Genomic DNA, 72,089 nt, shown 5'->3' on the forward strand with positions numbered 1-72,089 from the left:
TGTCCCGGGATGGGTGAAGTTCAGAGCTTCTCATGCTTTCACAAACCAAAGTTGTAGCACTAGAGGCCTTAGCCGAAGAATGTCATCTCATAACAGGAAACTCCTTGACAACTGCTTTAAAACATTTTTGCTGATTCTGCATTCTCCTTCATAATCTACAAGTATTTCGACATAGTGTTTTAAAATTAGTTACCAAATGAACTCTCGGGCTTTTTCCTCCCTCCAAATCTTTCAATAAAATAGCTGTTCCACGGCAACGGTGATTTAACAATAGACGAGAAAAATTCTGTCATATACCACTTCCACACAGCCACACACAAACGTGTACATGGCGTTTAACGGTCCCAGTCACACACTCAACGACCGGGTGAGACCCGAACACGGCGCGCCCAGTCACACTCACACACACTCACCTGCAAGCAGCGAGACAGTCACACGCAGACAACGGGCCCAACGGACCGACCCTCACCCTGCGACTCAGGGAACCCAACACGCTCTGCCGTAACCCCGACGGTCTCCCACGCACGCAAGCACCCCGCCCACCCGAAGCATCGCGAGACGCGGTCTTGCGGTTTGGTTCCGGCCTTTAAGCCTGGAGACTACGTTTCCCAGAAGAGACTGCGGCGCTGGCCCAATCGCGACACATCAGCCGAGGGGCTTTGTGCGTCTGCGCTGTCTTCCGGCTCCCGAGTCCGCCGGTACGGAGGGGGAAGCGTACCTGGGGCTGCGCGGGGCGCGACCACGGGGGCAACTGGACCCGAGGAGGCGGCAGGTGAGGGGCTTCGGAGCTTGCCAAGCGCTCCGGAGTCCACGCAGGACTGGGCGCCGCGGCCGGGCGGGTCGCGGGCCTGGGAAGAACACGAACGTCTCGCTTCATCGTCGGTGTGCGGCTTTCCCGGCTCTGGACTACACTTCCCATCGTCCCCCGCGGCGTGCGCCCTGCTTGCGCCCCCTGTCGGCGTCAGGGCTTATAGCCCGGGTCCCTGGACCCCTTAGGTGGGTGTGTCTGTTGGGGGGGTCCCCACCTCCAGAAAATACTTACGGATGTTTTGCGTTTATTCTTACGCGTGCTTTTTAAAAGATCTGGGGCGAAGTCTTGTTTCATGAGATTGTCAACGAGTTGCAAGACCCCAGAAGATTTGTAACCACTAGTTTAGAAGGAGCAACTTGGAGACAATTTAGAGGATCTTGTTGAAAATTTGTCCAACCGTGGGGAAATGGTTGAGTAAATCACGGACCACCTCTGTAATAGACTATTTATAGATAATACAAATATGCTTTAAAAAAAAGTCATATGGAAAAAGTTCTACTACATGATATTAAGGAACACTTATCATTATTTCATTTACACATTACTTAGAATTAAATATTTGTAACATGCCAGGAACTGTCCTAAGCTCTTTTATAAAATACTGTGGTTTTACTGATGAACTCAGGAAGTGGTTAAATGGTATCACTGTTAACACTTGGTGGTTTTCCATTCCAGTTTTGTTTTTTTTTTGGGGGGGGGGTTAGCCTGTGTGTCAGTAGGTGGGTGGGTCTGACTTCTTTTGCTGAATGTTCTCTTGTTGTACAAAGGGTCCAGTTGTGAATATATTTGTCAGTTGATGTTGTTCCACATCATTTTTGATAGTTGCTTGGCATCCATCATACGGCTGTGCCAAAAATGATTCAGCCACTTGCCTACTTGTGAACTGTTAGGTACTAATCTTTGGTTCTGTTTTTTCAGCAAATATTGTGCACACAGTTTTGCTCACTGTTATATCTCTGTGCAGGGGCACGTTTATGTGATGATAATGGAGTACGGGGCCTGCTCCATCTAATTTGCCCACTGCAAACATTTGTTGACTCAGGCAAGGTCCACAAAATGGTGTCTGCCCGGCCTTACGTATGGCTGTAAGGTTCTTTGTGAGTTAGGAAGTTAGGGTAAGAGCCAGGGAGACTTCCAAAGGTGTTACATTGTGGGAATGAGACAGTTAAATGCTTTGGTTCTGGGAGGGTTTCATTGTGGGCTGGGCTGATGCAGATCAGGCAGGCTTTGCTCCCTGGCCTAAGGATGGCCTTCCTTGTCCTTGGGACACCATCCTCAGTCACTGGACCAGGTCTGAGCATCCCCACCTCAGATTTGCATCAGTTAACAGGGTGGAGCTGGGAAAAGGCCACAGTTTGTCCCAGCTCCCTCTAATTTTGGGGGGTGGGGAGTAAAGGAGGTGGGCATTTGTCACCGTGGCATTCTGGTAGCTGTGAAGCAAGCCTAGCCTCTCATGTTTGCTCTTTCCTCCCTCAGCTCTGCCATCTCAGGACTCTGCCCTTCCCCAAGAGAGAAACCAGGAGGAGGACCCATCAACCCATGAAATTTTGACAGTCATGTCCCTTGTGAGTTTTAAAATCATGTAAATATTTGCTTTCCTTATCCTGAAGCTTCCCACCTGGGTTCCATCCAAGAATCTGGTTCTCAGAGGTTCCCATTTTAGGGAATAAAAAGACCAGGCAGGGCTTCCCTGGTGGCGCAGTGGTTAAGAATCCGCCTGCCAATGCAGGGGACACGGGTTCGAGCCCTGGTCTCCGGAAAGATCCCACATGCCGCGGAGCAGCTAAGCCCGTGCGCCACAACTACTGAGCCTGCGCTCTAGAGCCCGCGAGCCACAACTACTGAGCCTGCGTGCCACAACTACTGAAGCCCGCGCACCTAGAGCCTGTGCTCCTCAACGAGAGAAGCCACTGCAATGAGAAGCCCACGCACCACAATGAAGAGTAGCCCCCACTCGCCACAACTAGAGAAAGCCCACGCACAGCAACAAAGACCCAACACAGCCAAAAATTAAAAAAAAAAAAAAAAAAAAAAAAAAAGACCAGGCAGCTAGTACCCTCTCCCATGGCCCCATCCACTCTGATCAATGCCCACATGGATTCATTCTATATAGCATTCCATATCTTCTGTTGGCTTGGTATTTTGCTGGGAGGCCAGAGGGAGAAGAAATCCATTTCCTTACACAAAATGAGAGCATCCCTTATAGGAACTGAGGTTTGATGAAATGGTGATGGCTACTGATGAGGGATCACACACAAAAAAGCAGGGAAGCTGGTATTGGTTGGTCTCAATTTCAGTGTGGGGGGGGGGTGACATCTCCTGTATTGACAACTGGGTGTGTAACTGAAGTTTAGCTGGGAATCTAGGAGAGATTAAGATGCCAGAATTAAGGTCCAGTTTGGGGTTGAACAGAGCATTGGAATCTTGGTCATTCTCCGTCTGCTTCTTGAGCTTAAAAGCAAGCAAAGTGCAGAGCTGAGGATTGAAAGATAGATGGATAGATGTTCAGATAGATCTATCCATCTATCCATCAGATAGATGGATAAATTGTTCAGAATCTGCATAGTCATAGTTTTGAACCAGCCTTAAGAGATCTGACCTTGGAGACCTCTGCATCCAAAGGAAGAGAATGGTTGAGTCAGTTATTTCACTTGATAGAAAATTGTACAGCTAATAAAGTAATCTTCATTGAAGATTTTTCTCATAAGGAAAAATGTTTGTGATACGCTTTCACATAATGAGCCTACATCTTGAAGCAATTCTTGACTTAAATTAAAGTTCTGTTTTCTAAGATAGAAAATATTTTTTAATAAAACATTTTGGGGAAAGTCTACCAAAAATTGTTGGGTTTTGTTGTTGTTACTCCATAAAAGTACAAATGATAGGTTTCACATTGAGAATTTATCATATACTGAGGACAGAATAGGCAGTGTGCTTGATTATACTGTCACAACTGAGCAACTCCATTTGGCTGGATTTTAATTTTCATCCCAGAACTGAGTACAAGAGCTTTGGTTTGTATTAAAAAGGGAAGTTCAAGAATATTTGAACCTCTCTTTTACCTGTGCGCATCTTTTCCTGTCACTTGTTCACATCTAAGGCCTCCAGCCCCAGCCTTCTTTTTCGCCAGAACACCCCATTCTTGCAGAGACCTCCTCCATCTCCTCTCATCCCAGCGAAAAACATTTCCTTGAAATACACATATAACATACCTGCCTGTTGTTCCAGGGTTCAGACTTGTTCAGGGATGTGGCCGTAGTCTTCTCCCAAGAAGAATGGGAACAGCTGGCGCCTGCTCAGAGGGATTTGTACAGAGATGTGATGTTGGAGATCTATAGCAACCTGGTCTCACTGGGTAAGGCGATGTGGTCAGTTTGGAGGTTACCCCTGGGCACATCTGTTCCTTCTTGTCAATTCTGGGGTGTCTTTTGATTGGTTAAAGGGTAGCTCTATGGCCTGAAGCTACATCTTCCCCAGCCTTCAGGTGACTCACATGTTCCCCTGGCCCGTCCTGCAACTTCCCCTCCTCGATAACCAGGCCCTGGGTCTGAACTCTGGGGCCCCGCACCGTAACTGCGTGGCATGTTTTTTTCTCACATCCAGGTTTTGCCATTTCCAAACCTGATGTGATCTCCTTCCTGGAACAAGGCAGAGAGCCCTGGATGGTGGAGAAAGTAGCGACAGGAGGCCAGTGCCCAGGTGAGTGAGGCATGTGTGGGGAGAGAGAACCCACTGCAGATAAGTGTCCGGCTGGCTGGCGAGGAGGCAGCCCTTTTGGGTTAGAAAATTTTCCTTCCAAGTTGCCAAACTCAGAGGTCTGGTCTCGGTCATCGTCTTCCTTAGCTTATCAGCAGCATTTGACAAAAGTGGTTGTTCCTTCCTTCCTGAAACATTTATGTGTATCTGGGTCATCACTACCTCTTGTTCTCACCTACCTCATTAACCATCCTCAACCTCCTTTGGTGGATCTTCTCAGCTTCTGTAAAAGCTGGAGCACCCCAGGGCTCAGACTTAGGCCTCTTCTGTTTATTTCCATTCCCCAGGACCTTCTCCATGACCATGCTGTACATACTCACACCTGTGCTGTCTAATATGGCGCCCCTGGCCACATGTGGCCATTGAAATTGACATTCATTACAATTAAATACTCTTGCGGGGGGGCGGGCATGGCGCGTGGCTTGTGGGATCTTAGTTCCCGGACCAGGGATCAAACCTGGGCCCTTGGCAGTGAAAGCATGGAGTCCTAAGTACTGGACCGCCAGGGAACTCCCTACAATTAAATACACTTTAAAATTCAGTACCTCAGTTGCACTTGTCACATTTCATATGTTCCGTAGCTATTTGGTGGCTTGTGGCTACAGTATTGGACAATGCAGATACAGAATATTTCTATCACTGGAGAAAGTTCTTTTGGACAACACAAATTATTACCTTCACGTTCAGCTTCTCCCTTAAAACTCCAGATATCTATATCCTACAGCCTTCTTATCAACTCCACTTGGATGTTCACTAGACACTTTGAGCTTAAGTCCAAAAGGGAGTCCTTGATCCTTCCTAACAAGTATATTCTTCCCCGTTTCTTCTGCACTTCAGTAACAGGGGACTCTATTCTAATTGCTCAAGTCAAAAACTGCTGAAGCACCCTTGACTTTTCTGTCTCACACATGTATTCAGTCTGTCAGGAAATCCTGTTCACTCTGCCTTGAAATATAACCAGAATTTAACCACTTCTCACCAACAAACAACACTGCTACCACCCACATCCCCAGCACCACTTGGACTACTGCAGTAGCCTCCTCCCCGTGCCTCTGCCTGCACTGTTGTCCGCTACGGTGCCTTCTCCACACAGCAGCCGGACCGTCTCAAAACTTCAGTGAGGGTGTATCACATTTCTGCTCAAAACCTGCCCACAGCTTCCCATCACTCAAGAGAAAACCCAAAACCCATACCATGGCCTAGAAGGCTCTGTGTCTGTACTGTAGCCATCAGCCACACATGCTCTTTACATTTTAACTAAAATGAAACGTAGAATTCCATTTCACAGTTGCCCTAGCCGCAGTGCCAATGCTGAGTAGCCCTGTGTAGCTAGTGGCTGCCCTACTGGACGGTGCAGAATAGAACATTTTCAGTATCACAGAAACTTGTGTTGGACTAAGTTGCTCTACAGAATCTGCCCTGCAGCCTTCACTCTGATTTCATTTCCTACCACCCTCCATGTTGCTGCCTCGGTTACAGCCACACGAGCCTCTTTGCTGTTCCATTAACATAGAGGTTGGCAAATGTCTTGTTTAAAGGTCCAGACAGTAAGTATTTCAGGCTTTGCCCGCTCTGTGGTCTCTGTCGCAAGTACTCAGCTCTGCCATGGGAGCACGAAAGCAGACAATACAAGTATATGCATCCTGGCTTTGAAACGTCAAGCGTATTCCTGTTTCGAGGCCTCTTCCCTTGCTGTCCCTTCTGCCTGGGGTCCTCCTGTTCTGGACGGGGGATTTCTCAGCCTCAGTGGTGTTGACATTTTGAGTGGGATAATTCTTTGCTGGGGCCAGGCTGGAGGGGGGGTCATTCTATGCATTGCAGGATGTTTAGCAGCTTCCCTGGCCTCCCTTCACTTGTGAAGCCAAAAATGTCTCCAGACATTGCCAAGTGTCCCCTGGGGGGGGGGGGCAAAATCTTCCCTGATCAGACCCAAAGTTACAGTGTGACACGAGACCAAAATCATGTCCATAAACAGTTTCTGCAGCATTCAAGAGAATTTCAAATGGGAAGCTAAGAACTAAGCGTTACTGATGTAGTAGATTCATCCACATTGAAGTGGTAGTTGGCCCCTTGGAGTGAGTGAGATCAGGGGTGGAGTGAACATGGGGAGAGAAGCTGTGTGCTGCCGTGTAACCTAACATATTTGTGGTTCCGAGAATTAGGACATGGGCATCTCTGGGAGGCCATTATTCTGCCTACCACACCTGAAATGTCACAGAACAGATTTGTTTGCTTTTGTCGTTTGAGTTTTGACAGCATGTGTTTGTTTGTTTGAGGTGCTCAATTTGTTTACTCCTTAGATATGTGGATCTGTGTCATATTTAAAGAGAACTTCACCCTCTGAGGTTATGAGTCTCCTGTGATATTTTTCTAGCTTATTTATGATGAAATTTATGACCCATATGGAATTTTTCCCAGTGTAAGGTGTGATTTCATGTTATTTTCCAGATTATTATCCACTTACTGAAACAGCATTTATCTCTTCACCACTAATGTATAAAGCCACCTTTGTCGTCTGCTTTACCACCTCTGTATTTGGATCTATTTTTGGACTTTCTGTTCTAGCCCATTAATTTCTCTAACCATCTGTCTATACCATTATGGTTTTAATTTATTAAGAGTTTAAATGTTTTAAATATCTGGTAGAATTAGTCCCTCTTCATTCTTATTTTTCAGAGTTTTCCTGGCTAGTCTCATTTACTTTTCTATCCAAACCCTAGAATCAGAATATTTGCTTTCAAAAAAAATAAAATCATGCAATTTTTCTTACTGCGATCACTGTAAATTTATAGATTAATTTAGGAGAAAACTGATTTTATTATGTGGAGTCTTCTATTGAAGAACATGACAGGCTTTTCCTTTCATTTATGTCCATCCCTGATTAAGGTTTTAACATTTTCTTTATATAGATCTTGTATGTGTCTTATTACATTTATTCCTAGGTAGTTTATATTTATTGCTGTTACTGGCATAATCTATAGTATAGACTAATATGGCACTCATCCATTTTATACTCCAACTGGTTATTTTTTTATATATGACAGAAGCCATTCACATCTTCAGATGAATTTTGTAGCAAACCCAACTTACTGAATTTTCTCATTGTTTATGACAGTTTTTTATGTAACTCTCTTGAGCTTTCCAAGTATTCGATTATATCATCTGCAAATGGTGATAATGTTTTTACATTTTTATACCTTGCAGGTTTTTTTCTCTTGCCTGATTAGGATGCTGATTATGTAGTACCCACAGAACACTGTTAAGAGGGGTTTTACATACTAATCTTGTTCTTGACCTTAATAGGAATATTTTTAGTGTCTTTCATTAAGCATAATATCAGCCATAGGAATGAGATAGGGATATTTTCTTAGGTTAAAGAAGATCCACCTTTTCATATTTTATTAAGTTTTTTTTCTTTCCATCTACAAAATCTGCATTATATGAATAGGTTTCCTAATACTGAACTCCTGATACTGAATACTGAATCTAACATTCAAGTGTTGCATTGCTTGAGCCAGTTGTGGTCATTTATAGTTTTTATGGAAAATGTTTTCTAATTTTTTTAAAGTTATGGTAAAATATACATAACAAAATTCAACTTATTAAAGTGTATAGTTCATTGGCATTTAGTACATTCACCATTATCTAGTTTCAGAATATTTTTATCACCCTGTGATATTGTGATTTATAATAAGAAATATATATTTGTTCTTCATCCCTGTTTTTTGGCACACAAGTCTTAAAACCCTTGGAATCTCCGAAGTCATAAGTGTCTTCTTATATGCTAATTAGATGACTGGTGGCTCGGGTCTCCTGGATAGCTTCAGGATGGGGGCTGGTTGAGAGGGGAACCAATTATGTGATTAAAGGGTTGGAACTCTCAGCTCCATCCCCAACCCCAGGGAAGGGGGTGCTGGAGGTTGATTTAGTCACTGATGGCCAATGATTTGATCAATCATGCCTACATAGTGAGGTTTCCATAAAAGTCCCTGAAGTATGGGGTTCAGAGAGCTTCCAGTTTGCCGAACACATGGAGGTGCTGGGAGGGTGATGTGCCCAGATGTGGTAAGGAAGCTCCACAGCCTTTCCCCACATCTTGCCCGATGCATCTCTTCTATCTACCTGGTCGTAAGTTACATCCTTTGTAATAAACTGGTAATATAGTAAGTAAACTGTTTTCCTAAATTCTGCAGGCCATTCTAGCAAATGATTAAAACCCATGGAAGGGGTTGTGGGAACTTCCATTTGTGGGGGGTGGGGCACTGTTAGGGGCAGTCTTGTGAGACTGAGCCCTTCATCTGTGAGATCTGCAGAAAGATAGTGTCAGAAATGAATTTGTAGGTTGCCCAATCAGTATCTACCAGAGAGATGGAGGGCTGCTTGGTGTAAGCGAAAAACCCACACACATTTGGTGACCAGAAGTGTCAGAAGTGAAGTATGGAGAGTAGAATGGTGTTGACAAGTGTGTTTTTCCTAGACATACCCCAGAAGAAAACCCATACCCATTAAGCAGTCATTCCCCATTCCCCCTTGCCCCCAGTGCTTGGCAACCACTAATCTGCTTTCTGTCTCTATGGATTTGCTTATTGTGGATATTTCGCATAAATCATACAATATGTGGCCTTTTGTGTCTGGTTCCTTTCACTTGACTTGATGTCCTTAAGGTTCACCCATAATGTAGCATGTGACAGGATTTCCTTCCATTTTAAGGCTGTATGTATATGCCACAATTTTTTAATCCATTCATCTGTCAATGGACATCTGGGTTGCTTCTACCTCTTGGCTATTGTGAATAAAGTTGCAGTGAACATGGGTGTGCAGGTATCTCTTTCAGATTCTGCTTTCAATTCTTTTGGATATATACCCAAAAGTAGAATTTCTGGATCATATGGTAATTCTGTTTTTAACTTTTTTTTAGAGCCACTATACTATTTTCCATAGTGACGGCACCATTTTCCATTCCCACCAACAGTGCACAAGTGCTCCAGTTTCTCCACACCCTATCAACACTTTTTTTTTTTTTAATAGTGGCCATCCTAATGGCTGTGAGGCAGTATCTCATTATAGTTTTGATTTGCATTTCTCAAATGATTAGTGATGTTAAGCATCTTTTCATACGCCTGTTGGCCATCTATATGTCTTCTTTGGAGAAATGTCTACTCAAGTCCTTTGCCCATTTTAAAATCAGGTTATTTGGGTTTTTTGTTGAGTTTTAGGAGTTCTTTATATTGTCTATTAACCTCTTACCAGTTATATGGTTTGCAGATATTTTCTCCCATTCTGTAGGTTGCCTTTTCACTGTGTTGATTTTTTTCCTTTGATGCACAGAAGTTTTTAAGTTTGATATAGTCCCATTTGTCTATTTTTGCTTTTGGTGCCTGTGCTTTTGGTACCATATCCAAGAAACCATTGCCAGATACAGTGTCATGAAGCTTTTCCCCTATGTTTTCTAGTTTATAGTTTTAGGTCTTAGGTTTAGGTCTTTAATCCATTTTGAGTTATTTTTTAAAATGTGGTATAAAGTAAGGGTCCTGCTTCTTTCTTTTGCATGTGGATATCCAATTTCCTCAGCCCCATTTGTTGAAGAGCCTGTCCTTTCCTCATTGTGTGGTCTTGGCATCCTTGTTGAAGGTCATTTGACAATATGTATATGGGTTTACTTCTGCGCTCTCTGTTCTGTTCCACTGGTCTTTATGTTTTCTTTTATGCCAGTACCACACTGTTTTGATTACTGTAGCTCTTTATATGCTTTGAAATAAGGAAGTGAGAGAGGCCTCCAACTTTGTTCTTCCTTTTCAAGATTGTTTAGGCCATTTAGGATCCTTTGAGTTTCCATATGAGGAAACCAAAACATTTTAATGCTAAGACTATACATAAGATTTTTAGACATTATTTCATTGGTTGTTAAAAACAGTAACTACTAATGCTAAATAATCAACTTCTAAAAACTGCACCAGATCCTATCAGGAAAATATAAAAATAATACAGAGGACCTCATTATTATTGTTGCTATTTTGCAACTTTACAAGCAGTAGAACAGAAGCCAGAAATTAGAAAATTAGTACTATCTTTGTATAGTTATAGCACAATATATGATTAGAGATGGCTTAATTCAGATGAGTGCAAAGTGCTCATGGAATAAACACTGTACTCTGACCGCCATAAATCAGCAAAACTCAACTGTGTCTGATGTCTGTGACAGAAAATATGGCAGTTTGGAGAGAGGAGTGCTTTTAATGGCATGTCCTTAGAGGCAGCAGTTTTTTTCACATTGCCAAAAAGACCAAGTAATGTGTTATCACTTTAATTCCTAAAACCAGATTTCCATTAGGGCATAGTTACATTCCCAAACTAATTTTCTTCTGTCCACCAGGCTGGCTTTAATATTCCATGGTCCACTGCAATCTTTTGGTCCCTTCTTTATAGGATGGCAGCCAGATGTTGCTAACCATTGAGTAGATGGACCACCAGTTCATAGGTGGCCATTATAATGGATGTGTTTGGAATCTGTCTTAGCACAGTTGTTAGAGCACAGTAAAGAGACCCGTAAAGAGAGCTTCCCTCTTCAACAACCAAACATGGTGTCTGAAAAAATACCTCTACTTTTGCTCTTTTCACACAATACCTCTACTTTTTGCTCTTTTCATTCTTTTTGTTCTTACAACTTCACGTGGTGCAAATTTCTGAGGTGACAGCAGCATCATTCCCAGAAAATTGATACTTCTTTCACAGACTTTTCATCATCTTGCATTGTCAAAGTAATCTTTTATTTCAGTAGTTTTTGCTTAATAATTTCACAAAAAAACCAATAGTGGTCTCTGATATGCTACCACAGGAAGCAGACGTGCCCCTATAAAGTCCCCTTTGGCCTTCTGTCTATAACTTATGAACACATTCAAAAGCACCCATTCACTTTTGCCCATAGTTCCTTGCATGAAGCTGCAACCAATTCTTTGTTAACTAAATGGGACTGATTTCTGTGATTGCAGTAAAACGGGCCACTGTATGGAAATCATGTACCAGGTAGAATCAAGATCAAATACACCATTCAGCCTTTCCTTGCAGTTTGAATAACCAGCAAAGAATATTGCTCTGGAAGAGGCCACCCCCATTAAATTTGGGCCTAATCTTCTAAACAAGGAACAAGGCCCTCCTTTTTCGAAGGTCACTTTTAGGCAGTGGAAAAGTCCAGGAGAGACTGGTCCAGCTGACATTAGCTCTAGCCACGGTGTTCAGCTAAACTTCAGAGACAGAAAGCATCACAGCAGAAGACCACAGCTGTGTTATTACACCTTCCAGTGGACATGTGAAAATAGCCCTCCTATACCACCACATCCCCTGTCAAGCAGATGCACCATCATGTTCCTCTGGCCAGAGAAGTATCCAGTCACCCCTCTCCATCATTTTTAAAAGTCTACTTTATTGAGGTATAATTTATATTAAATTAAATGCATGCATCTTAAGTACAATATTTTAGTGGCTACTAACAAATGTATACACTTACATGACCACCACCACAGAAAAGACAGAGAACATATTTATCACCCTGAAAAGTTCCCTTATGCTCTTTCCCACAAAATTACTCATACCCCCCAGCCCCTGGCAACAAATGATTTGCTTTCTGTTACTCATATGTGTCTTTTCTAGGGTTTCATAGAAATATTCATTTTTTTTTTTTTTATATAGCTGCTTTTTTTTTTTTTTTTTTAAAGGATTTTCTTATTTATTTATTTATTTATTTATTTATTTTTGGCTGTGTTGGGTCTTTGGTTCGTGCGAGGGCTTTCTCCAGTTGCGGCAAGCGGGGGCCACTCTTCATCGCGGTGCGCGGGCCTTTCTCTATCGCGGCCCCTCCCGTCGCGGGGCACAGGCTCCAGACGCGCAGGCTCAGCAATTGTGGCTCACGGGCCCAGCCGCTCCGCGGCATGTGGGATCTTCCCAGACCAGGGCTCGAACCCGTGTCCCCTGCATCAGCAGGCAGACTCTCAACCACTGCGCCACCAGGGAAGCCCCAGAAATATTCATTTTTTAAAACCATGGTTCAGTGGTGATTCTGATCCACACTAACATTTTAGAACTACTCTTAAAATCTCTCTGATTACCTCATTCATCTCAATTTATGGTATTTCCTCTTTCTCTGTTCTACTCCATTTTCTAATTTCTTAGTCACATTCAAGAGCTTACAGATATTTTCCTGAGTCTGAACTTTCCAGTTTTTACTATAGAAGTTACTTTTTCTGGAAAAGGAAAAAACAAATACATACTTGTTTTGTTCTTTTTCAGTACTGGAGTCCAGGTATGATACTAAGGTATTATCTCCAAAGCAGCACAGTTATGAAGTACAATCACCCCGGTGGCAGATAATGGAAAGCCTTACAAGTTATGGTTTTGAGTGCTCAAGTTTCCAAGATGATTGGGAATGCAGAAGTCAGTTTGACAGGCAAGAGGGAAATCCAGATGGACATTTGAGTCACATGATAATCGATAATGAAGAAATGTCCACTTTTGACCAGCAAGCATCTCTTACTTTTTATCAGAAAATTCATATTGGAGAAAAACCCTATGGATATAATGAATGTAGAAAAGACTTCTGGCAAGAGGACTTCCTTATTAATCATCAAGGGATTCATACTAATGAGAAACCCTACAAATGTAAGGAATGTGGGAAGGCCTTTAAATATGGCTCACGACTAATTCAACACGAGAATATTCATTCTGGCAAGAAACCGTATGAATGTAAGGAATGTGGAAAGGCCTTCAATTCTGGTTCAAATTTCATACAACATCAGCGAGTTCATACTGGTGAGAAACCTTATGAATGTAAGGATTGTGCAAAGGCCTTTAGTCGAAGCTCACAGTTGATTGAACATCAACGAATTCATACTGGTGAGAAACCCTATCAGTGTAAGGAATGTGGCAAGGCCTTCAATCGGATCTCACATCTTAAAGTACATTATAGAATTCATACTGGTGAAAAACCCTATGCATGCAAGGAATGTGGGAAGACCTTTAGTCATCGTTCTCAGTTGATTCAACATCACACTATTCACACTGGCAAGAAACTCTATGAATGTAAAGAATGTGGGAAGGCCTTTAATCAAGGCTCAACTCTTATTCGACATCAGAGAATTCATACTGGTGAAAAACCCTATGAATGTAAGGCATGTGGGAAGGCCTTTAGGGTGAACTCACAACTTAAGCAACATCAGAGAATTCACACAGGAGAGAAACCCTACCAATGTAAGGTATGTGGTAGGGCTTTCAAACGGGTCTCACATCTTACTGTACATTATAGAATTCATACGGGTGAGAAACCATATGAATGTAAGGAATGTGGGAAAGCCTTCAGCCATTGCTCACAACTGATTCAACATCAGGTAATTCATACTGAGGAAAAGCCCTATGAATATAAGGAACATGGGAGGACTTTAAATCATGACTCAACTACCGTTCAACATCAGAGAATACATAATAGAGAAACACAAGTGAATTTAATAAATGTAGAAAAGCCTTCCATCAGCACTTATCCCTTATTAATCATCAGAGAATTTATGTTAGCAAGCAACCATATGAATGGAAATAATGGGAAGAGTCCATTAGCTTAGGCTAATCACAACTTACTCTTTATATCTTGGAGAAAGACTTGAAGAATGTAATGCAAGTGAGAATTCCTTTATTCAGAGTTGTCCTTTATCCTGAGTAATAAAATTCATATTGAAGAAAAATTATATGGATGCAATTTTTTTAGACCATGATTGTCAAAGACGAAAAGGTTGGAAAAAATTTTGTCTCTAACACACACCAGAATCACATTTTCTCACCACAGTGTAATAATTTTAACAATAGCCAAGTGTGAATTTTATTGGAAATTTAAAAGAAAAAAAAAACAGCCAAATTACTCTTGGATTAACAAGAAACTAAGTCATGCAGTTACCATCAGTGGTAATGAACAGAATGACAATGAGAGTTTTTACATGTCAAGAAATGTGTGATGTGGCTGAAGTTAGAGGAACTTTTACGGCCTTTAAGTATATGCAAAACATGAAAACCTGAAAGACAGTACTCAAATATACTAAATGTACTATTTAAGAAGACAGAAAAGAGAATACCAAACACCCTGATGATGAATAAATTAACAGAAAACAAAAACAGAAAATGATGAAATAGGAAGTGGTTATCCTACAATAATCTCATTTTTTATTTCTCTCTGATCCAAGAGTAAACTAAATTTAGGAGACTGTTTCTTAGTTTCCAGGTTGTTTTAGATTATCTTTTATAACTTATCACAGACAGAAGGGGTTAGTTGCCTACCTAGCAGCCATACCCAATTCCCATTCCTATTGGCAGCATCTGTGTCTTGTCTTAGAAGCTGCAGATGTCACATGCTAATTTTCAGCCCGCTTTGCAGCTCAAGATGGCCCAGATGTTCCAGTGTATGGCCAGTATGTTCTAGGGATCTACAGGGCCTTCTGGGAAAGATCTTCCTCATTCAGAAGAGACAGATACATTAGGAAGACTCCCTCCTCTTTCATTTCTTGCTTTTAAACATTTTCCTCTGAGAACTTGATGCCTGGAGCTGCTGCAGCCATCTTGGAACCAAGAGCAGAAAAGAGAGGACCTCAAAGAAGCTGACCCAGCACCCTAACACTGAGCTATGAGGCCAATTTGGAACTGTCTCTTAGATGCCTTGTTATCTAAGAAAAATAAACCTTTATTGCTGAAGTTACTTTTAGTTGGATATTTTGTAAACTTGCAGCTGAAAGCATCCTAAATGATGTAACTTCAAATTTTATTTTATTATGATTGGTAAATGTGGCCTGAAAGTATCTACTTTTTTGTATTTAACATTTTTCTTTGTGGCTAAGTACAGGATTGATTTTTGTATATGTTCCATAACATTGAAAAATAATGTATATTCTTTTTTGGATACAAGGTTCTATTTAAGCCAGTAGATTATAATGATAAAATTCTCCACATTCTTACATAATTTGGTATACTGGATCAGAATTTCCTAAAATTGAACTTTTTAACCACAATCTTGAATATCCAGAGATTTTTTACTTTATGTTGTTGGACCTATAAAGACATATAACTTAACCCCTATTTAAGAATCATACTTTTATCACTTAACAATATCCTACTCTGCCAAGTGTAGGGGTCAACAAACCAAACCTGGCCTGCTGCCTGTTTTATAAATAAAGTTTTATTGGAACACAGTCATGTTCATTTATTTACACATTGTCTACAACAGTAGAGCTGAGTGGTTGCAACAAGGACTATGGGCACAATGCCTATTTATTTCCTATCTGGCCCTCTAGATAAGAAGTTTGCCAACCTTGGCCTAGTATAATCCTTTTGGTATTTTATTTCCATACTGTGTAACACTAATAATAATGATTTATCCTGTTTACTTGGTATGTTTTTGCCCATCCATTTATTTTCAACCCCTGTCATTTTAGTTATTTCTTATAAAAAAAACATATAGCTATTTTTTTAATAACTCAAAATACAAATTTCTTTTTCTGTAGGGAAATTCACATTTTTATTTAGTGTAATAACTCCACCTTATTCCTTTCATTTTACTTTGTACTATTTATGTTTTCTTGGTCTTTTCCTTATGTTCCTTTTCTCTTGCTAAATTGGAACTTCCCACTGTGCTTAGGGTAGTGGTTATCTCCCCATTCTTAATCATTATTGGGCAGAATGAGAGCACTGTTATACTTTCTAACCCATCATTAGTTTTCTTTGCTACTCTCCTCTGAGAAGAGACCATCCTTGCTTTCTCTTTCCCTTCCTTCACAGCCTGTTCTTTAACATTTCCTCCATTTTACTAACCTAATGAAAACTCATAGTCCAAAGCTTTTAGTTTTACTCTTATTTACAGTAAGTCCCCTACATATGAACGAGTTCCGTTCCGAGAGCATGTTCGTAAGCCCAATTTGTTCGTAAGTCCAACAGAGTTAGCCTAGGTACCCAACTAACACAATCGGCTATATAGTACCGTACTGTAATAGGTTTATAATACTTTTCACACAAATAATACATAAAAAACAAACACAAAAATAAAAGTTTTAATCTTCCAGTACCTTGAAAAGTATTGTAGTACAGTACAACAGCTGGCGCTTCTTACCAGTTTCATCACCGCTGCTTTTACGCTTGCTTCCAGACATCCTGGGCTTAAAATAAAGATACTGTACTACTGTACTCTACACAGTACTGCATAGTAAAGTACACAAAAGCACAACCACTTGGAGAGGATGCATACACATGACAATGTACGCCAGACACATGAAACTAACTTACGTGATTGGATATGCAAATGCATGTTTACATCTTTGAAAGTTTGCAACTTGAAGGTTTGTATGTAGGGGACTTACTGTATTTGATGCTTATATTACTTACTGTCAGACCCTTTCATGATTTCCATTTAAACTTAAATATAGTATTCAGAGTAACATTCATTGCTGGCCACTGTTTTTTTACTGTTTTCCCCTGTCTTGAGGTAACAGATTTATTTCAAATGCAATTTGGTTAGACTATTTTATTGAGTATTTATATTTATCTCAATAAATGTTATATAGTTGGTATTCTCCGAATCCTTATATGTCCAAAAGAGTTTCTTGGACCTTCACAAATTATACTTTTGGTTAGTCGAATGTTCTTGGATTATAGTTTTTCTCTCAGTAATCCAGAGATGTCACTTCACTGAATTCTGGCTTCTGATCTTCTAGAAGAGGAACCCAATGCTAGTCTGTTTCTTTTAGCTTATGGGGATGTATTCATTTCCTGTTGCTGCTGTAACAAATTATCAAAACTTAGCAGCTTAAAACAACACACATTTATTATCTGGAGGTCAGAGTCTGAAACAGGTCTCAGTGGGCCAAAATCAAGGTCTTGACAGGGCTGTGTTCTCTTCTAGAGGCTCTATGGGAGAATCTATTTCCTAGCCTTTTCAGCTTCTGGAGGCTACCCACCTTCCTTGGTGTGGCCCCTTTCCATCTTCATAGCCAGCAGTAGCCAGCTGAGCCTTTCACACATTGCATCATTCTGACACTGACTCTTCTGCCTCCTTCTTTCACCTTTAAGGACCCTTGTGATTATATTGGGCTCATCTGGACAACCCAGGATAATCTTGTCCTAAGGTCAGCTGATTAACAACCTTAATTCTATTTGCGACTTAATTCCCTCTTGCCATGTAAAAACATACCCACAGGTTCCTGGGATTAGGATGTAGACATCTTTGGAGGGCCATAATTCTGCCTACCACAGTAACTGCTTCCATCCCAGCATTTGGCAAGAGTTTCTTTCTATCCTTAGAATTGAGGAACTTAGCCGGATATGTTTAAATATCTCATGTCTTTTTTTTTTAGCCCAAGATAATTTTCTTCTAAATACTGTTTAGTACTTCTCAATTGTTCTCTTTTATTTCTGCTTAAAAATCTTTAATATTTTGAATAAGCAGTATATCCTCATGATTCAAAAACTTGAAGATGTAAAAGGGATGCAGTGACAACTAAAGTGTGAGATTCAACCTCTTTATGCTAACTTATCACTTTTAATATCAGTAATAGTAATTCCTCAAAATAACCTTGCAGTCAGATTTTCTTTGTAGGAGAAAAAATAAGACAGATGTAGAAAAGTGACTTGCTGAAAACCACAAACTACAAGTGACTTGTAGAATGTGAGTGGTTGAGTTGGTATTTACAGTCAGATCTCTGTTGACTCTAAAATTTCCTTCCATGAAATACAAGGCCTACAGGGAAATGTTCCTCTATTTATTCCAGCTCCATATGGGTGGAATCAAGGTGGTAAACTCCTTAGAGAAAGCAGTATCAGAGATAGCAGACATTTGCTTCATGACATCACAGAAGCCATGAGGCCAGATGAAAACAAAACTATATTAAGGGATAGAAACTGAGTTCTGGGTCTGGCTCAGGGAGAAACTGCTGCCTTGGGCAAGCTTCGAGACCTTCTGAGGGAAAGCGTCCTTCCTCAGAGAGTGGGCAGACCAGGCCATGTGTATTCTAGATGAGCGCTTCAGGATGGGTAACGCTAATTCTGCAGTCCAAGGCTTCCTGAATTTCTGCAGGTACATTCCAATCAGCAAAAGGAAATGACTAACTGTGGTGTTTGGGGCAGAGCCAAGACAGGCCGTACCATACTATTGATAAGAAATTGTTTTGAAGCCCATCTTCATGTTTTAACATTTTAGGCTGCTTTTGAATTTTTCTCTATAATAATTTTGAGTTTATTTAATGTAAAAGTCATGTTTTTATCATGTTTTATGTTTGTGCTTTGCTGCAGAACTTCAGGGTAATAAGAAAATTGGAGTTATTACTCTAGTTGTAAATGGGGAAAGCAAACCTGTAAGTAGTTATCACAATCCCACAGGCAACCGAACAGAAACCCACATTCATGTTATTATCTTAAACCTACACAGTTTCTGAACAACTCCAGTCACACTGATAGACTGAAGGAAGGTTGAGAGTCACACCAACTTTTCACACATAACCAAGGCCACACATTCTAAGACCTGCGGTCACACAGAAAGACACGTCACGTACAAAGCCCTCCTCGCACGGTCACGCTCCGCCACGGTCGCAGAATCCCATCCGCCACCCACACAGAGGCAGGTGTATCCACTCACCTGCCTCTCCCCACCCTCAGTCACTGGCACCGTCTTGGACCAAACCGTCTCACGTCACAGACCCACAGCCTCCCCTCTGTCACACACAGGCTGCCCCACAGCTCATACCCGGAGCAGTACGCAGGACAGGTCATGGCCCACAGGCAGAACTCACGGAGGAAGACTCGGTTCTGGGCGGTCAGGCGGGGCCAAGGTTGAGGAGATGGAAGACCGGGCTCCAGCTTGACCAGGGCGACACGCCGAACTGCACTCCCAAAAGCCAACTGCAGCCGGGGCCCAATCACGGTCCGGGTTTGTCTTCCCAGCATTCTTCGGGCGACCGGCCCTCCGGCTCTGGACTACATTTCCCAGAAGGCACTGCGGTGGGGCCGCTCTCGGATGCCTCCGTGTTCTCCAGCTGAGGAGCCCAAGCTCCCTGGAGTTTAGAAGCCGGTTTGTCTGCGGCGCCTTCGCGCGTTTTGCTTCCGGGCGATTGTTTCCGCGTTAGAGCGGGTCGACGTTCCGCTCCGCCCGGGGCCGGGTCCGAGCTCTTTATAGGTGGCAGGGAAGGTATTTTGGGGGTTCGGGGATGGTTATGGGATGACCAAGTTCTGGCTATCCTGCCTCTGGACTACGTTTCTCAGAGACCATGGCGGCAGGGAATGTGTCCAGCCACAAATGGATCCCAGCGTCTTTTCCTTCTTAAAGATTCTTAATCTGGGATTCGTAGACCCCACAAACCACCTAAGGTTTGGGGCAGTTTTGCCTTTTTTTTTTTTTGCGTTTTCTCTTAGGAAGAGGACTATAGTTGTATGGATTCCCAAAGTTATCTGAGCCTTCCCCAGTATATTGTCAAAAAATACCAGAGCCGGACAGAATCGAAAGCTTCTCAAGGCAAACTTTATTCAGGAATTATTGCCGTAGGGTGAGAGACCTTTGTCCATAACTGGGCTCCATTCCAAATACAAGAACAAGTGGGGATTTATAGTGAAGGGGGGCGGTGTCACTGGATATACGGTTACTAAAACGAACCGTCAAGGGTAAGAGGGAGAATCTGGCTAAAAAGACTTGATAGGATTCTTGCTGAGGGCTGGCGAGAGTGATGACATGTTAAGGATGGGGGCGGGTGGTGGTGGTCTTGATAAACTGACCTAGGGGAATTCTTCCTAAAACTGGACTAAATGGGTGAAGGACAGAGCCCAAGACTGGGGCCTAGAGGAGCCTGACTAGAGTTAGTTCAGGAAGAGAGAGTGTGTGTGTGTTTAGAGAAAGATAGAGACTGACTGATATCAATTGATAAATAGATCTGATACATGTTGATATAGATATCTATATATACATATGGTCCCCAACTTACGATGGTTCAGTTTAGGATTCTTTCACTGAGCAATGGCGTGAAAGCGATATGCATTCAGTAGAAACTCTACTTTGAATTTTTAATTTTGACCCTTTCCTGGTCTAGTGCTATGCTCTATGATGCTCTCATGATGCTGGGCAGCAGCAAGTTGCAGCTCCCAGGCAGCCAGGAGGTTCTGAGGGTAAACAACGGATACACTTACAACCAGTCTATTTTTCACTTTCAGTACAGTGGTCAATAAGTTACCTGAGATGTTCAACCCTTTATTATAAAATAGGCTTTGTGTTAGACGATTTTGCCCAACTGTAGGCTCATATAAGTGGTCTGAGCACGTTTAAGGTAGGCGAGGCTAAGCTATGATGTTCAGTAGGTTAGGTGTATTAATTGCATTTTCGATTTAGAATATTTTCAACTTACCATGGGGTTATCAGGCCATAACCCCATAGTAAACTGAGGAAGAAAGATCTGTAGGTGTAGATGTGTGTGTATATATACATACAGATTTATATATACACATATATATATTTGCTAATCACTATGTAGCAAGCACTATAATATAGTAAGCACATAATTCAGTCCTCACAGCAACACTTTGAGGTACATAATGTCACCTATCCCGTTTAAAGATTAGAGAACTGAGGCATGGAGAAGTTAAGGATACTCGTGCAGCTGCCCTTCCAACCCCAGCAGTCTCACCCTGTTTAGACTCAATATATGTATACCACCTCTCAGAAATTTGGAACCACTGGTCTAGAAGCAGATTCTGGGAAAGACCTTAAGGTCTTATCTAAAAGGAGTGCCCTACAATCAAGAATGACTGGGCAAGTCATAGACTTACGCGTGAATCTCATGTCCATTCATGTGGTGGATTACTCTACAGTTAATAAAAATTATGTTTGAAGAATTTTTCAGAACAAGGGAAAATGTCTGTGGTAATGTTAAACATTCACAATGATGTATGTGTTCTCAAAAAATAATTGTATTTAAATTGCATTGTCAGAAAGAAATTTGCAGATTACATTCAAATACTTTTTTAAATGAGTAAATCCATGGGTTTTTGTTAGGTGATTTATTTAACTAGTATTGGACTCAATACATTAAGGCTATCTGAGAAAAATTTTTTATAGTGCCCTCTTTCCCTTTCTGAGGTAAATTTGCCCCTCCCCTCAGGGTCATGTGGTCACTCAGCTCTCGAAGTCTAAAAATGTTAGTTTTTCTTATCAGGATAGCCACAAAGATGTGGCCATCAACTCCACTTGAGCAGAGTGTGTGTGGGTGGCTAATTCCCTCCCTCTCCTCCCACACATAGCCACTCAGAAGGATGTGTACAAACTGGAGAATGACAGGAGTCTCAGCTGTTGGTTAAGACGGTCCTCTCATAATTCACTATCATCTGAGCATCATGATTCCTCCCTCTTGACCCTCCAGGGAAGTGCTAAAGTGTTTGACTGCATTTTGGAAGCAACAGTTTGAGATTTGTAAAGCTGGAAATAGGTCTGAGTTACTTCTGAAACTTCACCTTCCTGATTTTTCAAGCCATTCTCTTTACTTTGCTGTATCCATGTCCCCTCAAGGGACTGGGCATTTGGATAGCAATAGCATGACCAGGTCCCACTCATTTTCCTATGTGGAAAGTTTAGCAATTCTAAGCCAAGTGTGATCGATCGTTGGAACAAGGGAATAGCTGTTGGTGGTGAAGAGACAGCGGCCTAGTAGCTGAGTGAAGAAGGGGTAAGCCATTGTGGGGGGGGGGGGAACAAAAACCTTACCTGTTTGGCTTTCAGAGGTTTTCCTTCTAAACTCTTTTCTCAAAGGTTTACAGAGAAAATGAGGCTCCTTTCACATGCCATCTTAAACTGACTTTACTTTTGTCTTAGGGCTCAAGCTAAGCTGCAAACTTAGCTTGACTCCAAAATATGGTGGCTCAACATAAGAATTTATTTCCTAGACACTGAGTGCCAGCAACTTGAGCTCATTCTTCCCAGCTTCCAGAACTGTGAGAAAAAATTTTCTGTTGTTTATAACTTACCCAGTCTGTGGTATTTTGTTACAGCAGCCCAAATGGACTAAGACAACTAAAATTAGGATTGGTACTCAGGGCAAACCAGCTTCAGTACTCTTTGAGTTGGTAGCTCAAGTTTCCTTAGATTTTTGCCTGGTAATTCTGGGCTATTTTTTTCAGATCTTTGATAAAGATTTTTTGGTGTAAGTTTTATTTTTTAAATGTGTTTTTAGTGGAAGGGTTGCTCTGGCTTATCTTCTCCTGAAATCCTGGTTTGTTTTTTTCTTAAGATCAGTATTAAGACTGTGTATGTGTATGTCTTTTTTAAATTAGGAAAGTATTTAAAGATATAAAATATGGGAAATGGGTGCTTAAAAACTGTTAGAAGGGTTACAGGAGCTGGCTCTCCAGAAATGCCCTCCAGAACGTGGCAACACTGAATCTTCGGAAGATGTGCTACCTCAGCCACAGCCAAGATGTAGAGACGCAGGAGCTGCCACTAGGACCCCCACCTTCAAGTGCACACTGCCTTAGCTATGATCTGGGATCAGAAAGTAAGGCGATGAAACCACCACCACTGCTGCCACACATACTTCGAAACTGGAGTGAAGAGGCCAGCAACCACCTTTTGATAGCCAAAGTAGCAGAAAATGTTGCTTCTGTCATCTGAATTTCACACAAGTGCACCTAAAGGGTGGAAACTTAGTTCCCTTCAGAGTCCTCAGTGCCAGGAGCTGGAAAATTACTTTCCCAGCCTAAGTAGAGGAAGGCCAACTAGGAGGTGGGAATGGATACTGAATGCCAGTTGACAAAACTAACTACAGTCAATGTACTTTCAATTGCTAGAATTTATATTTAGTTGTCAGTGTCCTTTGCTTGGTTTGTTTTCCTTTCAGCAGTTAAGATTTTTTGTTTCTTCCTTGATCTCTTGATGCATTTTAAGCCATACTTATGTTCTCTCTCAATATATGCTGTTATCTTGTTCTTGCTCCCGGTTTGGGCTTGTGCACTGCTCCTTGGCCAAGGGCACCCAACCTCATCCTGCGTGCTGCTCTGATGAGGTTCTGTCTGGTCCTTGCAGCCATGGGGGCAGCTCTTTCAGGTCAGAGCCCACCTAGTATCCCATCAATGTTTCAGGCATGCATTGCTGATTGGCTGCATCCTTCCTGCTAAAGCAGGAACTCTGGGGATTTTGGAGAACAGGAACTGCTTAGTCACATTTGGGAGCTGTATGGAACACTTAACTTTTTTCATAAGCATTATTTTCAGTTTAAAACTATTTCTACTAAAGAAGCTCTAACTGACACCAGGAACTAAAGCATCTCTGCTTTTTCATTATTTTTCAGATTGGGTATCCCAATGGGAGAAAATGGAAAAATTTATAAACAAAGATCCTGAGAACCCCAGTTTCCAAGATGACTGGGAATGTGAAGGCACATTTGAAACATATCACAGAAATGAGGAAGGAAGTTCCAGTCAAGTCATAATCACTCATGAAGAAATACCTGCTTTGAGACAGCAAACATCCCATAACCTGCTTCATAACGTTCCACCTGGAAGTAGACCCTATGTGTGTAATGAATGTAGAAAAGGTTTTTGGCAGAAGAAATGTCTTCTTAGTCATCAGAAAATTCATACTGGTGAAAAATCTTATCAATGTCAGCAATGTGGGAAGGCTTTCCATCGCCGTTCCTATCTTCCTCAACATCAGAGAACTCATAGTGGGGAAAGACCCTATGAATGTACAGAATGTGGAAAGGCCTTTGGTTCTGTTTCACTCTTTACCAGACATCAGAGAATTCATACTGGTGAGAAACCCCATGAATGTAAGGATTGTGGAAAAACCTTTGTTCGGCTCTCACAACTTAACGTGCATCACAGAACTCATACTGGTGAAAAACCCTATCAATGTACTGAATGTGGAAAAGCTTTCAGTTACTTATCACTGATTATTAAACATCAGAGAATTCATACTGGAGAAAAGCCCTATGACTGTAAGGAATGTGGAAAGGCCTTTAGAGGTATCACACAACTTAATGAACATCAAAGAATCCATACTGGTGAGAAGCCATATAAATGTAATGAATGTGGAAAGGCCTTTGGCCATCGTTCATATCTTCCTCAACATCAGAGGATCCATACTGGTAAGAAACCTTACAAATGTAAGGTTTGTGGGAAAGCCTTTAGGCAGGGCTCACAGCTTAACCACCACCAAAGAATTCATACTGGTGAGAAACCCTATAAATGTAATGAATGTGGGAAGGACTTTAGGCAGGGCTCACAGCTTAAACAACACCAGATAATTCACACCGGTGAGAAGCCTTATGAATGCAAGGAATGTGGGAAAGCCTTTAGTCAGTGCTCACAACTTACTCGACATAAGAAAATTCATTCCTAATGTATGTAAGAAATGTGGGAAGGCCTTCGGGCACTCTCATCTTCCTCAACTTTAAGGAATTCATGCTATGGAAAATCCCTATAAATAAGTGAAGCAAAGACTTCACTGGTCTCATCCCTCAGGGAACATCAGCTAATTATGTACAACCTTGTGTAATGTGGAAACGCTTTTTGGTTCAATTCATGTTACATTCATCAGCAGATTCATCACCATCACATTCAACATTAAAGACCATATTAATATGATAATGTAGCAAAGCTTCCCAACACTACCTATCAATTATTAGTAATTGGAAAATTCATGCTGGCTAGCAACCATCAAAGTAGAGAAATTTTGGAAACCCTTTAGTTTAAGCTAATTCTAACTTACATAAAAGAAAGCAAAAGAGAAAGTAATCCTGTGAATGTCAGGTATGTGGGAAGTTCTTTAGCCATAAGTCTCTTTTAATCAGAAAATTCATATTTGAAGAATGTAAGTTAAAAAAAATCCCCATTCATCATTTATTGTGCATCAGAAAATACACAGTGAATACAACACCACACATTTAAAAACAACAGTTAAACATTTAACTATCAAGTTGAGGAAGGTGTGGAGAAGTTTGTAACAAATCATATAGGGCTATAGCTCAGGTAAAAATGTAATAAATTAGACATTAACAAAATATTTATGTTACATACTACCTATTTTCTCCTTAAGTGAAACAATGAGAGCACGATGAAGTGAATGAGCAGTATAAAACAAAACCCATGGGATGTGACCATATCTATACTCAACGTTACTACTTTAAATGCATTTATAGATAAGAAAACTACAAACAATGTAAATAATAAGTGAACCAGAGACCTCGAAAAGGTAGAAAATGAACATAACTCACCAACAGACAGAATTAAGAAAAAAATTAATTGAAATTTAAACAGAGAAGTAGGTTTTATTAACCTTGAAGCCTTTTCTTTAAAAAGAAAATATAAGCACTTATAAATTTCGTAAAAGTATGCTACAGTATTGTTAAAAACGAGGATGTAATAACACACATAAAGAGTATTCAAAAATAAGGTTGAATGCTTTACATTTTTGATACCAATAAATTTCAAATTTATATATACTTCACTTCCTATAAAGAAAAAACTAAGTTTTCCAGAGTTGACTGAATATTAGAAAAGGACAGATTTTATAGGGAATCCACTTAAGTGTTTTTTTTTAACTGTAATATTATCAGTTGTTAAGAGCAAAGATTTACCAAACTATAAGTGTATAGAAAATATCTATGATACAAATTTCCAAGTTTGAAAACATGCAGATTCATCAGCTCCTTTTCTGAATCTTGCATAATTTCAATATATAAACAGAAACCAAGATTTGCAGATGTCCTCAACCTCCCAAATTACAAAAAAATGTTGAGTACCTATGAGAGCCAGGTACTTTTCTACATGTTAATTGTGAATTTAAATTTAAAAGGTCTTAAGAACTAGCATATTAATACATCTTAGTTTTTTCTCTTTAAAATGGAAATATTGGGCTTCCCTGGTGGTGCAGTGGTTGAGAATCTGCCTGCCAATGCGGGGGACACGGGTTTGAGCCCTGGTCTGGGAAGATCCCACATGCCGCGGCGTGACTAGGTCCGTGAGCCACAATTGCTGAGCCTGCGCGTCTGGAGCCTGTGCTCCGCAACAAGAGAGGCCGCGATAGTGAGAGGCCTGCGCACCGCGATGAAGAGTGGCCCCCACTTGCCGCAACTAGAGAAAGCCCTCACACAGAAACGAAGACCCAACACAGCCATAAATAAATAAAATTAAAAAAAAAAAAAAAAAAGGAAATATTTTTAAACCAGTAATATATTCATTAGTATTTTTTAAACTAGAAGATTATTTTCCCGGAATTTACCAGAACATATCTATTTCCAAGTTTGATTATTCTTCCACAGTTTACACAGATTAACTAAAAGGAAAATATTTAAAAATTACTTGATCCTTGCATTGAAGAATGGTATGATGACATAGGTAGAATCAGAATGTGATACTTAAAAATAATTATTAACCACAAAAAATAAGAACAACTTAGAATCACCTGAACATATGCATTTTCTTTAGAAAATGTGGAATGTCTTCTTTTACTCAGCTTTCTTTAAAATGGAAATTTAAAAAAATGAGTAGAAAGCTACATTTCTGAATTTTTACGTAACTTATACAAATGTTTGTAAAGGCTGTCCTTGGAAGAGAACTGAACAAAACTTTAGCTAAGCAAGTTTAACCTATGTCTCAAGAAGACCAGTTCTAACTATGTCTTCCTCTATATCAAATGACAACATTACTTTTGAGGTTTCCTTCAGTCAAGTATAAAAAGGAAAATTTCATAATATCAGTGTTTTGCTTTATTTTTAAAGTTTGTATTTAAGTATCTCTGAAATCTTTAAGCATGAAGCTTGAAAGAACTGCTTGCAGTCCTAAAATGTATTATTTTGTTTTTGTTTTGTAGGAAATTATGTTAATAGTCCTTGAAATATATGCTTCTTAAATTCCTCTGTTACATTGTGAACGACATCAACATAATTTTTCTTCTTTTTGCTTTAGTCTTCCAACCGTATATATTCTGTGAAAATTTCTAAACAGAGAGAAAGCAATATTCTCTATTTCCAACTTTTGTTAGGTTTTAGGATAAATAATTGACAAGATCAGAATGAAGTCATTACAGCAATCAGTTATTACTGTTTCAGTTATTCTTGATCTGTGACAACTGTTCTTCACTATACCAACAGAATGTTTAAGTGGCTATAATAAACTCAGTCGATTGCATATATAATCTTGTATAATTATGTGAAAGATATTTCTAATACACTGAGATTATTCCAAGTATATTTTTATATTAACATATACCTTGACATGCCTACAAACAATATCCTTTCCAACATTTATTCCATATCATAATGTTGGTATATGGACATTCCTTTTATTTTATGTATGCTAATATGCATGGTGGTATCTCACTGTGGTTTTAATCTGCATTTCCCTAATGACTAACATTGAACATGTTTTCATGTACTTATTTGCCATCAGTTAATCTTTAATGAAATATCTGTTCAAATCTGTGGCCCATTTAAAGTTGGTTTGTTTGCTTGCTTTTGAGCTTTGAGTGCTCTTTATATATTCCAGATCAAATCCCTTTTCACATTTGTGAAATGCAAATTTTTTCTAGGCTGTTATCTTCTCATCTTAGGAGTATGTTCTGAGGAGTAGAAATTCTTAATTTTTGATGAGGTCATTATTTATCATTTTTATCTTTTATGAATTGTGTTTTTGGTGTCATATCAAAAGAAATCTTTCCCTAACCTAAAGCCACAAATATTTTCTCCTAAAAGTTTTGTAGTTTTAGGTTTTACATTTAGCTCTATCACATTTTTGAGTCAATTTTTGTATACGCTGCAAGAGATGGATCAAAGTTGGTTTTTGTTTGTTTTTTTTTTGCGTATAGATATCCAGTTGTTCCTGCGTCAATTGATAAAACACTTTCCATTCTCCACTGGATTGCCTTTGCTTCTTTTTCAAAAAAAATCAATTGGCCATATATGTACAGGTTTATTTCTGGACTCTAGTTTGTTCCATTAACCTTTTTCTGTCTTTATGCCAATACTCTCTTGATGACTGTAGCTTTATGAGTCCTGAAGTCAGGTAATGTAAGCCCTCCAACTTGACTCTTTTTCAAAATTGCTTTGGGACTTCCCTGGTGGTGCAGTGGTTAAGAATCTGCCTGCCAATGCAGGGGACACAGGTTTGATCCCTGATCTGGGAAGATCCCACATGCCACAGAGCAACTAAGCCTGTGTGCCACAACTACTGAAGCCTGTGGACCCTAGAGCTTCCATGCCACAATTACTGAGACCACGCACTGCAACTACTGAAGCCCGTGTGCCACAAGAAAAGCCACCACAATGAGAAGCCCGCGCACTGCAACAAAGAGTAGCCCCTGCTCGCTGCAACTAGAGAAAGCCCACGCGCAGCAATGAAGACCCAACGCAGCCAGAAAATAAATTAAAAAAAAAAACCACTTAAAAACTGCTTTGACTATTCAACTTTTGCATTTCCATATGAATGGTAGAATCAGATTGTTGATTTCTATTAAAAAGGCTACAGGGATTTTGATTGAGATGTTGTTGAATCTACAAATGAATTCTGGGAGAACTGATGTTTTAACAATATTGGCATTTCCAATGCATAAATATATCTCTGTATTTCTTCAACATTTCTCTCAACTGTGTTTTGTAGTCTTTAGTGTACAGGTCTTTTAAGTATTTCATTTTTGGTGCTATTTTAATAAGTATTTTAATTTCAATTTCTGATTTTTAATGCTAGTATATAGAAATGTAATTGGTTTTTATATATTGATCTTATATTCTGCAACCTTGATAAACAAATTTTATTTTTTATTATTTTTTTAATAGCTATTTATTTATTTGTTTGTTTTGGCTGTGTTGGGTCTTCATTACGTGCGAGGGCTTTCTCTAGTTGCGGCAAGCGGGGGCCACTCTTCATCGCGGTGCAGGGGCCACTCTTCATCGCGGTGCACGGGCCTTTCACTATCGCGGCCCCTCCCGTTGCAGGGCACAGGCTCCAGATGCGCAGGCTCAGTAGTTGTGGCTCACGGGCGCATCCGCTCCGCGGCATGTGGGATCTTCCCAGACCAGGGCTCGAACCCGTGTCCCCTGCATTAGCGGGCAGATTCTCAACCACTGCGCCACCAGGGAAGCCCCAACATTTATTTTTAAAGCAAGTGTTTGTATAATCCATAGGACTTTCTATGTAATCATGTAACCCACAAATACAGTTTTACTGCTTTCTTTCTAGTCTGCCTTTTGTTTCTTTTTCTTGCCTTATTGCACTGGTTATAACCTCCAGGACAATGTTTAATACAAACAGTGAGAACAGACTTCCTTGTCTTTTTCTTGATCTTAGAAGAAAAGCATCCATAAATATGATGTCTGCTGTAGGTTTTTTGTAGATAGATGTCTTAGTCAGCTGGACTCACTAAAACAAAATACCATTACTGGGTGGCTTACATTTATTTCTCATAGTTCTGGAGTCTGGGAAGTCCAAGATCAAGGTGCCAGCAGATCTGGTATCAGGTGAGCTAGGTGTCTAAATTCATCTCTTCCCATAGCAGGCCTTGGAACTATAACACAGGACTTTCTCGTTTCTCTACTACCAACTAATCAATCCTTCTCTGCTATCCATAGAGAATCCATTTCTTCCACTCCTAAGGCTCTGTCACCACAACAAAGACCTTTAGTAGATGAAACTCAAGATCAGAGATGTGCATTTATACACATACATCTCTGATCTTGAGTTTCATCTACTAAGACCCAGTTATACATTTCCAACTTACAGTTCAAGCTATACTTCAATCCCAGTGATTCCTCAATAAATACATCACAAATGTGCTCCATTTCCTCACTTTCTATCGACTTAAAGATCACCAAATTTTGAAACTAAAACTATATTCACTCTCACACATCAATTTTGATCCTTCTAATTATAGTTCCTACTTTGCACAAGGTTTATGGAAACAAGTCTTAATCCCCCCTCCACCAATTCAAATGTAAAATAATTCCAAATTTCTAAACTTTTAAACAAACTCAGAAAATAATTAGCATAGGCAGACCTGAGAATGCTGTCCTTAGAAAGGCCTGCTTGCTAGGTGGGCCCTGACTGGTCTCTAGGAACTTGGATTTCGGGAGGGTTCCTGCCATTCTTAGAACTAATATGAGTGGCTTACTGTGCCTAAATTATTTGTGCAAACAATGTAGCTTATGCTGAACGCCGTCTTCCAAAAGTCTGGAATTCTAGCATGTACTACGCAGAGGGTACCTCGCGACCAGCCTCCAGTGAAATCCCTAGACACGGAGTCTCTAATGTTGTCCAGGAGAAAACATCTCACACTAGTCACCAATTTCGGCTAGAAGAATTAAGCACATCCTGTGTGACTCCACTGGGAGAGGACTCTTGGAAGCTTGCACACGGTTTCCTCCAGACTTTGCCCCATGAGCCTTTTCCCTTTGCTGATTTTGCTTTATATCATTTTGCTAAAATAAATCTTAGCTGTAGTGTCGTAAGGAATTTAATGTTTCCCAAAGAGAGATCTAGCCTTTGCCCTCGGCTCCTGGGAGGTAATCTCTGACACTTTGGAATGTCCTGCCTGATAAAAGTATCTATTTACTGTAGGGAACATGGACCACACCAGACAGTCAAACAATGTGACTTATGGTGGGGATCTGTATCACAGTATCAGTGTGATCTCCAGAGAGACTAGAGAGTGAGGTGGGCCACATAAGCAACCCACCATGACTGTGTGACAGAGCCCCAATAAAGAATGGACAACTAGGGTTAGGAGGGCTTCCTTGGCTGGCCATACTCTGAGAATACTGTTATACATCATTGCTGGGAGGAGTTTACACTGTCCATGACTGCACTGTCAGAGAACAAATAGAAGCTCTGCATCTAGAACCGTCTTGGACTCTGCCTCATGGGTCTCTTCCCTTGGCTGACTTTAATATGTATCCTTTCACTCTAATAAACTGTAACCATGAGTATAAAAGCTTTTAGTAAGTTCTGTGAGTCCTTCTAGTGAAGTATCAAACCTGAAGGTGATCCTGGGGACCCCTAAATATGCAACTGGTAACAGAAATGCGGGTGTTTTTATTGGCTATTCCCTAACTTCACAGCCATGAATACAACTATATGCAAAGTCCTGTGACTATGCCTAGTGGATCATTAGGCAGGGTGATCTTGGGGGCCGAAAACACATGGCCAGTTTAAAAAAAAAAAAAAGTTAGCTATTTACAAAAGCCAAGACATGGAAACAACCTAAATGTCCATCAACAGATGAATGGATAAAGAAGATGTGGTACATATATACAATGGAATACTACTTAGCCATAAAAAGAATGAAATAATGCCATTTGCAGCAACATGGATGGACCTAGAGATGACCATACTAAGTGAAGTAAGTCAGAAAGAGAAAGATAAATACCATATGATATCACTTATATGTGGAATCTAAAATATGACACAAATGAACTTATCCATGAAACAGAAACAGACTCACAGACATAGAGAACAGACTTGTAGTTGCTGAGGGGGAGTTGGGGAGGGAAGGATTGGGAGTTTGGGATTAGCAGATGCAAACTATTATCTAGAGAATGGATAAACTACAAGAGCCTACATATAGCACAGGGAACATATTCAATATCCTGGGATAAACCATAAGGAAAAGGAATATGAAAAAGAGTATATATATATATATATATATATATATACACACACATATACATATATCACTGTATCACTTTGCTCTACAGCAGAAATTAACACAACTTTGTAAATCGACTATACTTCAATAAATTTCTTTAAAAAAAAGTTAGTGAATAAATGCTCAACAAATACATCCATTCACACAATCAAACAGATAGGTCATTTTACAAGAAAGAAACAGCAGTATCCAAGAATAGTGTTTTGTAAAACCACAGAGCCTTATATAAGACCAAATGTAAAAAGAAGGATGTGCTGGTGAGAATCAGGATCAAGAATTTGAAAGAACCTTGCCACAGATAAGGAGGAAAGCCAAACCTACAGGTGTATCTGAGGCTGCAGGCATTTATACAAGTCAATGTAAATGCTAGGTGATCACAGCAGATGATCAGTGTCCCGACAGGAAGTCAAATTAGAGAAGCCTCAATTTCTACATGTGTCTGAAACATTTGAAGGGAGCATCTTTCACATCTTAAAGGTGCTATGCCCTCTAGAACCAGATGGCCTATGATACGCATGGCTTACCCATACTTGGCTCCTCTTAGCCACCTGGCAATGGGAGTCTTATCTCTTCCTTCCCTATTATCCAGGGCTATTTCCCATGCTCCAATAGTGAAATTATATCAGACTTAGAAATAGAAAGGCCTGTGAAAAAAAGCATAAAGAAGTGGCCATGTTGTGGTTGCTCAAGTATTTTGACATGGCCACACTGTAATCAGAATAGAGGCCTGATAAAACAACAAAAAAAGTTTAGAAGAATATTTGGCAGATGGGATAAAGGAAGCTGCTCATTCCAATTTGCACAATTCATGGAAATTCAGAGCCTCACCAAAGATTCTCAATAGAAACAGAAGACGCACCCACGATCACATGCTGAATTAAGGGCTGGATGTACTTCCCAGCCAGACCAAATTCTGATAATTCTCCAGCACCAGAGTTATGCACAAAGCTCTCAGTGCGGGATTCAGGAATCCCCATTCTTCCTTGGAGAAGCCAATGGCCACATCTTTGAAAGTCTCTGATCCCTGAAATGACAATTTCTTAAAAGAGCCCAGGTAATGGATTGGAAGCTGGGAGGCATGTAAAGGAACTAATTCAGGACTCTGTGTCTCAACAGCAGCTTAGCTAAAGCAATACTGTGAAATACTACTTGTTTCTTAAAAATTTGGTGTAGAAAAATACTTAATGATAAGGAAAAAGTTCAAGATAAACAGGATGAATAAAAAGAATCCAATGCTTATCACAGTTGTTTCTAGAATCCTACATATGCATCACATGAGCACACCCTGACTTTGCTGGAAGTCACTCATGATCAACTCTACTTTAACCTAAAGTATATTCCTTTTAGTGGACCTTCAGGATGAATATCAGGATAATAGACTTTTTTACGAAAATGAAATACAGTCCCTCTTCCTTGAATCTGGGTTGGAGGCTTTAATCAACAGAATATGACAGAAGTGACACTGTGCCAGCTCCAGGCCAAAAATGTAAGAAGACTTGGCATCTTCTGTTTTGCCCTCGTGGAAGCCCAGGGCAAGAAATCCAGTCATCACACTGGAAAGGCCATCTGAAAAGGCCAAGGGAAGAGGGACAGGGTCTGAGACCACATGGAATAAAGCCAAGGAACCCAGCTGGCAGCAAAAATAGAGCCTGAGACAAAGGATCCCAGCTATTCTGGGGTTAAGTATCACACATGTGAATGAAGAGGCCATCTTAGGTGTTCCAGCCCCAGCAGGCATTACTGGGAACAGAAACAAATCATTCCCATCCTACCGAGTTCAAATTCCTCATCCACAGAATAATGGGAAATAACAAAATGGTTCTTGTTCTAGCTACTGCCTTTTAGGTCGTTTGTTATGTAGCAATAAAAGTTAGAAACAACCTGCCTCTGAAATCTTCAGCAGATGTGTTATTACTTCACCCTGCCCGCCTCCATCAGGGCCTGCAACAGGTGCAATTAGTTAGGTTTCATCTTAGCTAGTTATGGGAAATGAGTGAGGGGATGGACTGAGGTTGCCTAGCTCATGGCTAGTTTCACTTTCCAATAACCCGAGACTTCACTGAATCCTAACACAACTATGATTCACGGTGATTTCAACCACTATGATTTCCCTGTGCTGTGTCTGTCTGTCCTTTCCAGATACACCTTGTCTGCACCATGTTTGTACCAACAGTACATAAGGCCACTGAAAGTTATTGTTGAACATGGAATGATCTCTGCACCGCAGTGATAAGCAAAGTTTAGCTGCAACACATAAACTGCTTTCTTCTGTTGTGTTAACTTGATGAACACCAAGGTACCCCCATGGTAGCAGAAATACATTAACACTTTTACCTTTTACCAAATGTTATTTATTTTTAATAGCTTCACTGGGGTATACTGTGAAAACCAGAAAACTCATTTTAAAGTATATAAATCCATGGTTTTTAGTAAATTTTGAGTTTGCAACCATTAAATTATTGTTAAACCACTTTGTCATCAAAAACCTATGCATCTATGTAAAGAACAGCAGTTCACAAACTTACACATACAAAGAGACAATGTAAAAGAGAACTGTGAATATAAAAACATCAAATATTTTCATTTTTTATGAAATATGAAAAGTGGTTCTGAGTTGTATAATTACAGATGACACTTATTTCCTAACCCTCAACAATAACCACACAACACTTTTTTTAAAAATAACAATTAAAAGTGTGCTATGGATGCAGTTATTATCCCAGTAGAAAAAAATAAAGTTTTTCTTTTCTCATTTAAATGTGGGGTTTAAGAAATCTTCATTATGAGTGAGTGAGTGAGTGCCCTATTTTTAGAGATTTTTGTTTAATGTAAATGTACACCAAAGGGTCACAAAACATTAAGTGTATGTGAGTTTTCACAATACACCCACGTAAGGAGAACCCTGATCAAGAAATAGAGCAGTACCAGTACCTCCAAGTTTCCTTGTATCCCCCTTCTAGACACTAGCACCTCTCACTATCCTGAGTCCTATCACCATCGATTAGACAAACTATACTATTTTAATGAACAACTTTTCTTGATACTCTTCAGATCCCAGTATTTTTTCCATAACTACTACATCTTCTGAAGTATCACAAAAGGCATGTATAAGAATATTCATAGTTTTATTCATAATAGCCCCCAAATCCAGAAACATTACAAATGTTTATCAACAGGAATACACATAAACAGATTGTAATATATTAACACAACAGAATACTACTCAGTAAAAACTAAACTAATAGACATCATCAAGGAATCTCAAAAAACATACGCTGAATGAATGAAGCCAGACACACCAAACATACACACTGCTTGGTTCCATTTATATGAAGTTAAAGAAAAAAAGGGGGGGGGGCAAACAAATCTGTTGCCATAAAAACAAGAAAGCGATTTCCTCTGAGAGTGAGGGTAGGAAAACAGGCATGAAGGAACTTTCAGGAGTGATGGAAATCTGTCTTGATTTTAGTGGTGGTTACAGGGCTAAACTCAATAGTGAAACTGCAGTTAATACCTGTGTTTTATTATTTGTAAGTTGTATTTCGATTACAACAATAACGTACAAAAATATCAAGAGAGTAAGAGTAGCATGGAATGAAAGGGATAAGGTGTATTGGTTAAAAAAGCCTTAGGCATAAATATTTCATGTGGTTAAAATAAAACGCAGAAAGAAACAAGAATAAAATGGTAAAAAAAATTTTTTTCTGTATGGTATGTGTGTATATGTATGTATATACATATATATTTACATATATATAAAAGACTGTTGAAATATTTTTATAGTTTTCTCTTTAAATACAATTTAGTAACTTCATGAATAATATGACTCAATAGCATATGTAGAGAAAATACTGCTTCTTTTCCTAAAAGAAAGGAAATAGGAGTTTCCTCTTTGAAAAGAAAAAAATCTGTTTTACAAAATAAAAATGGCTTGCTATCAACATTCAGAGGGGAAAGAATCAAACCTGCTTGTACCACATAGAAATTCAGAGCACATGAAACCACCTTGCACAGAGCCCTCCTCCAGGAAACAGAGCTAGCTCACCAATCTTCTTTGGGGCTTATTGTCTTGCTCATTTACACAAAGCTGGTGAGGTATTTCCACAAGATGAAGCCTGTCTCCTGCTTAAGCTATCAACCTCAAACAGGATCCCACGATCCCACACTTCATCTTTTATAGTGCCGTAGTAAATGTCCTCATCCTGAAAAAGTGGACCTCCGTGCTCAAGACACCAATCACATTCCTGTTCCCTAAATTTTCCAAAGGCAGGCTATGCCATTACCAGGACTGAAACAACCAAAAGTATTTTCTACCTTACTTCCTCTCAATCCCAAGGCTGAGAAGAAGGTCAAAGACGACTGAGAATTCACTTCTACTTCAAGAAGATGAAGAGTCTCCAGGAAACATATTTTTGACCCCAAAGGTGTTTAGAAGAAGACTGGTCACAGTAGACATTCAGACTGAATGAAAAATGAACATTTAAAGTAGAGGAAAGGGACACTGAGAAAGAGGACACCTAGAGTCTCATCTCCTGCTGGAATGAAAGGGCCTGGACCTTGCCCGTGTCAGCCTCTATTGCCCAAGCAAGTTTCACGAGGCCCGTTAAAAAGAAACACCACAGGCCCAAAATGGCATCACTTGTGCTAAAGCCCAAAATACCAAACCTAGACCTAATACCTAACTTAATTAGTTTCAGTCTTTCCCCCAAAAACGTAATCTTTCTTTTTCTTTTTTGGCTGCATCGGGTCTTAGTTGGGGCACATGGGATCTTTCATTGCAGCATGCGGGCGCTCGGGCTTAATTGCCCCGCAGCATGTGGAATCTTAGTTCCCTGACCAGGGACTGAACCCACATCCCGTGCATTGGAAGGCGGATTCTTAACCAGCGGACTGCCAGGGAAGTTCCCGCAAAAACGTAATCTTAATCAACCAGTTTGGAATTTTCTGGTCATCAACAATGAGGTAATGTCACACAGGTTCCTACCCGACAGAAAAGGCAATCTGCATGGTAAAACATTTGCATTTCCTTCCCCACCAAAAGATCTTGGCCCAAAACAAACAATCAATCAATCCTTCTTTCTTCTTTCTGTTTCTCTCTCTCTTTCTTGGCTAACGACTTCCTTGCCCCACCCTCTTTTCTCTAAAAGCATTCCATTTTATACCACTCCCTAGCGTGCCCTTCTAGTTGTTTGATGGGATGCAGGCCGATTCATGAATTGTTGAATAAAGCCAATTAAAACTTACTAGGTCGGGTGGGAGAGAGGGAGACACAAGAGGGAAAAGATATGGGGATATATGTATATGTATAACTGATTCACTTTGTTATAAAGCAGAAACTAACACACCATTGTAAAGCAATTATACTCCGATAAAGATGTTTAAAAAAACTTACTAGGTTGAATTTTGTTTTATAACAGGAGAGGCTAGATGTTTCCAGAACTTAAGAAACATGATGTTGCAGTTAACTGAGATAAAACAAAACCTTACTTCTAATGTCCACGTTGGTGGGTCTCTCTCAGAGGAAGCACAGAGTCCTGGTGAGACAGCAGGGAAAGGGGCAGGACACAGCCGCTAGATAAATGAAGAAGTGGTGCAGCTGCTAGGACAGATAAAAACCAGCTGGAACCGGCTGAAACCAAGGTGGTTCCACAACAGTCCTGTCATTAACCACTAGCCCATTATACCTTCGTTATACTACTGAAAAATCACTCCCCCTAATGCCATGACAGTTCCAAGGCAGACCATAAAAGGCCAAACAGTGGGCAGTGGCCCAATTCCTGGGAAATCCCCACTTTTCCCCAAAAGAACAAGACTATTCCTCCCACTCATCAGCATGTAAAATTATTCAGTCCATAAAAAACAACAACCCCATGCCCTGGGGTCCGCTCTCACTTTCCGAGATGGTAAGCATTCTGCCTTCCCAGTGTGTAAATCTCTGAATAATCTCACGTTCCCTTTTCTTTGGCTCACTGTTTATTCTTTCCTGCAGGAAGCCAAGGATCCTCACTTGGTGGTCAGGCCTAAGAACCAAGAACTCCTGCGGGTCCCAGGACGTGACATTTCCTTCCCTCTCCCGCAAGACTAGGAATGCTGAGCTGAGGAGAAAGTAAACTTAAAGAGACCAGAATCTCGAACCTACTTCTACCCATTTTTGAACTCCAAGAAAGATCTCACTGTCAAAATACAACTTGGTTTAGTGAGCAGTGAGGGTTCCCAAGTATGTAACGAGCCTTTTTCAATAATGCCTCAGTCGCCTACTCGGGGATGGAATTAATAAATGTTAATACAAATAACGATAATAACTTTAATAATACTCTCCTTACGCATGCATAAACACACACACACACACAGTTTTTTTCATAAACACCAACATACTGATAACGCCAGCACTACTTTCAACTCTCCCACTCGGGCGGCCTCCCAACCCACAGACCCGGACGCCCGGTCCGCCCGGCGCCCAGCTCCCGGGCCACCCCTCCCCGGAGCGGTTCCGAGCCGCGGCCGCCCCGCCCCATGCGACCCTACCCTGAAACCGCCCCGCCGGCCTGTGTAGCAAGAGGAAAACGGTCCAAGAACGGAGGAGCTTCCACGACCGCAGGAGCTTCCACGACCGCAACCGAGGCGCCTCAGACGCCTGAGCGACCGGAGGTGCCCGCCTCCCGACGCCGCCCGCGCGCCGCGGTGGCTCCTGGGAGTGGGCGAAGCCTCCGTGTGCGCATGCGCAGTCTCACCTCCGTGCTCCAGGAGACAAGAATATAGTGGGATCCTGGCCCCCTAGGGGGCGGAATTTCTGGGCCTCAGCGCACTCGGTCTCTGGAGGAGTGAAGGCATCCGCGAGTGACAGACATGCATGCGCGCCGTCGTCCCTGGGGGCGTGGCTTTGTGCCCGCTGGGGGCCGGATGAGGGAAGGCTGCGCAGGCGCATAGAGTAGTTGGTGGGGCTTTCCGGAGGGGCGGAAGCGTTTTGCATTACCTGGTAAGGCTTCCCGGGCGGTGGAGGGGGAGGGGACTTCTGAGAGTGCCGGGTGGGAGTGGTCGCTGGAGACACGTGGGTCGGTGTGTCATCATGGATATGTCTAGTGGACTTCTCCTGCTAAGTTGTTTCTCCCTGCGGTTATGGGATTTACCTCACGCAACTCTGTTGGTGTTTTGTTGACTTTTCTGAGCTCTAGAAAGGCTGTGTGACTTTTTGCTAATCGTTTAATTTTTCAGAGTTTCAGTTTGCTCATGTGTAAAATGGTGTTACCAAACCAGGTTTGTTTGCCTGATGCAGAGACACTGGCTGTGGTTGAAATCCAGCAGGACCCTGTGGGGCCTTACCTGGTACAAAAGCCCCCCCGTGTACCCCATTTCTTGTTTGTAGAAATAAAGGCTTTAGTTTCCTAGGAGCAGGCACAGTTACTTATTAGAGAACGGAGGGAATGCAGAAACAAAGGAAAAGCAGTCAAGCAAGAGTTATATTTTGTAATAACCTATAAGGGAAAAGAATTTGAAAATGTATATATAAATAAAACTGAATCACTGTGCTGTATACCTGAAACTGTTACTGAGCCCAACTTCGTTCTGCTCACTGCCCAACAGGCCAATAAATCGGGAGAGGAGTTGTTAGAACAGGGAATGATTTTAATCAGAAAGCTAGCAGACTGAGAAGATAGCAGACTAGCGCCTCAAAAAAAACCCATCTTCCCTCAGTCCGAATTCAGGCTTCTTTTATACAGAAGGGGGGGAAGGGCCCACTGTGGCACCAACCAATGGCTGAGCAGAACCACTAACAGGTCAGTGGTTGACAGTTGCTAACAGTCGCTTGCTTGGGGGAGGGGCCCACTGCTGCACTGACCAATGGCTGAGCAGGGCTGCTATAGCTCTTGCCTGCCCACTGCTATTACAAAACTAACACGATATTGTAAATCAAGTATACTTTAATTTAAAAAAATCAAGATACTATTAACTCGTCAACTGGCCTTTTTCTAATTTGACCAGCTTTCCCACTCATGTACTTTTTTTTGTTTCAGGATCCAATCCACATTGCATTTATTATATTGTCAGGTTTTCTTAGTTTCCCCCAATTTTATGACAATGCCTTAGTTATTCTTTGTGTTTCAAGACCTTGAAACTTTTTGGGGATCCTAGGCCACTTATTTTATAGAATGACCTTCAACTTGGGTATGGTTGATGTTTTTTCATGATTATATTGAAGTTTTCAGTTTGGAAATGAAGACCACAGAAGTGATGTACCCTCCTAAGTGCATCTTATCACAGACTACACCATGTCAGCTGGGGGCGATTACTTTGATAACACGGTTGAGGTGATGTCTGACAAGTTTCTCCATTGTAAAATTATTTTAGTCCTTGTAATTAGTAAGTATCCCGAGAAGAGGTACTCTGAGACTGCAGCAAATATCCTGTTTCTCAACATATTTTCGCCCATTAATTTCATCATCCATTCTCACCTGCAACAGTGATTACTGTTATGCTTACCTAATATTGAATTTTTCTTTCTCTTACTCCTTATATGTTTATTAATTGGTGCGCTGTAAAGAAAAGCTGTCTCTTCTCCACTTATCTACTCAGTTGTTTATATCAGAATGGGCTCATGGCTAATTATTTTATTCTGTGGGTTATAAGCAAATACTATAATTATCTGTTTTGCCCAAGTTGTCCCTGGTTTAGCCATTGGGAGCATGGTCAACTTGGCTCCTGTGTGGTTTTGACATGCCCTGTTATTTTATGAGCACTTCCTTACTTTCTATCACAAGATGTCCAGGTATATATTGTACTTTCCCTGACCCAGCCCTAGAGTCTCTATTTCTCCATGGAGTCCTGGGTTTGTTTTGTTTTACAGAATGGTACTTAGAAACCAAGATGTGGCAACTGGGTGTGCTCAATACTGCTTCAGTGTTATTGTTTCTAGGCCTTATTAGGGGACAGATAGACTGTCCTATCCTAATGTATATATTCATACTCACATACAGCTGTGTTTTTATATCTTGATTACATATATTAAAACCAGTGCCAAGAGGCGGAGTCAAGATGGCGGTGTGGAAAGACGTGGAGTTAGCGTCTCCCCACAACTAGGGCGCCTGCCGGCTGCTGGTAAGGGACTCTGACGCCCAAGGAGAAGGGAGGAACCCCAAAGTGAACCAGTAGGACGTAGGGGGACTGAGGGGGTAGGAGAAGTGGAGGCCAGATGGGATCGGCGCCCCTGAGGCCAGGGAGATCAGTAGAGGCAGGCAGGAGGGACCCTCCCAGACCGGAGGAGCAAGAGACGAGAGGAGGGCATTCGCCCCACCCACCGAGCCCAGGAAGCCTGCTGAGCTCCCAGGTGAGGTCCCCTGCCCTCTGAGACAAGGGGTGGGGGGCATGCCTGGGCCCCTTCTGTTTCTTGAGCCTAAGCCCCACTCCCCACAGCCCCCGGGGCCTTTTCCAGCCCTGTGGGTCCTGGGCATTGGCCCCACCCACTGCCCAAACCCCACCCTTGCTTAGGCCCCACCCTCCATAGCCAAAGCCTTCCCCCCCCACTTTTTTTTCCCCTCCTCCTCTTTTTTACTATTGTGGTACTGTTGTACCTTCCGATTGTTGGTTCATCTCTGTTTTTATTTTTATATTCTTCCTAACGTATGTTAGTTTCCTAGTCTAATTTTATTTTTTACTTTGTTATTGTTGTTTTTTGTTTGTTTGTTTGTTTGCCACTCCTGGCAGCTTGGTTCATGAGCCCAGGGTCAGGCCAAAGCTCCTGCAGTGGGAACTCCGAGTCCGAACCACTGGACTAACAGAGAACCTCAGGCCACAGGGAATATTCATCGGAGTGAGGTCTCACAGAGTTCCTCATCTCAGCACCAAGACCCAGTTTTACCCAATAGCCTACAAACCCCAGAGTTGGAAACCTCAGGCCAAACAACCAGTAAGACAGGAACAGAATCCCACTCATTAAAAAAAAAAAAGACGGCAAAAAAATATGTCATAGATGAAGGAGCAAGGTAAAAACCTACAAGACCAAATAAATGAAGAGGCAATCTACCTGAAAAAGAATTCAGAGTAATGATAGTAAAGATGATCCAGAATCTCAGAAATAGAATGGAGGCACGGATTGAGAAAATACAAGAAATGTTTAACAAAGACCAAGAAGAACTACAGAACAAACACAGATGAACAACATAATAACTGAAATGAAAAATACACTAGAAGGAATCAATAACAGGATAACTGAGGCAGAAGAACAAATAAGTGAGCTGGAAGACAAAATGGCGGAAATAACTGCCGAGGAGCAGAATAAAGAGAAAAGAATCAAAAGAATTGAAAACAATCTCAGAGACCTCTGGGACAACAATAAACGCACCAACATTCGAATTATAGGGGTCCCAGAAGAAGAAGAGAAAAAGAAAGGGTCTGAGAAAATATTTGAAGAGATTATAATTGAAAACGTCCCTAACACGGGAAAGGAAATAGTCACCCAAGGCCAGCAAGCACAGAGAGTCCCATACAGGATAAACCCCAGGAAAAACACACCAAGACACATATTAATCAGACTAACAAAAATTAAGTTCAAAGAAAAAATATTAAAAGCAGCAAGGGAAAAACAAAAAATAACATACAAAGGAATCCTCATAAGGTTATCAGCTGATTTTTCAGTGGAAACTCTGCAGGCCAGAAGGGAGTGGCAGGATATACTTAAAGTGATGAAAGGGAAAAACCTACAACCAAGATTACTCTACCCAGCAAGGATCTCATTCAGGTTAGATGGAGAAGTCAAAAGCTTTTCAGACAAGCACAAGCGAAGAGAATTCAGCACCACCAAACCAGCTTTACAACAAATGCTAAAGAAACTTTTCTAAGTGGGAAACACAAGAGAAGAAAAAGACCCACAAAAACAAACCCAAAACAATTAAGAAAATGGTAATAGGAACATACATATTGATAATAACCTTGAATATAAATGGATTAAATGCCCCCACCAAAAGACACAGACTGGCTGAATGGATACAAAAACAAGACCCATATATATGCTGTCTGCAAGAGACCCATTTCAGACCTAGGGACACATACAGACTGAAAGTGAAGGGATGAAAAAGATATTCCATGCAAATGGATATCAAAAGAAAGCTGGAGTAGCAATACTTGTATCAGATAAAATAGACTTTAAAATAAAGACTGTTACAAAAGATAAGGAGGGACACTCCATAATGATCAAAGGATCAATCCAAGAAGAAGATATAACAATTAAAATGTTTATGCACCCAACATAGGAGCATCTCAATACATAAGGCAAATGCTAACAGCCATGAAAGGAAAAATCGACAGTAACACAATAATAGTAAGGGATTTTAACATCCTACTTACACCCATGGACAGATTATCCAAACAGAAAATAAATAAGGAAACACAAGCTTTAAATGACACAACGGACCAGATAGATATAATTGATATTTATAGAACATTCCACCCAAAAGTGGCAGAATACACTTTCTTCTCAAGTGCTCATGGAACATTCTCCAGGATAGCTCACATCTTGGGTCACAAATCAAGCCTCGGAAAATTTAAGAAAATTGAAATCGTATCAAGCATCTTTTCTGACCACAATGCTGTGAGATTGGAATTCAATTACAGGAAAAAGACTGTAAAAAACACAAATACATGGAGGCTAAACAGTGTGCTACTAAATAACCAAGAGATCACTGAAGAAATCAAAGAAGAAATTAAAAAATACATAGAAACAAATGACAATGAAAACACGATGACCCAAAACCTATGGGATGCAGCAAAAGCAGTTCTAAGAGGGATGTTTATAGCAATACAGTCTCACCTAAAGAAACAAGAAAAATCTCAAATAAACAACCGACCCCTACACTTAAAACAACTAGAGAAAGAAGAACAAAGAAAACCCAAAGTCAGTAGAAGGAAAGAAATCATAAAGATCAGAGCAGAAATAAATGAAATAGAAACGGAGAAAACAATAGCAAAATCAATAAACCTAAAAGCTGGTTCTTTTGGGAAGATAAACAAAATTGATAAATCCTTAGCCAGACTCATCAAGAAAAAAAGGGAGAGGACGCAAATCAATAAAATTAGAAATGAAAAAGGAGAAATCACAACTGACACTGCAGAAATACAAAGGATTACAAGAGACAACTATGAACAACTATATGCCAATAAAATGGACAACCACGAAGAAATGGACAAATTCTTGGAAAGGTACAATTCTCCAAGACTGAACCAGGAAGAATTAGAAAATATAAACAGACCTATCACAAGTAATGAAATTGAAAGTGTAATTAAAAATCTTCCGACAAACAAAAGTCCAGGACAAGATGGACTTCTCAAACATTTAGAGAAGAGCTAACACCGATCCTTCTCAAACTCTTCCAAAAAATTGCAGAGGGAGGAACACTCCCAAATTCATTCTACAAAGCCACCATCACCCTGACACCAAAACTGGGAAAGGATGTCACAAAAAAAGAAAATCATAGACCAATATCACTGATGAACATAGATGCAAAAATCCTGAACAAAATACTAGCAAACAGGGCTTCCCTGGTGGCGCAGTGGTTGAGAATCTGCCTGCTAATGCAGGAGACACGGGTTCGAGCCCTGGTCTGGGAAGATCCCACATGCCACGGAGCAGCTGGGCCCGTGAGCCACGGCTGCTGAGCCTGCGCGTCTGGAGCCTGTGCCCCGCAACGGGAGGGGCCGCGATAGTGAAAGGCCCGCGCACCGCGATGAAGAGCGGTCCCCGCACCGCGATGAAGAGTGGCCCCCACTTGCCGCAACTAGAGAGAGCCCTCACACGAACCGAAGACCCAGCACAGCCAAAAATAAATAAATAAATAAATAAATAAATAAATAAATAAATAAAATTAAAAAAAAAAAAATACTAGCAAACAGAATCCAAAAACATATTAAAGGATCATACACCATGATCAAGTGAGATTTATCCCAGGGATGCAAGGATTCTTCAATATACGCAAATCAATCAATGTGATACACCACATTAACAAATTAAGGAATAAAAACCATATGATCATCTCAATAGATGCAGAAAAAGCTTTTGACAAAATTCAACACCTATTTATGATATAAACTCTCCAGAAAATGGGCACAGAGGGAACCTACCTCAACATAATAAAGGACATATATGACAAACCCACAGCAAGCGTCATATTCAATGGTGAAAAACTGAAAGCATTTCCGCTAAGATCAGGAACAAGACAAGGATGTCCACTCTCGCCACTCTTATTCAACATAGTTTTGGAAGTCCTAGCCACAGCACTCAGAGAAGAAAAAGAAATAAAAGGAATACAAATTGGAAAAGAAGAAGTAAAACTATCACTGTTTGCAGATGACATGATACTATACATAGAAAATCCTAAAGATGCCACCAGAAAACTACTAGAACTAATCAATGAATTTGGTAAGGTTGCAGGATACAAAATTAATGCACAGAATCTCTGGTATTCCTATACCCCAACAACGAAAAATCAGAAAGAGAAATTAAGGAAACACTCCCATTTACCATTGCAACAAAAAGAATGAAATACCTAGGAATAAATCTGCATAAGGAGGTGAAAGATTTGTACTCAGAGAAGTATAAAACACTGATGAAAGAAATGAAAGATGACATCAACAGATGGAGAAATATACCATGTTCTTGGATTGGAAGAATCAATATTGTGAAAATGACTATACGACCCAAAGCAATCTACAGATTCAATGCAACCCCCGTCAAACTACCAATGGCATTCTTCACAGAATTAGAACAAAAATTTTTACAATTCATATGGAAACACAAAAGACCCTGAATAGCCAAAGCAATCTTGAGAAAGAAAAACGGAGCTGGAGGAATCAGGTTCCCCAACTTCAAACTATACCACAAAGCTACAGTAATCAAGACAGTATGGTACTGGCACAAAAATAGAAATATAGATCAATGGTACAGGATAGAAAGCCCAGAGATAAACCCACGCACATGTGGGCACCTAACTTATGACAAAGGAGGCAAGAATATACAATGGAGAAAAGACAGCCTCTTCAATAAGTGCTGGGAAAACTGTAGAGCTATGTGTAAAAGAATGAAATTAGTACCTAACATCATACACAAAAATAAACTCCAAATGGATTAAAGACTTAAATGTAAGTCCAGACACTATAAAACTCTTAGAGGAAAATGTAGGAAAACACTCTTTGACATAAACCACAGCAAGATCTTTTTAGATCCATCTCCTAGAGTAATGGAAATAAAAACAAAAATAAACAAATGGGACTTGATTAAACTTAAAAGCTTTTGCACAGCAAAAGAAACCATAAACAAGACAAAAAGACAACCCTCAGAATGGGAGAAAATATTTGTAAATGAAACAAAGGATTATTCTCCAAAATATACAAACAGCTAATGGAGCTCAGTATCCAAAAAAACCCAAACAATCCAGTTAAAAAATGGGCGGAAGACCTAAATAGACATTTCACCAAGGAAGACATACAGATGGCCAAGAGGCACATGAAAAGATACTCAACATCACTAGTCATTAGAGAAATGCAAATCAAAACTACAATGAGGTATCATCTCATGCCGGTCAGAATGGCCATTATCAAAAAATGTAGAAACAATAAATGCTGGAAAGGGTGTGGTGAAAAGGGAACCCCCCTGCACTGTTGGGGGGAATGTAAATTGATACAGCCACTATGGAAAACAGTATGGAGGTTCCTTAAAAAACTAAAAATAGAACTACCATATAACCCAGCAATCCCACTACTGGGCATATACCCTGAGAAAACCATAATTCAAATAGAGGCATGTACCACAACATTCACTGCAGCACTACTTACAATAGCCAAGACATGGAACCAACCTAAATGTCCATTGACAGATGAATGGATAAAGAAGATGTGGCACATATATACAGTGGAATATTAATCAGCCATAAAAACAAACGAAATTGAGTTATTTGTAGTGAGGTGGATGGACCTAGAGTCTGTCATACAGAGTGAAGTAAGTCAGAAAGAGAAAAACAAATACCATATGCTAACACATATATATGGAATCTAAAAAAAAAAAAAAGGTACTGATGAACCTAGTTGCAGGGCAGGAATAAAGAGACAGATATAGAAAAAGGACTTGAGGACATGGGGTGAGAGGGTGAAGCTGGAGCTAAGTGAGAGTAGCATTGACATACGTACACTACTACATGTAAAATAGTTGGCTGGTGGGAAGCAGCAGCATAGCACAGGGAGATCGGCTCGGTGCTTTGTGACCACATAGAGGGGTGGGAAAAGGAGGATGGGAGGGAGGCTCAAGAGGGAGGGGATATGAGGACATGTGTATGCATATGGCTGATTCACTTTGTTGTGCAACAGAAACTAACACAATATTGTGAAGTAATTATACTCCAATAAAGATCTATATTAAAAAAAGTGCAATCACAAATATCTTCAATTCCAGTACACCACTGCAAATTTCATTCTAGATTTCCACTTTTCTGTATTCAAACTCTGTTCTGTGATAGGAGGGAACATGTCTTCCACTGACCACAATATATTTACTTACTTGCTTAGTCCTAGAATGCACAGAGCACCAGAATTGCTAACACTAACTCTAGCAATTATTATTGCTAGAGCATAATAATTGCTATCCTTATTTGGGGAATAAGGGGAGCCTTCTTTTTGTCTTTAGCTGAGGGTATACAGACCAAATACAGTGTTCACATCATCTTAGGAAGTTGACATCACTGTGATGGCTTGGTCTTCCTATCTGAGAAAAAGGGGTATCTTTGTGTTTGTTTAAGTCTACTTTGCGTCTTTCAAGAGTTTTTGGAAGATTATGTCATATAGGCTTTGCACATTGTTTGTTAAATTTATTCCTAAGTATTGTATCTTCTTTGTTGTCACTGGAAATGGGTTTTTTTCCCTACCATTATGTCCTCTCAATTATTTGTGTTTACATCAGATGTTTACTTCTCTGTATTAATTTTTCATCTTGCTACTTTACTGGATTCTTCTTTTGTTTTCATTGTCCTATTAAATCGCATTTTGCTGATGAGAAATCATGTCAAGCACCTCTTCCCATGCTTATTAACTATGCTGAAGTCTTTTGAACATTATTTAAATTTTGTGGAGGGAGGAATTTCTAAACTAGTGATGCCAGGAGCTGCAAAGTAGACCCAGTCTCTCTTATCACTCCTTTCTCCTTCCCCAACTCTGCATCTCAGGATTCTGCCCTTTCAGGGAGAGATATTGGACAGAGAGGAAGGGCTGCCTCAGCCCTGATGGAGCATGAAGGTAATACATGTAAAGCACTCAGAACAGTAATTGTTGTTATGATCATCACTATTATCAATGACCATTTTGAGGAAGAGATGTGGAGCCATCGCAGTAGGATCCTTCACAACTTGGACAACCAGTAGTGCTCATAAAAAGGTGTGATTGGGCACTGCTCTGTTTTGATGTTTTACAGGGTGGGTAGATTCAAGGGAATGACACCGATTTGAGGCTTTTTAAAAAAATATGTATATATAGTTCCTTCTCAGCACTACAGTCACAGGTTCTTCAAAAGAGAAGCCCCATGAAGGGGAGCATGACCAGTGGACTTCTGGAAGGCATATCACACGTCAGTTATGATTTTTTTTTTCTGCAGTGAGACCCTAGAGAATAAAGGTTAACTCTAACCCTAAAGAATAAAGTCATCTAGTAAAACGGAGATCCTCATGAATACTTCAGATTATCAAGTGCCCCGAGCTTTAATCCCAGGTCCAAGGACAAATTTTAAAAGAAGTGAGATTTTTCTTTTTTCCTTCCTAGTTGGAGAACAGCTTCTGTTTCACATGCACACAAATTTAAACAAATACGTTTTCCAGTATTCTAGTAAATTATGAAATGCACTTACAAAAAGAGAAATCCATAATCCAGTTTTTTTTAATCCAGTTTTTTTGGGGGGGTATACAGTTTTCACATTTCATTGTACTTACATTTAAATTTCACCATTAAATACTGAACATAAGTATATGCTGACCTTATATTCAGATTTTTTTTTGAAATGTAAAGATAAATGGACAGATGGCTTTTAAATATGTGATGTGTTAGACATTATAGAACATATTAAACAATTAGAGAATCCAGAAGGTGGTAAAATTCTGTCTATACACATTTACACATTTAGCGGCCCAAGTAAACTCTATAGAGACAGGAAGACATATGTAAAGCTTTGTGTTGCAATCCATTCAGGATTGAACTGAGGTCCTGGGTTGCTGACAGTCTCGCCTTGTCTTCAGACTTCAGACAAACGAAGGAGTCTTTGTCAGTCCACAAAAACCACTGAATTGTACAAGATCCCTGTTTTTCAGGAGAAACAGTAGCAACAACATAGATTAAGGAATTGGCTCCTACCACTTAGCATGTGGGGGCCAGACTGAATTGAGCAGGGCTGGCTGGAGGCTGGAAATCCAGCTGGATATTGCAACTCGGGGCCAGGATCTGTCGATTAGAACCGCAGGCTGGAAACGCAGTCTAGAGGCAGAATGGTTCGTGCTTTCCTCAAAAATCCTTGTTTTCCAAACAAGTTCCTGAAATGCTTTCCTCAAACAGGGCCCGCAGCCAGTTTTAACAATTTGGTTGATAATATAGGATAATTCTTCTTTTACCCAAAGAGTTGGTTTTCGCTGTCTACACGTATGTACATGTATTTGGCAAAACACAAAAAAACAAAAAACAAACCTGGATCCTACAGTACACACCACAGTGCCTATGTAGTACCTCCTTTTCTTCAGCCAAGAACTTTGCCCTTCTCCCTCAGGCCTTGTGAGTAAGAAAGTGTTTGCCATTTTAGCGATCAGTGACATTCCGAGCTGTAGCCGTAGACTTCTCCCAAGAAGAGTGGGGATTCCTGGACCCCGCTAAAGAGAGAACTGTACACAGCTGTGATGTCAGAGACTTACCAGAACCTGGTCTGGCTGGGTAAGTGTGTCCAGCCCTTAATTCGGCATCTGTTTTCTGCTGTATCTTCCTCCTTCTGTTGGAAATCTCTGGGGGACTACAGTGGCCTTTACTTCATTTTTTTGTTCCATGTTCCATGAAGAGTACAGTTAGAAATGGACAACTTCCTCTTTCCCATCCTTCAGAAACCTTTAAACTTTGGCCATTCTTTGTTGTATGTTTTGTTTTGTTTTTTGTTTTTTAGGTTTTTTTGGGGCTGCGCTGCACAGCTTGCGGGATCTTAGTTCCCCCACCAGGAATCGAATCCACACCCTCTGCAGTGGAAGAGCGGAGCCCTAACCACTGGACTGCCAGGGAATTCCCTGGCCATTCTTACAAGGACTTTTATCCTGATTCCTGTGGTAGTGGCTGAATTCTTGGATAATGATGGCATGGCCAACTGCCATTTCTTTCTCTTTCCAAAGGCATTTCCATTTCTGAGCCCGAGGTAGCTTTCCTCTTGGAGCAAGGCACACAGCCAGCCCTGGGTGATGAGGGCTGAGGAGGCAAGATCTCCACGGGCAGGAGAGTAGGGAACCAAGCAGAGGGAAGGATGTACATGCAAAAAGCCAGCTGCTCCCTGAGGTGACTGCAGTTTTAAGGTGTTTGTACATCTCCCTTCAGAGGGTCTTTGGTTTGAGCTCCCCAGTAGATCCAACTTTCATCCTCAGTGGTCAACCTACTCTCATATCTTTTTTTTTCATATCTTTTAAAATAATTACCTCCAGCCTCCAAATGTGATTGTGTCCTGCCAACCCTCCCCCCACATACCCGTTTATGATCAGCTCTCCATCTTTACTCTCTGGATTGTTTTCACCACCTCATTCTTCATTCATTTCATAAGGCTGTTTTCTCAAAAACATTCCTCAAAGCTTCTGTTCTCTTTATCTTTCCAAAAAGTTCTTACTCCGTCCTCCAATTAATTGAATAAATATATCCATCCAAGAGCTATTTCATTAACAAACATATTCAATCTCTAATTCTGGCCAAGAATGGGGGTTTTCTAAGAGAATAGACCCCATGATGGAGTTTACTGTTTAACAAGGTGAATTAAGAGATGTTCTTAGAACAGGCACATGAAAAGATGCTCAACATTGCTAATCACTAGAGTGATGCAAATTAAAACTACAATGAAGTATCACCTCACACCGGTCAGAATGGCCATCATCAAAAGTCTACAAATAACAAATGCTGGAGAGGATGTGGAGAAAAGGGAACCCTCCTACACTGTTGGTGGGAATGTAAATTGATGCAGCCACTAAGGAGAACGGTATGGAGGTTCCTTAAAAAACTAAAAACAGAGTTACCATATGATCCAGCAATCCCACTCCTGGGCATATATCCAGAGAAAACTATAATTTGAAAAGATACATGTATCCCTATGTTCACAGCAGCACTATTTACAGTAGCCAAGACATGGAAGCAACCTAAACGTCCACGACAGATGAATGGATAAAGAAGATGTGATATATATGTACAATGGAATACTACTCAGGCATAAAAAAGAATGAAATAATGCCATTTGCAGCAACATGGATGAACCTACAGATTATCATACTAAGTGAAGTAAATCAAAGACAAATATTATGACATATGTGGAATCTGCAAAATAGTACAAATGAACTTATTTACAAAACAGAAATACACTCACTGACATAAAAAACAAACTATGGTAACCAACGAGGAAAGCGGTGGGGGAGGGTGGGGGGGTACGGCATGAGGGATAAATTAGGAGTTTGGGTTCAACAGATACACACTACCATATATAAAATAGATAAACAACAAGGTCCTTACTTTATAGCATAGAGAACTATATTCAATATCTTGTAATACCTGTAATGGAAAAGAATGTTTTAAAAGAATACAGATATATACATATATATGTATAACTGAATCACTTTGTTGCATACCTGAAACTCACACAATATTGTAAATCAATAATACTTCAATTTAAAAAAAAAGAGATGTTCTTAGATACGCTTGGCAAATTAGGATCCACGATTGGAGAATTTCAAACAGGGTGACCACTGCACATGCACCAGAGCAGCCAAGGATCAACACGTCCATGGTGGATGGTGCAGGGGTCTGGCCACCTGTGTGTGCGGCTCACCTATACTGTGTAGATCTGTTCAAGCCCAGTCCTGGGTGCACCTCTCGCATCTCATGGAAGATTGCTGCTGGGCCCAAACCACCTGAGAGCTGGTGGTGTGGACAGTACCCAGCTTGCATGGGCAGTTTGGGCCACGTGAACTCTTGATGTCTATCTTAGTCTGCTCGAGCTGCTATAATGGAAATACCACAGACCAGGTGGCTTAAACAACAAACCTTTACATTCACAGTTCTGGAGGCTGGGAAGTGCAAAATGAAGGTGCCGCCAGATTTGGTGTCTTGTGAGGGCCCACTTCCTGGTTCACAGATGACCATCTTCTCACTGTACCCTCAGGCGGTGGAAGGGGTCCCTTTTATGAGGACACTAATCCCATTCATGAGAGATCAACAAATAGCGACTTTAAGTGGATATTTATTAATCAACTATACTTCAGTTTTTAAAATTTAAAAGTTAAAAAACTAAAATGCATTTCAAATTAAAAAAAATATATGGTGGTGATGGTTGCACAACATTAGAGTGTACTTAATACCACTGAACTGTACACTTGAAATTGGTTAACATGGTAAAGTTTATGTTTTGTGTATTTTTCCACAGTAAAACAATTTTTAATTACAAAAAAAATAAAAATAAGAATAAATGGGTATTTGTTTCCAGCTTTTTCTGTGAGTAGAGTATGACAATGAATGTTCTTGTACATATATCCTTAAGTACTAGAGCCTTTTTCTAAGGATAGATTCCCAGCAGTGGGAATATATACATTTATTTATATTAATATATTTATATATTCGTTTTTAGAGAGCGAGTCAACACGGGAGAGCAAGGAATTGTCTTTAAGGAAGAGAATAAAAGAAGAAACATACCAACATAAAACAGTGACAGAAAAAACAAGCAGCGGTGTAGAAAATACGGAAAAACTTCCCGTACCGTGACGCACCTCATTGTCTGTCAGAAAATCCATAGAGAAGAGAAACGCTGCCGGCGCCACAAGCGTCGGAAATCCTTCCACCGCCGCTCCATGCGCGTCCAGCATCCAAGGATCCACACGGGAGGGGGACCCTATCAGTGCGGCGAGTGCAGCAAAACCTTCCACCAGAGGGCCCACCTCACCCAGCACCAGCGCTTCCACACGGGCGAGAAGCCCTACGCCTGTGGACAGGGCAGACGGGCCTTCAGCCAGATGACCCACCTCTCTCAGCATCAGAGCACCCACGCCAGAGACGGCGAGTGCGGGAAGGCCTTCAGGCGCCCCTCGGCCCTGGTAGACCAGCAGAGAATCCACAGCGGGGAGAAGCCCTACGAGTGGAAGGTCTGCGGCAGAGCCTTCACCCCAAGCGCCCAGCTCATCAGGCACCGGAAGAGTCACTCCGGAGAAAAGCCCTACGGATGCAGCAAGTGTACGAAATCCTTCGTCCGTCCGTCTTCCCTGATGGAGCATCGGAGAATTCACACCGGAGAAAAGCCCTATCTGTGTGAGGACTGTCAGAAGGCCTTCTGGCGCGTCGTGCAGCTAACTCAGCACAGGAGGGTTCCTACTGGTGAGAAGCCCTACGCGTGTGAGGACTGTGCACAGGGCCTTTACCTGGAGGTCCCCTTCCGTCCTTCACAGGAGCAGTCACACGGGAGAGACACCCTACGAATGTCACGTGTGTGGGAAGACCTTCTGTAGCCACCCTTCACTGGTTGAGCACGACAGGACTCACAGTGGAGTGAAGTCTTCTGGACGCCACACGTGTGAGAAGGCCTTTAACACCTCCTCCTCGACTCTGTCAGCATAAGAGAATTCATACCGGGGAAAAGCCCTTTGGTTGCCACGACTGTGGGACGTCCTTCAGCTGCACATCACACCTTACTCGACATCAGCGAATTCCTATGGGAGAATATTGGCAAAAGCCAACAGGACTTGAAAATGTTACTATTCCGGTTATTTAAGCATCATTCCAGGTCTTGGGAACAAGCAGCCTCAATTGACTCTGACTCTCCAAAGCAGTTTATTCTCAAGGTCTCAAGAGCTCATTGAAAAATAGATAACCCACAAGGACCTACTGTATAGCACCAGGAACTGTACTCAATATTTTGTAATAACCTATAAGGGAAAAGAATCTGAAAAAGAATATATATATATACACACATACATATACATATATGTATATATATATGTATAAGTGAATCACTGAAACTAACACAACATTGTAAATCAACTATACTTAAGTAAAAAATAAATTTAAAAAAAGCGCTAATTGAATGGATGGGATAGCAACGAACCCACTTCTGAAAAGGGAGAGGAAGCAAGGCAAGTTAAGAACAGACCGTGAAACCATCATCCTGTGATCTGGAGAGCTCTGGCCTCCCGCTCCTACACAGATCCTACACTGCTGCCATCACTAATGAACAGCACTGCTGCACAAATGAAACTTTACTGGCCCTCAGTCTCTGTCACCTCACGTTTAACGCCCTGAAGCCAAGTTTAAAATGCAGGTGTCCTGACGGCCAAAGACGAGGCAAAGAGATCACCTCTTGGCTTTTGCTTCTGTTCTGATAAGAGAGACATATGCTACCAAGTTCAAACGCAATGGAGAACTCCCCTCAAATGGCGGGGGCGGGGGGATGGGGCTTGGATGATGCACAGTGTGAAAAAACAAGCAGCCACGACTTAATGCTTTGCATCCTAAAAATGGCACCCAGGTTTGGTCCCATGTTTAGCTTTGAATTAGCCAACCAGCGTCCTTTCCTGAGTTTTCTTCCACATTTCCTACAACTGTTGTATTTTAAAGATCTCATCACTGCGTTTATCACCTTTGAACAAGAATCAAGAGACTGACACAAAGGAGCAGCACTAGGATATAAGGGGTATCGTCGATAGATGTTAGGGGATATTCCTAAACTTGAGCACATAGGACTTTTTTCTTGATTTTTCTCTTCAACGCATATATAAAAGCATTGACAAAATGCATGCGCCAGTTTAGAGAAGAAAAACAAATACCCACATACTGACCAGTCAAGCCAAGATGGAGGATATTACCAGCACCTTCGAATCCATGGAGTGTTCTTGAAACGCAATTTCTTTCTCACCCTCAGTGCCTCAGGATAGCAGTTTACAAAGTCATGTTACAGTTCTTTGGCTTTTCATTATTGTTTTATCCCCTGTGGATGTAATCCTAAATGAAATGTCTATTTTCTCCTGGTTTTGAACTTTAAATAAAGGGAATTACACTGAATTCTTCCTGCAACTGAAACTGACCTTGAGATTCATGTACACGTTAAATGAGGTTCCCCTTTACCACAGTATAACCACACCGTACAAACACACCAGCACTTGTCTCTCCATCCCTTGGTTGATGAACACTTGCATGGGTGGTTTCTAAGTTTTTGCCGTTGCAAAAAGTCCACAGAGAATCTCCTCCATGGCTTCTGGCCCATTTACAAGACTTTCTCCAGGGGAGAGGTCTACCTGTGGACTTCCAGATTCTGCACACATTCACTAAGAAGTTTTCCAGGTCCTTGTACCACTCTGTGAGTTATATTAATCCGTAGCAAGATTTCCGCAATGGAAACAGTTCCTAGAGCTGGATGCATTCTAACAAATCCACGTGGCTTCAGATGACAGTAAAGGAAGCCTCGGTGAGACCCAACACTCACATTTTGTGGTTTGGTGCAAACTTTCCTTGTTCTCAGATACTTCTCTGGTGTTGCTTTAGGTGCCATTAAGATAGATAAATAAGTTACCACATACACCCCCAACCTTGTGATTTCAATATCATGATGCTGCCTTACTTTCTCTTGATGACAAGACTCATCCAAATAGCAAGCAGTCATGTAATTTAAATTTTGTGCAAAGGGCAGAGAATTGGGTTTCACAGAGTTTAAATTGCACATACAACTCCAGAGTACAATGTACTGAGTGGTACAAGAAAATGAACCATGTCTAAGAAGGGAAAGGATTCACTACTGAATGATTTTGAGATTCAGAAAAGTCCTCAGAGAAATGTTTCAGGGCTAGGCTTTGAAAAATAAACAGGAGTTTTCAGAGGCAAGTTGAATAAGTACATTCAAGTCAAGGGGAAAGGACTGCAAACTCAAGAAAATCAAGATAACTGAGTTTAGCTCCCCCAGAAATTGTAGGTTAAATTTAATCCTGTCAAGCCATGTGCCTTGCCCCACCATCTCTGTTTCACTTTTCTCTATGGCCCTTAGTTTCCTAATTTATTATACTACTTTTTTTTTTTTTTGGCCGCGCCATGCGGCTTGTGGGATCTTAGTTCCCCCACCAGGGATCAAACCCAGTCCCTCAACGGTGAAAGCACAGAGTCTTAACCACTGGACCGCCAGGGAATTCCCCATATTTATTTTTTTAATGTGCATCTTTCCAGTGTCAGAATGTAATCTCCATGAGGGAAAGAATTTTCTCCAGTCCCTAGAAAGGTGCCTTAGATGTTGTAGGTCATTAATAGATATTTATCAGTAAATCAGTGAATGCAGGGAGGGCCTTATTAATTCATTGACTTGAACTCGGGATCTTAATGCAGTTCTGCTGAAGGAATCTCATAAGCCTTAGGGCTGTGACGGCTGTAACCCAAAATCAGACAGTGGTCCCATGGTTTGCCTAGCTACACTGATAATTAAATGTATACCCTTTCTGGGTGGCTTGTGTGATACAGAGGGCATTAAATGAAAAAGACTGAGATTGTTATTGGAATAAGGACGTCTGTCAGGATTCAGGATCTAGAGAGCTTTCAACTACAATGTTTAACTGGTCTTTATCTGGAGGAACCCTGCCTCTCCTAGCCCATCCACTGCTTGCCTGACTGGTAACCAGAATCTGATTATAATACTGCCCAGAGTTTGAATCGTGGAAGGATAATAGGAAGATATGAAAGACACTCAGGAATCATTCAAAGCATTCACTAAGATTTCTCAACCTAGTCAAGGAAATGCTTGTGGATATGGATTTTTGGAGGTACTTATCTAAACAAAGTAGATCAAAATTCTGTTTTAGCAAAATGTATTGACGTGGATTAAATCAGGAGAGGTTATTACAATTTCTGGAGTGCCTGGCATAGACCTGTACTCAATAATCTATAGGATATTAAATGACATCTTCATGACGGAAATCCATTTGTACAAGACTTGAAAGTATTGGGTAAACTGCAGTGCCAGAGTGGATGACCCAGCAGAAGTTCTGTGGACCTTTGCACGAAGCAACACCAGATTCTTTAAAAAGCTCTTTCTTGCAAAGCGGAACTTTTTGAAGAGATCTCCGATCTCAGATACCCTCTTTGGGTAGAGATTACTTCTCTGCACTACTCAAGTTTGATGCAGGCTGGCAATTGACTACATACACCCTTGTAACCAAGACCCAAATCAAGATACATTTTCATCGCCCTCAGAGGAAACCACTTTGTTGGTTTTCTTCCTTTTTCTTCCTTTCCCCTCACTTTTTCCAATAATGGAATCAGGCTGCATAAATTTTTGGTTTGTTTGTTTTGGTGTATCTGGCTTCCCGCACTCAATATAATCTTTTTGAGATTCACCGATGTATCTTTCAGTAGTTTATTCTCTGCTGAGTAGTATTCCATGGTGTTAATATACCATAATGTATTGTTTATCCATTCTCCTGTTGACAGATATCTGGGTTGTTTCTGGATGTTTGAATTATGAGTAAAGCTCCTATGAACATTCTTGTATATAACTTTTTGTGAACACAAAATAATGATGCTCCACGCTGAAGTTTCTCGACCTTGGCACTATTGTCATTTTGAGCCGGATACATTTTGTCGCTGTTTTGGGAAGGGGGCTGCCCTGTGCACTGTAGGATGTTTAGCAGCATCCCAGGTCTCTAATCACTAGGTGCTAGGAGTCCTTCTTCCCCAAGTTGACAACCAAAAATGTCTCCAGACGTTGCCAGATGTCCCCTGAGAGGGGGCAAAATCACCCCAGTTGGGAGAACCAGTGGGACAGTGGTTACACTTGGGGGGGTGACAATGTCTGGAAGGGACAACAGGGGATTCAAAGGTGCTGGTAATGTTCTTTTTGTTATTCAGGGTGCTGCCTACATGGGCAGGTTGACTTATGAAAATTCATCAAACCGTTTACTTACGATTTCTACCTTGTTTTGGTGTGTATACTAAAATAAACATTTATAAAAAGTAGTGCACTGGGAATTCCCTGGCCGTCCAGTGGTTAGCACTCTGAGCTTTCACTGCCAAGGACGCGGGTTCAATTCCTGTTCGGGGAATTAAGATCCCACCAGCCGTGCAGCATGGCCAAAAAAAAAAAAAAAAAAAAAAAAGTAGTTCACTCATTCATACTGAAGATTTCTTAAATATATGAGATTAAGCCTCATTATCAAGGGTAAGAAGAGGAGCCTCCACTGTTTTTTGTTCTAGAAAAGAGAAAAGAGCTTCCATGTCCCAATTTCAATTCTCATATTTTAAAGTGCTATATGGCTATCGTTGAGAACTTTGATGGTGCAAGTACATGACAGGAGGGAAACAAAGGCCATCTGTGATCTCATAACTGAAAGAGAGCTACTTTTCATATTTTGATGCAAAACTTAGATACATTTTTACACCCACACCTCTATTTCACATTGTCTATATGTATGAGCGTGTAATGTGCAAAACTGGCCATGGGGTGGGGCCCAGATATTTGGTCAAACATTATTGTGGGTGTTTCTGTGAGGGTGTTTTTGGATGGGATTAACATTTTAGAAAATTAAAAAAATTTTTTCTTCGGCTGTGCTGCACAGCATGCGAGATCTTAGTTCCCCAACCAGGGATCAAACCCATCCCCCTGCAGTGGAAGTTTGGAATCTCAACCACTGGACCGCCAGGGAAGTCCCGTGGGATTAACATTAAAATTGGTGGAGGGACTTCCCTGGTGGCGCAGTGGTTAAGAATCAGCCTGCCAATGCAGGGGACACGTGTTCAAGCCCTGGTCCTGGAAGATCCCACATGCCTCAGAGCAATTAAGCCTGTGTGCCACAACTACTGAGCCTGTGCTCTAGAGACCACGAGCCACGACTACTGAGCCTGCATGCCACAACTACTGAAGCCCGCGTGCCTAGAGCCCGTGCTCCACAACAAGAGAAATCACCGCCATGAGAAGCCCGTGCACTGCAATGAAGAGTAGCTCCCGCTCGCCGCAACTAGAGAAAGCCCGCGCGCAGCAACGAAGACCTGACGCAGCCAAAAATAAATAAATAATAAATAAATAAATTTATGTTAAAAAAATCATGCTTTAAAATTGGTGGACTTTGAGTAAGCAGATCGTCCTCCATAATAAGGCCTGAATACAACAAAAAGACCAGCCTCCCCTGAGCAAGAGAGAATTCTCTCGCAGTGGCCTTTGGACTTCATCTGAAACATCAGCTCTTCCTGGCTCTACAGCAGATGGCCTTCAGGCTGGAGCTGAAACATCAGTGTTCCTGGGTCTCAAGCCTGCCAGCCCACCCTGCACAGTTTGGATTAGCCAACCTCTGTAATCAAGTGAACCAATTCCTTACAACACATCTCTATGTCTATATACATCCTATTGACTCTGTTTCTCTGGAGAAAAACCTGACTAATACAAAGTGCCTGCCTATCTGTGTTTCTAGCTTGACCATGAACTCCTTATGGGCTGACACTCTATTTTATTGGTTTCTGAACTCTCAGGATCCAACATGTGCCTAGAGAGTATTTGTTGACTAGAGTTAAACTGACAGTATTTTAAAACCATGAAGGACTTCCCTGGTGGTCCAGTGGTTAAGACTTAGCCTTCCAATGCAGGGGGTGCGGGTTCGATCCCTGGTTGGGGAGCTAAGATCCCACATGCCTTGCGGCCAAAAAACTAAAACATAAAACAGAAGCAATATTATAACAAATTCAATAAAGACTTTAAAAATGGTCCAGGGCTTCCCTGGTGGCGCAGTGGGCTTCCCTGGTGGTGCAGTGGTTGAGAATCTGCCTGCTAATGCAGGGGACACGGGTTCGAGCCCTGGTCTGGGAAGATCCCACATGCCGCGGAGCGACTAGGCCCGTGAGCCACAACTACTGAGCCTGCGCGTCTGGAGCCTGTGCTCCGCAACAAGAGAGGCCGTGATAGTGAAGAGGCCCACGCACCGCGATGAAGAGTGGCCCCCACTTGCCACAACTAGAGAAAGCCCTCGTACAGAAACGAAGACCCAACACAGCCAAAAATAAATATAAAAATAAATACATAAATAAAAGATTACTATAAAAAAAATGGTCCAAATAAAAAAAAAACTTAAAAAAATAAAATAAAATAAAACCATGAATATCTCATCTTCCTGAAGTATTAAGTGGGACCCCCATCTGCACTGGACACAATCTCAGTAGAGATTTTATAGCAAGTATTGTTGTTTTTTTAAATAAATGATGAAAAAATTTTTAAAACGTTTATTTATTTATTAGGTTGCACCGGGTCTTAGTTGCGGCACGCTGGCTCCTTAGTTGCAGCATGTGAACTCTTAGTTGCAGCATGCGTGTGGGGTCTAGTTCCCTGACCCGGGATCGAACCAGGGCCCCCGGTATTGGGAGCGTGAAGTCTTATCCACTGTGCCACCAGGGAGGTCCCCAGGAACTATTGTTTTATATGAAATATATTTTCTGGTTCTTAGGGAGGGGAAAGTCCTTACCTAAGATCTCAGGATTATTTTAACAGTCGTAAGCTTTGTTTTGCATCAATTTGCATATCGTATCTCTTAAAATGTGAGACAACTAGTATGACCTATTTCTCCCTGTCTTATCCAACTGCTGTGATTTTTAAAGTATGTAAAAATTACAACAAGGTCCTACTGTATAGCACAGGGAACTATATTCAATATCCTGTAATAAACCATAATGTAAAATAATATGAAAAAGAATACATATATACATAATATATATATATATCTGAATCACTTTGCCGTACACCAGAAACTAATACAACATTGTAAATCAACTATACTCGAAAAAAATAATTTAAAAAGTAAAGTATGTAACGATTACTAATAAAATCAGTTGCCCTTTCTTCTCTCTCCTGTTTGGGTAGAAAGTAGGCCGTTGCTCCTCTAGATTCTTAGTGTTTTGTGAGTCCTGGTCCTTAGAGTGTTGTCTAAGGCAGGCTGATGGCTTTTCATTTGGCCTGTTCTGCTACCTGACCTTTATTCTCCCTCTTTGAGGTTGTCATCGGTCTGGAGAGCTGCCACCATCAGCAGGTACCATCAGCCTTCTTCTTGGCGAAATATCAACAAATTGGGCCCAGGAGTTTCAGAGGAACCTCTGTGACAAAAGGCCCCTAGAGCTAGTGCATCTTTAGGAGACAGAGATAGAGATAGAATTTCCCAGAAAGGGTGGCTGTCACCCCTTCGTATAAAACTGAGATGACGCCAGGGCCGGGTCGGCTACACCCCTGAATATACTATGTTCATTTGGCCAGCGAAGCCGGTGGGGTCCCTTGCTTGCTAATCATTCGTCGACTTGCTCAGGCCTGCGGATATCAGGGGGAGACTCACGAGGCCTCCAAGAGAGAAATCTCAGCTTCCAGGACATCGAGCCATTGCACCTGGGGCCTCTGTCCGGAAGGTGGCGCTGCCGTACTGCGAAACAGACAGCGTTTCTCACGGTGATTTTTTTTTTTTTTTTTTTAACTGATGCGTTCTTTTTTTTTTCCTTTTCCTTTAGGAACCTCTGTCTCCCAACTGCCAAGGCTCACTTTGATGACGTCAACAACGTGGATATTCTAAATTCTGAGTCCACCAAACGCAGTGTTGGGTGGAAAAATCCTACTCTCGCCTGTGTATCTCATCACGGGTTTCCTTCTCTAAGATAATAATAGTTCTACCAGAGTTCTCCTAAGGGCCTCACACCCAAAGTATTATATCAAAGAACTACAATGCCTTTTATGTTTCTGCCTGTTTTCCCAACAACCTGCCCAATCCTAGATCCAGGAGTCTTATGCATCTCTGATGACAGTGAATTCCAAACTTGGCTGTAAATCTGAATCACCTGACCAGAGGGTTAGTTTAATTTTGATATTTTCTTACTCAATAATTTTAATTTTCTAATGATTCAAATAAAACAAGAACATATTACTTTATGAAAGAGCAAAATATATATATATATAGATCAGTGTCTTCTCAAACTGTTTTTCAGTATTGTCCTCCCAAGAAGCCTTTTTTTAGACTTTTCTTTTTCTAATCATTCCCACCTCCATGAAATTTTAATACTGTATATGTACTGTAATAGTACTGTATATGTTTATGCATGTCTGTTTCTTTTAAAGAATAAAGGAATGTTTTTCCCCCCACCAAGAATCAATTTTTTTAAAAAATCAATTTTTGCCCCCGTGGGGATGATATCGCCCCAGTGGAGAACTATAATATGCTATATAATAATATACTAATATACAATAAATGGAGCAAAATTTCCCTTGGATAAGTCTTTACCATTTGAAGATTCTTCCCAAGAAGTAACTAAAAATAACTTGGGTCTGAATGATTCCAGACACTTTTGTAAATATTATCACATACATACATGTATGTACTCATAAAAACCCAACAGGGATGGCATCGAATAAGAAAACTATAGACCAATATTATTTATCAATATAGATGCAGAACTTCCAAATGCAGTGTTAACAAATTTAATCCAGCAACTTCATTGAAGAGTAACCCACCATAACTAAAAAAGGCACAACCCAGGAATAAATGATTGCTCACATTATTAACACAGCTCAGAAAATGGATAGGTTAAAGAGGAAATGATCATCTCCGTAGGTTCCAACAAATAAATTTCATCCAAACCAGAGAAAACTGTCTGCAATTTCAAAATGGAATAAAATCTCTTAGTTTGATTCAAAAGCCTAACAATATTATTTTTAATGGTAAATATTGATAGTATTTCTGATCAAGACAGGAACAATACAAAGAGACCCATAATTACCATGACAATTAAGTATTATATCAGAGAAACTTGCTAACACACTAAATCTAGAAATAAGAGGTAAATGTTGGATAGAAAAAGAAAAAAAATTGTTACATGGTTGTACAGCTTAGACATTCAAGAGATTCAACCAACAAAATAATGGAACTGACAAGCGGATTAAAAATCCAGTCTGATCTAGAACAGAGGAAGAAGCAATCTTACCCAAGTAACCAGTTAAAAATGTAATCAGAAAAAAAAAAAATCCTTCCCAATGGTGATGAAGCCAATATAACCCTTAGGAATAGATTTAGTATGAAAAAAATACTAGACTGGAATGAAATATATACCTATAAAATATTAATAAAGGAGAATGAAAACAACATGGTAAATGGAATGTTATATTCCTGAAAGGAAAATTTCTTAATTTCAAAGATGTCTGTTCCCCCACCAATTAATCTATAAATTCACTAAAATTCCAATCCACGTACCAATAGTATTTATTAGGAGATTTTCCAAGACAATTTTAAAATCCACACAAAGGAGGAATCCACGAGAATAAATACCACAACTTTGCAAATGGTGAACCCTTACGTAGGAAATGTGGTACCCACTATCAAACACAGAAGTATAAAGTTCCCACTATTAAAACAGTGTGATAGTTGTTCCGTAGAGGAGAGGGGGGTGTGAGGGATGAAACAGATACCGAGTCCAGAAATAGATGGATTGGATTCACATATAGAGATTTAGTATACAACAGAATTGGACATTTCAAATCAGCAGGAAAATAAGACTATTTATTCAGTAAATGGTCTTAGAATATTTTGGATATCCACGGCAGAATTGGTGGAGGGTAATACTTAAGGCGTCTCTGAGTTCAAACAGAAAACTGAGAAAATGCAAACCGAAAGACTACTGTGTTACTGCAAACAAAGTGAATACGAAATGGTAGAATATAACAGTAGATTCAACGTAAAGAATCTCCCGCCGCCCCCTTCCCCAAATGAGCCGATGTTGAAATTCAGGATGAAAGTTTGAATGATGGTTAAAGGTTGCAGTGCCCTGACTACTCATTTTTTGACAATAAATATTCTAATTTCCTCTACTCTCTATTCCTCTTCCCTGTTTTCTCCACAGCCTTTTCAACATTCGATATACTATTTATTTTACTCTTTCTTTGGTGGTCTGTTTCCATTCACTTGAAAGTAAGATCTGAGAGGTCGGGGGATTTTGTGGGGTTTTTTTCCTCTGCTATATCCCCCTGAATGGCTTTTCCTTATTTACTTCAACTTCCAAGGCAGCTACTAATTTACCGTTTTCTTAGTCTCCCGTACCACGGACCATTTACACTCTGGTCAGGGGTAGAATGGGGTTCAATCCCAGTGATCTGGTCCAAAGACGTGCGTCTCATTCGCTGCTTCTGAACACTGATAATAACGACATTCCCATTTTGCAGGTGAGAAGTGTACTAATTTGCTGTTATCACAGAGGTAATAGAGCCCATTCGGTGTTCCCTCGCTGATCTTGCTGCCATAAAACTTAGCACAGAAAGAAAATCACGTTCCCACAGACAGGCTCAGAGGGCCGCACTCGGAGCGACACGGCGGTCACACGGACACAGACAGCGTCAAATCACACGTACACACAGGAGCACACCAGGGGCTCCGCCGCACCTCGCTTAGACCCCGTAACTAGGGACGCTTCTGGTCTCCAGGCGAGGGAGGGGCGAGTGCGCATTCTATGGGCCTGCGCACACTCGCACCCAGCCACGCCACGCCCCTGAAGTCCTGGGCCCCGACCCCCGATCGTAGTCTCTCCGCTGAAACCCTGGGCCAAGCCCCTCGAGCGTAGTCACATACCTGCGCAGGCACTCCCGCTCTGACGCTAAGGTTCCGCCTCCCATTCTCAACAGCCTAAGAACACGCCCCTCTCCGTTAAACCACGCCCCGTCCCACGCCCCTCGAGTCTAACCGCTCCCCTTATTCCGCCCACCTGGGAGATTCGGCGCCTGCGCACTCGGTTCCCGGGCGTCGGCTCCGAAGTCCTTCGGGTGAGTGCGGCTGGCTTCCGGGGGGAGGCCTGTGGGTTGTTTTGGGTGGTCGGGTGTCCAAGCCCGAGGGCGGGGCGGGGCAGGGCAGGCGAGGCGGGCGGCTCGGACCCGGCAGTGAAGCCCCGGCCTGGGCGCCGCTGCGCCGTCGCTCCCGGACCGACTACATTTCCCAGAGGCCCGCGCGGGTGCGCCGAGGCCGCGGCTCAAGCCGGGTTCGGGGCTGTGGGGCGGCTGGAGCGGCGTGTGTGTGAGAGACAAGACAGGACTGTGAAAAGTCCAGAGAGAGTGCGAGCGGAGTGTGTTGGTGTGTGTGTGAGAGAAACGGGTGTGCCTGTGTGTAAGATGTCAGCAGGTGTGGGACCCCGGGAGAGACTGAGAGGGAGAGATAGTGAGGGCGGGTGTGTGTGAGAGAGAGAGACCTGACTGTGAGTGTGAGAGACCGAGAGCATGCTGGTGTGTGTGAGGGAAACGGGTGTGCCCGAGTGTGAGAGGTCAGCAAGTGTGTGGGGTCCCAGGAGAGGCTGAGAGGGAGAGATCGTGGGGGCGGGTGTGTGTGTGTGAGAGACCGAGAGCATGTTGGTGTGAGCGTGTGAGACTGGAGTGTGTGTGTCCGTGTGTGCCCGAGTGTGACGGAGACCCCGGTGTGTATTATGTGTGTGTGAGAGAGGTAGCAATTGCAGTGTTTGTGTATCTATGTGTGTGAGAAATCCATGTGTCTCTGAAACAGAGACCATTAAGAATGTGTGTGTGTGTGAGAGAGAGGAAAACTAGTGATGTGTTGGTGTGACACCAAAGTGAGTAGGAGAGAGACTGTGAACCATGGATTGTCACCACAAGGCTTGCACATATAGCTTCTGTGAGGTTGCGGAGAGTGTGGGTGTGAGTGAGACAGAGATGAGGGGCAGTGAGCCACGGGTGTGTGTGAGAGAATAAGATTGGGGGTATATGTGTGATGTGTGTGTATCACCATGTGTGTTTGTACCCCTGGCCTCTCTGAGACTGTGATATATGCGACTGCCTATGATGTGCCTTCCGTTGGGTGCTTGTGATTGTGTCCTCTGTGTGATCAGGAGGTATGTGAGGTCTTGGGCCAGTGTCTGTGTGTTACCCTGTATGGTTGTAACTGGCCCTGTGTGACTGTGGTGTGTGTGGGGAAACTACTTGGAAGGTTGATAGCTTTGGCTTCTTTGTGTGTGTTGCTTTATGGAATTGTGTGTTGCCAGGATAAGGATCCTGGAGTAGAATTCCCTGCTCCCAGTCTAAGAGCTCCAGTGAGAAGCAAGAGGCGGGGTGACTGGAGCTCCTGCCTGAAGCAGGAGACACCCTCAGTTCTGGGTGACAAAAAGGAGGGGAAACCGAGGGCTTGAAGACAGAGATGAGAGTGAAGGTGGCAGAATTGGGTGCTAAAGGATCCACTGTCCCAGGGTGAGAGGAAAGCAAAGCCCCTGGGGGTTTGGCAGGAGAAGGTGGATCACCCTGGCCTCTGGTGGCATTTAGGAGTCAGATTTTCAAACTGAAGACTGTATCAAAGCATGAAGCAGGGGCACAGGAAGGGAAAGAGTCCACCTTTACCTACAAAATATAAAATAGAGGAAACAGCTATTTCATGGGATCATTTTTAAAATAAAGTGAGAGAAGATAATCTATGCAGAGTACCTAGCACATCTCATTATTTTTATTCATAATAAGACCAAAGAATGGGAAAGCAACTTTTAGAAAAAAGATTAAATTTAGGACCTTGAGCATAAGAGAAACAGAGTTATAAGTTATACCCCTCAACTGCCATCGGTTGCCCATAATCTCCCAGTTATGTGGGCAGTGGAAGCAAAGAAGGCTGGCAGGAAGAAGGAGAAGATAGAGTTTTTAGGCTGGTGATTCTGGGAGTGCAAAGGCCTCATCTTTTCACTCTCCTTTTTCTCCCTCCAGCCTTACCCTTCCAGGACAGTGCTGTTCTCCAAGAGAAAAGCCAGGAAAAGAAGGCGAAAATGACAGTTGAACTAGTGAAAGCCATACCTCAGGTTAGTTATTTCATTTCTCCTTCTTGAAAGGCAGTCTTACTGTTTAGGACTTTGTAAAGCTGCTTTCCTCTTGAAAATTCCCTGGTTAACAGTCTTATCTAAGGGCCTGGTTCCCACTTCTCCCAGAGAGCACTGTCCTTAACTCAGACTGCCTAAGGGGTAAATAAAACTGAGTGTGATGAGGCATAGAGCCCCCTCTTCTTCCCACTTCATTTTATTTATTTATTTTTTAAAATTTATTTATTTAATTTATTTATTTTTGGCTGCATTGGGTCTTCGTTGCTGTGCGCAGGCTTTCTCTAGTTGCAGCGAGCAGGGGCTACTCTTTGTTGCAGTGCGTGGGCTTCTCATTGCGGTGGCTTCTCTTGTTGCAGAGCATGGGCTCTAGGTGTGCAGGCTTCAGTAGTTGTGGCACGTGGGTTTAGTAGTTGTGGCTTGCGGGCTCTAGAGCACAGGCTCAGTAGTCATGGCGCACGGGCTTAGTTGCTCCGTGGCATGTGGGATCTTCCCGGACCAGGGCTTGAACACGTGTCCCCTGCATTGGCAGGCGGATTCTTAACCATTGCGCCACCAGGGAAGCTCCCCCACTTCATTTTAAATTCAGTGTTGACACTTGTGAAAAGATTTGGTTTCTGTTATATGGAATAAAGGTGTCTCAGTATCAGTGAGTTGGGTTCCAAATTAAATGTGCATCGGATAGCCCTCTCCTGTCCTTAGAATGCATCAGGAATCATCCCTCTAGCTGAATTTTGTCCAAATTTCTGATTATATCCTTAAATTCTTAAACATTTTCCTTTATTTTTTATGTACGAATTCCCAGCCTCATTTGTTCACCTAAAAAATCTTATCGTATTTAATTTTTGCAAATTTTTAACTGGTGATATATGTACATAGTACAAAATTCAAGATGTAAAACCTCTCTTTCCTCCCAGTTCTTCTCTTAAGAGACAGTAACTGTGAATTCCCTGGCGGTCCAGTGGTTAGGACTCAGTGCTTTCACTGCAGGGGCCCGGGTTCCATCCCTGGTCGGGGAACTAAGATCCCGGAAAAAATAAGAGGAGACAATAACTATTCTCAGCTTCTGTTATTTCATTCAGGGACATTCTGTTTCTATGTATACACAAGACACTTTTTTTCCCGTCATAGCTAGTGCTTTGTTTGTGTGTCCTGTGTAGGAGATCTTTATCTACCCCTAGGGCATATAGATATTCTCCTATTTTTCTTCTAAAAGATTTGTTTTACCCTTCACAGTTAAGACTCTGATAAGTTTAGACTTGATTTTTATGATTTTTCTACAAGGGTAAGGCTCAAATTAAACTTTTACATTAAATTGTTACATTAAATGTTTAACCTATCATGATAAGTGAGGCAGAGGTTCATTTTTTTTTCCCAGTTGCCTGTCCAGTTGACCCATTTATTGAATAATTCATCTCTTTCACATTGATTTGGAATGCCACCTTTATCTCACACTAAATTCCTGTATATATTTGATTCTGTTGCTAGACTACATTCAATTTTATTTGTATTTCTTTTTTGTTAAATTAATTAATTTATTTATTTTTGGCTGTGCTGGGTCTTCGTTGCTGCGCGCGGGTCGTCTCTAGTTGCCGCGAGCGGGGGCTACTCTTCCTTGCGGTGCTCGGGCTTCTCATTGCGGTGTCTTCTCTTGTTGTGGAGCACAGGCTCTAGGCGCGTGGGCTTCAGTAGTTGTGGCTCACGGGCTCTAGAGCGCAGGCTCAGTAGTTGTGGCGCACGGGCTTAGTTACTTCACGGCATGTGGGATCTTCCCAGACCAGGGCTCGAACCCGTGTCCCCTGCATTGGCAGGCAGACTCTTAACCACTGCACCACCAGGGAAGTCCCTCTGTGAGTTTTTATTTTTCTCTTGATTTTGTCTATGTGCCTCATTATTTTGAGTTAAGTGCTGGACTTTGTATATTTAAAAATCTTAGAGATAATTTAAAGCTTTGATGTCTTCCTTTTGATAGGGTTTACTTTTTTTTTGGCTGCGCTGTGTGGCTTGCGGGATCTCAGTTCCTCCACCAGCGATTGAACCCAGGCCATGCAGTGAAAGCCTGGAATCCTAACCATTAGGCAAGCAGGGAAGTCCCTATAGGATTTACTTTTTTAAAATAGATTTTTTAAATTAAACTTTTTTTTAATAATAGAAAATTTGCTGATAGCAGGGAGCATCCATATGCATCCCACTCAGCTTCCCCTGTTTCTAACATCTTACATTAGTATGGGACATTTGTTAAAATTAATGAACCAATAGTGATACATTATTATTAAGTAAAGTCCATTCTTTGTTCAGATCTCCTTAGTTTTTACTTAATATCCTTTTTCTGTTCCAGGATCCTATCCAGGATACCACATTACATTTAGTAGTTCTGTCTTCTAGGTAGTTCTGTCTCCTTGTCTGTGACAGTTTCTCATACCTTCCTTCTTTTTGATGACCTTGTCAGTTTTGAGAGGTTCTCTGGTATTTTGCAGAACATCTCTCAAACCTGATGTTTTTTTCCTGGTTAGACTGGAGTAATGTGTTTTTAGAAGGAAGATCACAGAGTTCCATTATCATCATATATCAAGGGTTCATACTATCAACATGACTTATTACTATACCTTGATTACCTGGGTGAGGTAGTATTTGTCAGGTGTCTGCACTGTAAGGTTACTCTTTTTTGTTCCACTTTTCCATACTGTACTCCCCTCTTCTCTGGCGACTACCAGTTTGCTCTCTGTATCTATACAAAGTCTGTTTCTGTTTTGTTTTTTAGATTCCACATACAAGTGAGATCATACAGTATTTGTCTTTCTTTGTCTGACTTATTTCACTTAGCATAATACCCTCTAGTTCCATCCATGTTGCTGCAAATGACAACACTGAGCATTACAAAGATTTTTATTTTCAGTGGAAATAAATGTGAAGATGAAAATGCCCGTAATACTTTAAAAAATTTGTCACAACCCTCACAGATATAGAGAACAAACTAGTGGTTACTGGGGGGAGGGGCAAGATAGGGGTACGGAATCAAGAGATACAAACTACTATGCATAAAATAAATAAGCCACAAGGATATTTTTACAACACAGGGAAATATAGCCAGTATTTTATAATAACTACAAATGGAGTATAACCTTTAAAAATTGTGAATCACTGTGTTGTACACCTGAAACTTATTGTAAATCAACTATACCTCAATTTAAAAAAAAAAGAAAAGAAATTTGTCTCAACCTGATGGTGATGGTAACTGGACATTAAGTCTTTATATGAAACTAAAAATTATAATTATTTCATTTTGATATTGTCTAAGTATATATTGGTTTGTTATACTCAAATTCAGCACACAAGTTGGATGTGTTGTAGTCTTATGCTGGGTGATTTCTCACATTGCTATCCAGGTCACTCTGGTATGGCCTGGCATGCTAATTAATTCTTAATGGTACAGCACAAAAAAATTGCATTCTAAATATATTTTTTTATTATGTAAGAAAAAAACCCCAGCCATGTCAGTTCAATGCCTCTTTCCCCTGAAACACTAGGATCCCATAGAGTACCATTTACAAAATATCAACTTATTCTTTTTTTGCTGCTTTTGAAGGTTCAACCACAGGTATACGTCCTTACTTGAAGCCCTTGTTTACTGCCCTGTGGCCACCTGTCCATATTTCCCCATGCTGAGAAATGGATTAGTACCATCATATACAATGCAGTTTAGCATTTTAGGTTAGCATTTTAGTTCAATAAGTACTATTTTAGGTTAGCATTTAATATTACATGTTTAAGTTTTTTTTTTTTCTCTAAGGGCTATTTCTCACATAAAGTAGGGACAGCTTAACACTTCAACTCGAAGTCATGTGTGGACATGAGCATTGGTTGATCAAGAATGTCTTTGTGTCATTTCAGGACTTGTTGACATTCAAGGATGTAGCAATAGACTTTTCCCAGGAGGAATGGGAATGGCTGAACCCTGCTCAGAGGAGTTTATACAGGAGTATGATGTTGGAGAACTATCAGAGCCTGGTATCAGTGGGTGAGGATTTTTTCCCCTCATAGTTCAGAATTACCCTTAGGGACTCTTTATGTGTTTTTTTTGTTTTTTTTTAACTATTAAAACTTTTTTTTTTTTTACTGTGTGTAGGTCAGAATTGAATTTGGGAAATAAAGGGGATATTCAGGAACTGATGAAAATTTCAGATTTAATAAGTGAATTTGGTGTGTATCAGATACTTCATGAGTGTGCCCTTTATAGTCAGTTGGGAACAGGATGTGATGTGACTCTCACTGGTCTCCTGTGCTGCCTTGTTTCCTTTGTCCTATGGTATTGTTACCACCGTAACAAAATTCACAAAGAGTATAGCTGGATTGTTAAAAATTCAGACTATTGCTTTAAAACCTGTATATTTTTATTAACTTGCAATAAATGAACTAGCGAGGCACAGACTATGAAAATTGCTTCACATGTTCTTAGGGAAACTAAAATGAACCCTTCTCAGCCCTGGGGCCCACCATTGGCTGGATTAGCTTTCTGTTGTCTAGAGGCCCCCCCCCCCTTTTTCCCTCATTTTCCCCTAGGAGGGTGTTTTATCTTTATTTTTTATTATAATACTGTTTTTTTGGCTGTGCTGCATGGCATGAGGGATCCTAGTTCCCCAACCGGGGATTGAACCCACACCCCCTGCATTGGAAGGGCAGAGTCTTAACCACTGGACCACCAGCAAAGTTCCTAGAGGCCCCCCCCCTTTTTTTTTTACATTTATTTATTTGTTTATCTTTGGCGGCATTGGATCTTTGTTGCTGCGCTTGGGC

General features: G+C 41.1%; 2 protein-coding genes and 1 pseudogene across 6 annotated transcripts in view; 2 read left to right on the forward strand and 1 right to left on the reverse strand.

Annotated features, from left to right (window-relative positions):
- The first annotated feature begins 691 nt into the window (after nt 1–691).
- On the forward strand, nt 692–29,333 carry ZNF582 (zinc finger protein 582). Its single transcript, XM_057534091.1, has 6 exons — nt 692–996; nt 2,288–2,376; nt 4,040–4,166; nt 4,415–4,510; nt 12,851–13,964; nt 24,116–29,333. The coding sequence occupies exons 2-6, from the start codon at nt 2,368–2,370 to the stop codon at nt 24,948–24,950; spliced, it is 2,181 nt and encodes a 726-aa protein (XP_057390074.1). The 5' UTR covers nt 692–996; nt 2,288–2,367; the 3' UTR covers nt 24,951–29,333.
- LOC103003283 (solute carrier family 25 member 36-like) lies at nt 11,012–12,678 on the reverse strand (annotated as a pseudogene).
- A 35,884-nt stretch (nt 29,334–65,217) lies between the features above and the next one.
- Nucleotides 65,218–72,089, forward strand: part of ZNF471 (zinc finger protein 471) — a 15,212-nt gene continuing 8,340 nt past the window's right edge. Inside the window, exons 1-3 of one of the 5 annotated variants that reach the window (XM_057534049.1) lie at nt 65,221–65,262; nt 67,189–67,280; nt 71,187–71,313. In XM_057534049.1, coding sequence (XP_057390032.1) covers nt 67,248–67,280; nt 71,187–71,313 — 160 coding nt within the window. In that variant the 5' untranslated portion in view covers nt 65,221–65,262; nt 67,189–67,247. The other 4 variants (XM_057534050.1, XM_057534048.1, XM_057534052.1 and 1 more) reach the window with 4 other exon arrangements.

This window comes from Balaenoptera acutorostrata, chromosome 19 (assembly GCF_949987535.1).
Source record: "Balaenoptera acutorostrata chromosome 19, mBalAcu1.1, whole genome shotgun sequence".
Lineage (NCBI taxonomy): Eukaryota > Metazoa > Chordata > Mammalia > Artiodactyla > Balaenopteridae > Balaenoptera > Balaenoptera acutorostrata.

Coding starts and splice junctions, on each gene's coding strand:
- ZNF582 (XM_057534091.1), top strand. Junction 4,167..4,414: donor TAGCAACCTGGTCTCACTGG/GTAAGGCGATGT, acceptor TCTCACATCCAG/GTTTTGCCATTTCCAAACCT. Junction 4,511..12,850: donor GACAGGAGGCCAGTGCCCAG/GTGAGTGAGGCA, acceptor GTTCTTTTTCAG/TACTGGAGTCCAGGTATGAT.